The 67,185-nt window shown below is 53.2% G+C and overlaps 5 protein-coding genes across 13 annotated transcripts in view; 4 read left to right on the top strand and 1 right to left on the bottom strand.

Moving 5' to 3' along the window:
- Positions 1-1,300, top strand: part of HYPK (huntingtin interacting protein K) — a 3,765-nt gene extending 2,465 nt beyond the window's left edge. Inside the window, exons 2-4 of the mRNA XM_035132161.3 lie at positions 343-398; positions 898-949; positions 1,078-1,300. Coding sequence (XP_034988052.1) covers positions 343-398; positions 898-949; positions 1,078-1,173 — 204 coding nt within the window. The 3' untranslated portion in view covers positions 1,174-1,300. The remainder of the gene's footprint in view (positions 1-342; positions 399-897; positions 950-1,077) is intronic.
- Positions 1,301-2,150: 850 nt separating this feature from the next.
- On the bottom strand, positions 2,151-6,057 carry MFAP1 (microfibril associated protein 1). The gene is made up of 9 exons (XM_060282799.2): positions 5,875-6,057; positions 5,476-5,695; positions 5,010-5,139; positions 4,252-4,443; positions 3,890-3,994; positions 3,641-3,801; positions 3,195-3,354; positions 2,827-2,916; positions 2,151-2,658 (listed from the first exon to the last, which is right to left on the bottom strand). The coding sequence occupies exons 1-9, from the start codon at positions 5,954-5,956 to the stop codon at positions 2,476-2,478; spliced, it is 1,323 nt and encodes a 440-aa protein (XP_060138782.1). The 5' UTR covers positions 5,957-6,057; the 3' UTR covers positions 2,151-2,475.
- Positions 6,058-16,662: 10,605 nt separating this feature from the next.
- FURIN (furin, paired basic amino acid cleaving enzyme) lies at positions 16,663-36,273 on the top strand. The gene is made up of 16 exons (XM_035132153.3): positions 16,663-17,040; positions 20,652-20,986; positions 25,306-25,404; positions 26,399-26,494; positions 28,181-28,309; positions 28,812-28,888; positions 29,255-29,343; positions 30,055-30,227; positions 30,348-30,560; positions 30,653-30,753; positions 30,889-30,992; positions 31,103-31,220; positions 32,029-32,208; positions 32,297-32,421; positions 33,749-33,865; positions 34,561-36,273. Exons 2-16 carry the CDS (start codon positions 20,807-20,809, stop codon positions 35,103-35,105), a joined length of 2,346 nt encoding a protein of 781 aa, XP_034988044.1. The 5' UTR covers positions 16,663-17,040; positions 20,652-20,806; the 3' UTR covers positions 35,106-36,273.
- A 1,149-nt stretch (positions 36,274-37,422) lies between these two features.
- FES (FES proto-oncogene, tyrosine kinase) lies at positions 37,423-49,845 on the top strand. 3 transcript variants are annotated; one of them, XM_035132177.3, is made up of 19 exons: positions 37,423-37,558; positions 38,185-38,433; positions 38,669-38,842; positions 39,104-39,200; positions 40,617-40,800; positions 41,719-41,856; positions 41,948-42,073; positions 43,035-43,157; positions 43,290-43,476; positions 43,839-43,922; positions 44,142-44,351; positions 45,285-45,407; positions 45,521-45,574; positions 46,063-46,181; positions 46,865-46,959; positions 47,550-47,673; positions 48,132-48,289; positions 48,618-48,740; positions 49,130-49,845. In XM_035132177.3, exons 2-19 carry the CDS (start codon positions 38,221-38,223, stop codon positions 49,270-49,272), a joined length of 2,475 nt encoding a protein of 824 aa, XP_034988068.1. In that variant the 5' UTR covers positions 37,423-37,558; positions 38,185-38,220; the 3' UTR covers positions 49,273-49,845. The 3 variants fall into 3 exon arrangements, 2 of the variants coding, with proteins under 2 accessions (XP_034988068.1, XP_088512871.1); XR_015946798.1 differs by lacking the exon at positions 48,132-48,289; XM_088656745.1 differs by lacking the exons at positions 41,719-41,856; positions 41,948-42,073.
- A 1,909-nt stretch (positions 49,846-51,754) lies between these two features.
- On the top strand, positions 51,755-66,927 carry MAN2A2 (mannosidase alpha class 2A member 2). 7 transcript variants are annotated; one of them, XM_088656743.1, is made up of 24 exons: positions 51,755-52,204; positions 52,991-53,145; positions 53,572-53,829; positions 54,632-54,776; positions 55,117-55,288; positions 56,300-56,427; positions 56,799-56,972; positions 57,380-57,566; positions 58,271-58,448; positions 58,680-58,882; positions 59,007-59,189; positions 59,318-59,432; positions 59,620-59,687; positions 59,870-60,035; positions 60,424-60,660; positions 60,770-60,892; positions 61,830-61,944; positions 62,275-62,408; positions 62,520-62,661; positions 63,431-63,564; positions 64,848-64,925; positions 65,155-65,349; positions 65,865-65,975; positions 66,246-66,927. In XM_088656743.1, the coding sequence occupies exons 2-24, from the start codon at positions 53,014-53,016 to the stop codon at positions 66,399-66,401; spliced, it is 3,534 nt and encodes a 1,177-aa protein (XP_088512869.1). In that variant the 5' UTR covers positions 51,755-52,204; positions 52,991-53,013; the 3' UTR covers positions 66,402-66,927. The 7 variants fall into 7 exon arrangements, with proteins under 7 accessions (XP_088512869.1, XP_034987399.3, XP_088512870.1 ...); XM_088656742.1 differs by lacking the exon at positions 51,755-52,204 and adding an exon at positions 52,254-52,633; XM_035131508.3 differs by lacking the exon at positions 64,848-64,925.
- The last annotated feature ends 258 nt before the right edge of the window (positions 66,928-67,185 follow it).

The raw sequence follows: 67,185 nt of genomic DNA, 5'->3' as shown, positions 1-67,185 counted from the left end.
AAGCTTTCCAATATTGCAATGTATCACCAACCAAACATTGATATACTGCCAGGTGAAGGCGTCATTGCATTCTGGCCTTCAAACCAGTCCCGGGCAATACGTCATCTAGGCCTACCATCACCCCAATTAAGTGTACTCAGTTAAGTAAACTGTACTTCGTTGCCATTTGACAACACTTTTTGAATTTCACTGCCATCTGGCTGTTTCCCCCCCTCTATACTTGTGTTACATAAAAGCTCATACTGTGAGATAATTTGGTTGCTCTTTAAGGTACAAGATTTGGGTCTGGCTATTAATATTAAAGTCCAAGGGTGGGTGTTTAATTTGCTTTCTCTTGTTTAGGCGATGTCAGTGATTGGAGACCGAAGATCCAGAGAGCAGAAAGCAAAGCAGGAGCGGTGAGTGCCCTGTTTTCATCTCCTGCTAAGGGAGAGCAGACTTGTTTGCTTCTAGCAGAACTGTAGAGGTGACACACAATGTGTAAACATAATTCAGTGCCAGATGTGCATGCATACTATTATTGCTAATTTATTTATTATCGACCCTTCACCTGAAGTTCCTAGGGTAGGTTACAGAATTAAAACATTAAAAACCATGACCAAGCTTGGAGGTAGCAGTGTCTTGATGAACACACCACAGTGGAATGGTGTCTACATGCTAAACTGCTGTTTAAGGACACATTTCCATATTCTAAAACTGTTTAGGGGTTAGGCTGGTTTTGCTGCACTTGACATTAATGGGGGGAAGTGGTGCTTGGTTGCAGACAGCCAGAGCTGTGTTTTTATTATGTGTAGTTCTTGGAGTGGGGACAGGGTGGCAGTAAGGTCTGCATTTCATTACTAGAGAGTGGAGCAGGATAAGAGAGTCTTAATTCCTCTTTCCTTCCTTCCATTTCAGGGAAAAAGAACTGGCCAAAGTCACAATCAAGAAAGAAGATTTGGAGTTGATTGTGAGTCTAGCACAATGTTGATTGGACAGCTTGGGTGGTGGCTCAGCATTGACAGAGGCTGCTTTCTGATGTCACTACAGGCCATTTTAGTTGTCACCTCTTGGTGAAGAATCTTCTTTTCCTTACAGATGAACGAGATGGAAATATCCAGGGCAGCAGCAGAACGCAGCTTGCGAGAACACATGGGGAACGTGGTGGAAGCACTGATTACCCTCACCAACTGAGGGCCACCTGCTAGATGGACTTTTGAGGAGCAAGGGAAGGAGATAGCCTCTCTTTGGCCTGTTCTGCACAGGTTCTTTGCATATGATCTTTTAAAGCTGCTGGAATAAATATTCCAATTTTTTTGAAGTTGCTGTTAATGTGGTTTATAAGATATTTATTATTGTCATTTATTAAATTTGTATATTGCCCTTCATCCGAAGATCCCAGGGTGGTTCTCAGATAGCTGACTGAAGGACTCGTGGTGGTAAACTGGTGCCCTATTTTCATTCAGGGATCCTTTTGTTTCATTAAAACAACAACTTGAAGAATTCAATATAAAATCCAGACTTTTAAAGCCATTGGGTGTTCTTTCCCAGACAAGGAGAAACAGTGGAGTGATGCGGAGGAGACAGGAAGAGAAATCAACCAGTGGGCAGCTTCCCCCCCCTTTCCAGTTTGGGTAGACAGAGTTGCATTGTAAACTATACTGTGGGCCCTTAATTCCCCATAGCCATTATTTTTGAGTCAACCAGTACTGGAATTTTCCTAAGCTACTATCGGCAATCCTTTAGATGGGACTCAGAAAAATGAAGAGGTTTGTGGGAACATGAGGTCAGTTTTGAAATCTTCCAGGAAACTAAACCTAGATGATTTCAAAACTTACATCTTGCACACTGGGGTGCTGGGCCATATCCAGTTGTTGCCAATTTAAACAGCACCAAACGGAAGCTGCACCTACAAGGAACAACTTGAAGCTCCTGTTTATGCTTTCATAGCTTTTACATCCCGCACCCGATGTCCTGTGAGTGTGGTTGGGGGAAAACAGTCTCATGGGCCTAATTCTGCCCACAAGCCAGAGAGGTTCCAAAATGTGTTTCTCACACAGCACTGCCAAGCCCCCTTTCTACTAAAAGTGGGTCTAACTATCTTATTAGAGCATCATTAGAGTCTGCCACAATAGGGTCCCTACTTGTTAGAACATTACCACAACAGCAACTTGGTAAGAAATACATTTAATACAGGTGTCACCTTGCTTTTCTCTCCCCTCTAGAGAGAACAAGAAATATTTACAATTGGAAAATGCCTCCCAAAACTAAAAACAGGGCTGTAGAGGGAGCTGGTGTACTTCAAGGGCAATGATGAGTCTGCCAAGCTGGTGCAAACTCCTTAAAAATGGGCTATGGTTATGGGTCAAATCCTCCATCCAAAGATGACAGAAAAAGTGGGTCCAGGCCTTTGATGATCTATAGTCCCATGTCATAGAAACAGGGCAAAACTGATCCAGCAAGATCTTAACAGTGCCCCAAATTATTCTTGATGACTCAGGTAACCTTCCGCTTCTTGGCAGAGGGTCTCTCAAAGACATCCCTCACACCAGCTGCCTTCTGCTTGAAGAACTTGGTGTTCTGTGCACTCTCCTGCCCCCATGCAGAGTCAAAAGAGGTTGTATCTTGGTCTACCAAGTGGGTGTACTTTGTTCGTCCAGAGCGCCCAAAGTTCTTCACCTGCAGAGGAAAGAGTTTAAGAAATGGAGAAGCTTCAAAAAGAATTCACTTTACTTCAACCTTTCTGGAATTCTGGTTGGAGGGGGCACATGCATATAACATCAGCAAGCCAAAGCTAGTTGGGGCTCCAAGCCCAAACAACAGAGCCCCCTCCTTCTCCTCATGTACCTGCATGACTTTGGGTAAGATGGTCTTGTTGAAGTGGTCCTCCAGAGTTGGAGCACTGAAGTCCCTCTTGTATACATCCTCATCTTCATCCTAGAGAACAAAGAGCACAGCAGGTAAGTAGAGACATGTTTGCTCACAGCAGCCTCTTCACCCTTATTCTACCAAGCATCCCTAGGCTGGCCTTGGGAGAAAAGGCCTGCATAGTATAGCCTAAACAGAAAAGAACACACTTGTTCAGGGACTGCTTGAGAGAAGTGATGGAATTCAGCCCCCCTCTCCCCGTGGCGGCTATATCCTGGATAGCAGCCTCCTTTCCATTCCAGTGCACATTTGAGTTCTTGCTGTGTATTCAATGACAGGGAACTCACCATGAAGAAGGCCCCCCGATGGTAGTACTTCTGCAGGAACTTGTATTTGCCCTTCACTGCCTTGTTGGTAATGACCTTGCCGTTCGCTCGGAGCTCAGCCCGTCGTTCCTCCTCAGTCAGATTCCGCACTCGTTCAATTTCTGCCTTCTCTTTCTCTATCCTGTGTGGAGCAGAACATATACTCCTTCACTCCAGACACTTAGATTCTGCACAGGAGATCTCTGTAAACATCCCTTTCCAGGAGTCTGGGTGGATCTAAATCCATTCCACTTCAATTAGTGATGTCCACTCCCCAACTTTCTGCTCACTGCATAAGACTCTGTCAGCTGGGGAATGGATATCAGCAAGATCAGACCCACACCCAAGCAACCTATTCTTCCTGACTGGAGCAACCCAGAAGACCTCTCCCTTCTCAAATGGACTGTGCCACATCCCATTTCACTTACGCCTCACGCTCCTCTCGGTCCCGCTTGATGCGCTTCAACTCCCGCACTTTCCAGGCCTCATACTCTTCCTCATCATTCTCATCATCGGTGTCCAGAGCATCGAGGGCTGCCAAGGAGCGCCTGTTCTCCTCCAACTCTTTCTTGGTTTCTTCTTCAACAATCTACAGTAAGTTAACAGAGAGTGAGTGTCCTGGGGTACTCAGGCTCCTCTAACCATGAAACCCATGTGTCTGCCTTTCCTAACAATACCTTCAGGGTGTACTTGCGCCTCTCCTCAGCCATTCGCTTGGCCTCCTGCTCCAGTTCCTTCTGTTTCAGTGCTTCGGCCTCTCGCTCCTGGACTGTGACTCTGTCCTTCCTGCAGAAGACATTGAAGATCAACTCAAACCATCCCCCAAGCCAAACAGACCGCTCACTAGAACCAATCGCCTCCCTTGTCATAACCTTCTCCTAAGAAGCACCCCACCCACCCCATAGGCTTGCATTTATGTGTTGTCAACAGAAAGAAACTCTGAAAGTAGCCCAAGCCAGGAAGCTCTGACAGGAAGGCTCAGCTACCAACTGTGTTTTAGAAACCAGCCTCCCCCCTCCCTGCTCAGGACTGATGGCACTTGCTTGCGGATGAAGACAGGTTTCAGACGTGGCTCAGTCTCATCCTCACTATCTGTGTACTCCTCATACTCAGACTCTGATTCGGACTCCTCTCCAGAACGGCCCTCATCTTCCACCTCCATGACTTCCAGCTCCTCATTCTTACGTTCCTGTGCACGCTGCCGCATCATGCAACGGCGACGTTCAATTTCCTATCAAGAAAGAAGAGCTCAGTGGTACAGCATCTGCATAAATGCAGGTCCCAGGTTCAACCCCCAACATCTCCAAGTAAGGCTGGGAGAGGCCCCTATCCAAACCCCTGGAGAACTGCTTCCAGTCAGTGTAGATCTACTGAGCTAGATGGACCAATGTGCCAACACAGTATAAAGCAGTTTTCATATGTTCATATCTGGGAAAGGGTCATAGCTCAATGGTTCCCATCAGCATCTCCCAAGCAGAACTGGGGAAAGTGCCCATATCCTTGAAGAGCAATGAGTCTCTTGTAATCATCATCTCACTTCTATACTGCTTTATAATTTTTAAAGAAAAAAAATCTCAAAAGCAGTTTACAACCTACATTAGAACATTCAGAATAAATGTCAAATATAAAATATACATACAAAGCAGGAATGCTTTAACAGGAAATTAAAATATTATCTTAAAAGACTTCAAAACAAAAACATTATACAGGCCAATTACATACATTTCAACCCAAGATTCAGAACCCAACACCAAGACTGGGTAACCAGAAAATGTGGCTCCTCAGGCCTGCTCGTACCTCATCGTCAATCTCCTCCTCTTCCTCCTCACTGGTGTCCTCTCTCTCTGCAAGCCAGGCCTCTCCTTCCACTTCTGAGTCACTCTCCCCTATCACTTCTGGTTCCACAATCTTACGATGCCTTGCCAGCCTAGAACACAGACACCCACCTTTTTGTAATATTTTTTACTGGTTTTTATAATTGTAATACTCACAAAATAAGACCCAAGAAAATAAAACAAGCAGATCAAGGAAAGCAGTATGGAATGTGACACAAGAGTACTATTTGGACAGGTGCTTCATGAATCAAATAAAGCTCTAATTATACTAACTCCCACCTTTAATGTGACAAAATGGCATGCAGCTCACAAAACACCCCTCCTATGTCAGGTTATCACAGCCTTTCCCCCACAGATTGTCCTCTTCCACTTCATGCCAAGTGCAACCTCCCAAGCAACTCTACCCTCAACCTTCTGCTGCCCCTCACCTCTCCTCCACATCCTCTGAGATGCGGTTCTGCAGGCGGCGCAAACGGGGGTCGCTGGCCAGCTCTTCCTCTTGCTCCTCTGGTTCGAGCTCCTGCTCCTTGGCCTTCTTGATGAACTGGAACTCCTCGTCCTCCTCGTCCGAGGACTCCATGGGGGCATAATCTGGCCGCTTCCCCGAGACGTAGCGTTTTACTTTCACCTTTTCCATCGAAATCTCCCCTGGAAGTGGAGCAAGAGGTCAGGAGGGGAGAAACTGAGCCTGCCCCTGGGCGCCCCCCCTCGCCCCCCTGCCCCAGGAGGGAGAAGAGCTCAGGTTCAGCTGCTTCTCTCCCCCCCCCCATCGTCCAGGATACGGAAGATTCCCCCCATGTCCCGCTCCCCGGCCCAGGACGCCTCACCCTTCTCGTTGCGGACGGGGACGGCCCCCGCCGTCGACTGGATCGGGGGCTGCTTCATGAGGGCGCTGCTGGAGCCCGACATGGCGGCGGTGTCTCCTCCTCTGGGTCTGGCGAAAGGAGCCCCCACTGAACCAGGCACACAAATACAGACGCCAAGCTCTAGCCGGAAGCTCTGTCCAGAACAAACCGGAATCGGAAGCCAGGTTAGATGCCACTACGCATGTCAGCACACAAGTTTAGACGTCACTTCCTCTGTCGCCCGACAGCTTCCGCTGTAGCCTGTTCGACGCTCTTTAAGCGCCGCCCCTGGCTCTACGTACCCGTGTGGCCGTAATCGCTCCGCCTACACACCGGGGAAAAACGGTCTTGCTGAGCAGCGCCTTCCTCTCCTGCCTCCCCCGCTTCCCCTCGTCTTGTGGCCCATTTTTCAGCTTCCTGCCCCCGCTTCGTTTTCCTGAAAGAAGCCCCTTCGCCCTCCAGGCCAGTATTAATCTTGGCCTGCACTGCAGGGGTGTCGTGAGCCACTCTCAACCAGTCCAGCCTTCTTGAGGGCGGGGGGCGGGGCCGAACTATGAGCACTTTTTGCTTCTGTATTTGCAAGGCTATTAAATAATAGTATTAAATTAAATTGTGAAACCGCTTTGATACTTCTTTAAATAAAGCCACTAATAAGATCTGGGTTAGAAAAATAAGAGAGGTGTGTGTTGGCCATGAGTTTCGACCCACTCCTCGAACTACCGTAGAAGCTCCAGCAGGTGGTTGCCCACCCAATACTTACATGAAGGGAGAGGAGCTCACCCACCCAGTGATCCCTTCCACAGCCAGTGGTTCTTTTGTCTCTGCTCTAAGTTATTCCTAGTGTTAAACTGAAACCTCCCCTTTATCCCCATTACATGCATTTCTGCCCTCCCTGAGGAGTGCAGTCATGTTCCCCATCCATTTTGTTTTCCAGCCTAAACATGCCCAATCTCTTCAACATTCCCGCATAGGGCTTCTTCCCTATACATCTCAGAGCATGTTTCTTGCTCTCTTCTAAACCTGCTGCAGTCTGTCTGCATATCCTCCATAGCCCCAGGTGTGGTCTGAGGGCAGAGCAAAGCGGAACTATTGTTACTTGTGACTTAGGTTTGGGCTGCAACGTCATCAGTGTGCATATAACTTTCTCTGCCTCTGTTTTCCACTTCTTGGTTCCAGAGAGGCCATCTGGAAGAGGAAGTTGTGGTATGGGCCAGGACAAACAAGCTGAAACTTAATCCAGGTGAGGTGATGGTAGTGTGGATGGGGAAACGGTCTGCAGAGGAGGAGTCAGCAGGGACTGACTGGACAGGGTCCCTTTGAGGGATCAGGTTCGGAGCAACAGCTGCCTGTTCCCAGTCCTGAGGCACCTCACCTGTTCTGCAGGGTTTCTCAGACATGATACACAGAACTTCTCAGCAATCTGCTTTAGTTCCAAAGGATGGAATTCATTTAATGTAACCCTGCACACTTACTGTAAATCCCCTAGGTCTCTCCTGATCAGCATCTTATTAAACTATACAGAGACTAAGTCCATTGGCTACAAGCCATAATGGCTCTGTACTACCTTTAGTATTGGTGACAACATGCCTCTGGACACCACCTGTTTGGGCACACAAGTTGGGTTAGTGCTGTTGTACTCATTTCCCGCTTGACTCCTGAGTTCCACTTCCCTTGAGACACATTTGTGGACCAGGGTGTCATGTGGAGTCCCACCCTGGTGCCATGTTGCCTCCTGAGGGACCATGGGGACATGCCAGACCTTCCCAACCAGCATCTGCCATACATAATGCTTTCCCTTGGGGGTAATTGAATTTCCACAGGAACCAGTGTGTGCATTTGCTCATGTTTCTCCATAGCTGTGCTGACAACATCCTTTTCAACTGATGAAAATTCCCCCAGGTGGATTAGAATCAGCAACATCCTGAACTTGTTTGTTTCTGCTTTGTGGACTAAACCACAGAGTTCCTTCACTTGGTACTGCTGTAGCCAATGTTGAAAACTCCCATTGTTCTAGGCGCATTTTGCGACGGAATTTCATCAGCGTGAGCAGTTTCTGAGCTTGGTGCAGTACTGTGCCTAAGATTTCAGATTAAAACTGCAGAGTGGAAGCAAAGGAGGACCTTTTTCTGCATCCCCACTTTCAGCTACTATTTGAAGACTGAAGAAGAGACCCTCTTAAGAGTATTAGAGGGGTGGACAGGGGAAGGACTAGACCATGTCAAAAATTAACATAATATAATTTTTTAACTGCAGTTCATTCATTTTCAGCTTTGCATTCTTGTTATAAAAAAGCGTGCCTAGACATTCCGTTGTTGCGCCCATAACCTAGGTTTAAGGTGCCATTCAGCTCCTAGCTTTCATATTTCAGTTTCTAACACTGGCCGTAGCCACTGGGAGATACATCTGAACCTGAGCTTATGGTTTAATGCTTAATCAACTATGGTCTCAATCAGGGTAACATGATAGCGGCGGCAGGATGAAGGGAGGAGTGAAGCAGCTGGGAGTTTTGCTTCATGCACTCACTTGCATGCTCTCTTGTTCATGCAAAGCTATGGTATGCCTTCATGTCACATGGAGACTAAGCCATCCTCTCTGGTTGGTGCGCTGTGTCAGGGATGATAGGGGTGCCTGTTCTTTTAACACTGCTTTTGCATTTTTTGGAGTTGGGCTTTCTCTCCCAGCTGAGCACTTGTTAGAGCAGCTGTTCCACCAGCATAATGGCTGTGTATCTTCAGGTCACTTGACATGTGAATATCACATTGCTCTTCCACACTTGCAGAACCACCAATTCCTGATGTGGAGATGCGAGGTTAGGTTTTCCTGGTTGGGGGTCTTGTTGTGGCCTGGGAGCTTGCTCCATAGTCTCTCAGTCTCCCAGCATCTTTTACCTCACTCCTTACATGCCTCACTCCCCTTCATTTCAGGCCCAAATATTAGAGGGTCAGTTAGGGGAAATGGTAGAGTTTATTAGGGTCCAGAGATCTGTGATGGAGGCAGGTTAGGCTACAATCCCATTGCTGCAAGGAAAAGAAATGGAGGCTAAATTGTAGATTATGCTTGAGGATATTTATGGACATTATCTGTGCCACTATTGTCTAGATATCTTGTGAAATTTGTTGAAGCCAATCAGAAGCTGTGTAAGAGCAGGACAAACAACATTATGAACAGTGAGTTGTGGGGCCAGGCCCTTCCCTATCTCTGAGAGTAAGCTTGGGTAGTTAAATTAGGACATGCTTTTTGAGAGAGAACACTATTTGCCTTTCCCTTTATAACAAACTCTGTTTTGCCTACACAGCCAGAGACAGTAATGTTTCTGAATACCAGTTGCTGGAAACCACAGGTGGGGAGAGGGCTCTTGTGCTGTGGTCCTGCTTCCGGGCTTCCCACAGGCATATGCCTGGCCATTGTGAGAACAAAATGCTGGACCAGATGGGCCCCTTTTGGCCTGATCCAGACTTCGTTGTGCACAAGGAAGAAGGTACAAGTTTGTGGAAGGGGCAAAGCATAATAATCAAGGACATTCATCCCAGGGACAGAGCCAGCACTGCTGGGCAGATTGACAAGTCCAAAGTAGCGGTATGTGTTTGGGGAATGTCTAGTTCAAACCACACACTAGGCAGGAACAGTTAGGCCACCTGGCTATTTTATGTGCATTGTCGTATGAGAGTAAACTGGCAAGATAAATAAACTTTAGGGGGATGATACGTGATTTTGCAATTGAAAAGTCCAGAAAAATTAAGGTGTAAAGTGTTTATGAAGTGTGTGCTGCTGCATTGGATCAGAACAACAGGACATTGTTTTTATTAGGACAATTGAAAGTTATTATATAGTTAGTTTTGTTGGACTCTTCTTTAGACTGAATGTTTATTAAAAATCGTGGGTACGGGTGGTGGTTGGAGGCATGGCAGAAAAGCCCCAGTGTAATGTAAGAAAAGTAAAACAATTAAAAAATGGCTTTCTTTCCTTCCTGGCTTTCTTTCCTGAATGTAGGGATTGGGTTGTGGTATGCCAGTGGGAGGTGGTGGCCTGGGTTACCATTTTGTACTGGGTCCCCCATAGATGGTGCTCTGCTGGCTCCCACCTCAGGGTTCCTAGTGTCTGGTTCCTGTTCTGTTCACTGTTGGATTCCAAATCTGACCCTTTGATGTTTTGTGCAATTTGGCTTCTGGCCATGGGGCAAAGATCTCTGTGGAAGTTGCTCCTTCCAGTGTTTGCTCCCCTATGTCGTGCCCCGCATGGCAGTCACTCCTGTTTGTATGGAAGAGGCTGACTGTATCTGACGAAAGAGGCCCCATCTAGTCCGGAAGCCAGTTCCCATAGTGGCCAGCCAGGTGCCTCTAGAAAGCCTGCTAGCAGGACATCATCCCATCAACTGGTATTCAGAGGCACACTACCTCTGGTACTGGAGGTAAAAGAGCCACTGTGGCTAGTAGCCAGTTGGTGACCCTATCTTCCGTGAATGTATCTAATCTCTTAGAGCCATCCAGGTTAGTGACCATCACTACCTCTTGTGTGTGTGTTTAAGTATGTTTAACAGTATGAAGTGGTACTCAATCTCTTAATGTTCAGCTCCGTTGGATGGCCCAGAGAGTTCTAATATTGTGTGAGGGAGAAAACTGTCTGTTTGACTCTCTAGAACTGGCTTCCCCTGGTGCCTTCCTGGTGTGTGTGTGTGTGTGTGTGTGTGTGTGTGTGTGTGTGTGTGTGTGTATAATAGCTCCAGTTAGGCCCAGGCAGCATGAACAATGGTCCAAGGATGATGGGAATGACAGGCCAAAAGACCTGGAAGATGCCAAGTTGGAAAAGGTGGCTCTGGAGCTGAGGTGGTTAGTCTTTTGTGGCCTGAGGACTGTATTGCCTTTTCACTGGGTTCTTCAAGTGCCAGTGGTGAGTGTGGTCAAAGTGGTTGTAACTATCTCAGACACTTACACACATTGGCAGATCCATACATCAAGCTCTTCTGCCAAGGTTCAAGCTTTAACACTCAAGCAAAGCTGCAATTCACAAACTTGGTGAAGATATGAGTGGGGCCTCTCATCTTCTTATACATCCTGGTAGGTTTCACTGAAATGAATGAGCTTCCACTTCTGTGGAGATTTTGTGTGTTCATGAAGCAGTAGAGAAGACTGAGCAAAGGGAATCTGAGAAATTGCCTTTCAGAATTCATGTAGGCAGAGTTTGTCCCTCAACCCTGTAGCCTTGTGATGAGAAGGGGAAGGGTTAGCCATGGCAGGGTTTGGACCCTGGGATAATCCTGCATCTTTTCATGCTGCTCTTCAGCTCAGCATCCCAGCAACCCTTATCACAAGCATGACAAATCTGACTCAGCTTTACTGGAACTTCTCATCCGATAACGCTGATAGTCTTTACTTGAACTTTGTTATTTTATTCCATTTGCAGCTGTACTCATTCTGTGTGTCTGTTACAGTTTTGTTTTACATACATTATTAAATGAAGAAGAAGAAAATCCTCCTTCTCAGCTATTTCTCCACAAGGAGGCATTATTCCCTCAAGTCAGGCTGAGCGCTGAGCCAGGCGTCTACTTCAGCAAAATCAGCTGGCAGCTACCAAAGTGCAGGGATGATGATGCCACAGAGGGAACTTTTGGCCAGGGAAGCTGAAACCTGAGCACCTGAGAGCACGCAGAGGTGTGCAGACATCTTGTTCAGGTTTGCCTGGGAATGTGCAGGATGTCGGCAGTGTGGCGTCCTGTGGGGTTTTCTTTCTCAGTACGCTGTTCCGTAGTCCTTTCCTTGTACCTATTCAATAATCGGTGGTAAGCAGAGGAATTCACTAGCTGCTCCTTTTTAATCAGTCTTAGAGCGCTTTGAATTTGTAAAGTACTTTGCTGCCAGTTGTCCAAAATTCAGTTTGCAAATTCAAAGATGGCTTCACCATTGCTCTCATTTTACAGATGAAGTACCAAGCTGATAGCATCATGATCAAGGCCACCTAGTGAGGCTCAGTGTGGCATTTGTGGATGAGCTAAGCAGTTCTTTTCAGGGGATGCCTGCCTGTGTGATTGCTTTCTGCAGGAGGGCCCAAATACTGGGACTGTTTATAGCCTTTGCTACCAATATGTGGAGAACGTGCAAGAGCCAATAGCTTTTCAGTGGTGGGGTAATGGATGCTGCTGCCTCTTTTTTTGGGGGGGGGAGAGAAGGGGTGCCTCCTTGCCAGCTTTAGGAAGGACCATGTCCAGAATATGGGGTGGGAAGCAGGTGAGCCGTGCTTAGCAGGGCCTGCTTTCTGCACACTGAGAACTTGCTTCATTAGCAGGAAATCCTGGGACCTCTTGGGTTTCAGATGCATATCTCTGTTTCCCCCTGAAAACCACCTTGAATCAGCATTTCGGTTATGAAACAAAATTATCAGTGATTTCCAGTAACTAAGATGACCCCAATTCTGGTTAATGTAAGAGGTTTCCTGCCTGCTTGGTATTTTAGTGACAGCAAAGCTACCTGCTTGATTTCCTGTGCACTGAGAAGCTCACGTAACATGCCTCCTGGAGTCTGAGGGTGTCTATCACCTCTGGGTGATGGAAGTAAGAGTCATGGTAGTTTCTTGGTTGTGGCTGCAGAGGTCTAGCTTCTGAGCCCATCCCAGTTAAAGCTCAGTGATCTTAAGAGTGATTAGGAAAGAGATCTGACAGAATAAGGCTGCAATGCTGCGGTGTCTGCCTGTGACGTGTCCATGTTTTAAGATACCAGGAAGGGCCATAGCTTGGTGTACCATCATATACTGTGTTAGGTAGGAGGGGGCAGGCAGCAACTTGGATCAGACACAAGAGGGCTTGCAGGCGCCACCCATCAGCTGTGCCCGCAATGTGCTTTGAAAGGCGCTTTGCATGTCCTCACAATAAACCGAAGCCCCTTTGAAAGCACTATCTAAGTGATAAGGTGCATAGTCAGAGATTGTTGTTTGTTTCTTGAGGCTCAAGTAGCCTCGGTGGCACAAACGGCTGCCTATCAGCCAAGGCCAATACACTAATGGCAACCCACCCTGGACAAGGTAGTTAGTCAGAGCTGTCCATGCCCCCTGGCTGTGGTTTGATTACTGCAATATGCATGGGGCTGCCATTGAAGATAGTTTGGAACGCCCCTGCTGCTTGGATTGCTGACAGGAAATGAGCAAAGAATGCAAACCTTTCCGGTATTGAAACAGTTCCCAATTTTAAATTATAATGAATAGATTTTATGTTTACATGTTTATATTTCATAAAATTCTTTGGGGATATGTTATGTTATGTTTAATTTGATATTGTTTACTATTTATTGTTTAAATGATTTAATTTGCCCAACAAGTTTCAATTATTTTTGGTTGAATTTGTTTACATATTAATTTATGTTTGTTAATTTATGTTGGGTGACTTAAGTGTGTATTTGTGTTATTATATTTATTCCCTTGTGTGTGTGTTTGTGCAATTTTCTAATTTTTGTTGAATAAAGATTGAATTTTAGAAAAAAGAAAAAAGAAACAGCTCCCAGTGAGTTTCTGAGCCCAATTCAAAGGGCTCTTTAAACCCTGACATGTCTTATCAGAACCCAGTCATTTGTTGGACCACCTTTACCTGTATCAATCCATCCGCCCACTGAGATGGGCACCTGAGGCCTTTCCCTGGGTGCCTCCACCACCCAAAATGTGGCAAATGGCAACAGGGAAGAGCCTTTTCTGTGGTGGCTTCTCACTTTGGAAGACCTTCCCCATGGTGGTTCACATGGATACCTCATTGCTGTCATTTAGAGAACTGGCAAAAAGCATGTTGGTTTTCCTAGACTGCTACAACATTAACATATATTGTAAAAGCATGATGCAACAAATGCAAAATACAGTACATACAGCAGATCAACCAAAACAATATAAAACAGCATCACAACTCCAGTTAAGAACACTGGTAGGATCTGATTCTCATTTGGGCTGGCGCATTGGAGGTGGCAGAAGTGTTTGATTTTACCATCTATTTAAACCACGGGTGTCAAACACAAGGCCCGGGGGCCAAATCCGGCCCGCCAGACCTCGTCATGTGGCCCGCCGAGCGCCCCAGCCAGCGGGACCCAGCAGTGGGACCTTGCTGCTGAAGCGCCGCGTCAACAAAGCGCCGACAAACAGCTGGGGCCGGGGAAATGCTTTTTGCCCCTGGGTCCCTTCGCGCTCTTTTCTGGCGCTGAATCAAGGCGGCGACCCCCCCTTCCCTTTCTTTCTTTCTTCCTCTCTCTCGTTCTTATTCTTTCTTTCCCTCTCCTTCCTTCCTTCTTTATCTCTGTCTTCTCTCCCTCTTTCTTTTTCTTTCCTTCTTTATTCCTTCTTTCCTATTCTTCTTTCTCTCACCTCTTTCCTTCCTCTCTCCCTCCTGCTCCCTCTTTTCTTTCTTTCTTTCTTCCTTCCTTTCTTCCTTACTTTCTTCCTTTCTTCCTTCCGTCCTTCCCAACTTTCTTCCTCTCCCTCATTCTTATTCTTTCTTTCCCTCTACTTCCTTCCTTCTTTCTCCCTTTCCGTCTTCTCTCCCTCTTTCTTTTTCTTTCCTTCTTTATTCTCTTCCTTATTTCCTACTCTTCTTTCTCTCCCCTCTTTCCTTCCTTCCTTCCTCTCTCCCTCCCACTCCCTCTTTTCTTCCTTCCTTCCTTCCTCCCTCCCTCCCTCCCTCCCTCCCTTCCTCCCTCTCCCTCTCCCTCTCCTCAGAAACATAGGATGCTGCTTTATACTTCTGGCCCTTAAACCTTGGAGCCAGGAGAGCAGCTTCAGTGAGTCAACCTCAGAGGGTGGTGGCTCACTGGCAGAACATCTGTCCTGGATGCAGAAGGACCCCAGCATCTCCAGGTACTAGTAGCTCTGCAAAGGTCCTGCATGAAACCCTAGCGAGCCTCCACCACCCAGTGCAGTTACCAAAAATCATTTTTCAATAAATTGTACAATAATTGTACATTTGAATATCTACTTGCCATTATTCTGACTATGTTTCTGCTTTCAGAGCTAGTTATTACTTACATTATTACAAAAAACAGTAATAATTGAATGCAGTGACAATAATTTATGATAATAAAGAGTGGACACATACAGATACAACAGGCCCTTTGAGGGTGACCAAATTGCTGATGCAGCCCCCGATGAATTTGAGTTTGACACCCCTGATTTAAACTGACAGTTGTTTTTTCAGTATGTTGAATTATTTTGGTGTTTTACTTTCAAATGCTTTCTTTAAATTGTGCTTTTTGATTCTTACTAGTCCCTTAGCATTCTGGGAATGCTGAAGATGCAGGATATAAATTATGAACATAAACTAAGCCATCTGTCAGGAATGCTTTGATGGTGTTTCCTACTTGGCAGGGGGTTGGACTGGATGGCCCTTGTGGTCTCTTCCAACTCTATGATTCTATAAGCCTAGGACTGCAGCCACCTTCATTTTCTCAGGCCTGCCAGCTTTGCAAGGGAGGAGGGCTAGGACTCTTTGGCCCCCTTCCCTCCAGCGCAACAGGACTAGCACTGACTCCCAGCAGAAACCAGCTCTCTACTCTGTCCCACTTTCCCCTTAGAACTCTGTGCTTTGCTTCTGGACATCACATTTTAGGCCACAGACAGACGCTGTATTTGAGCGGATGCCCGATGAGCCCGCCACCCTCCACCATCTCTGGAGCATCTCTCTGCTTGCCCACCCGCGGGGGGTGGCGGCCATAACGAGGGGGGGGTCCCTCGTGCTGGCAGCTCTAGAGGTGCCAACTAGGCACAAATTAACTGTTGACACTTCAAACTAGAAAATCCACGGAGGTCTGAAAGTTAACAAGAACGTGGAGCCATGAGAAGTGCAATTGAGCTTCCCTCTCCCACCCGTTTGATTTCTGGTTGAAGGAAGACGAACCAGAGGGGACCGGATGGGGAAGGAACGGGCAGATACCGGTACCTGCCAAGGGAGGAAGAGGAAAGATGGTTCACCTGCTGGGCTAGATGGGGGGGGGGTCTGATCTGACACAGCAGGGCTCGTCTGACGTTCTGGGGGGATAAGCGAGCCCAGGGCAGCCAAGTTGTTTTGGCACAAGCACTTCGTCCCCTCCCTGGCAGTAAAAGCATAAAAGTAACAAATAGCTGCCCTCGCAGAGTCGCAGGGCACACAAAATCGGCGGCCGAGGCCGGCGCTGCTGCTGCGCAGGATTCCGGTGACCTGCTCAGGTGCCCTGAGGCCAGCTGCTCAGCGCCCCGGAGAGCATCGCTCACTCGCTTCATGCACAGGAAGCGCTCGGGCCAAGCCGCAGCCTTGGCACAGGCGGAGGGCCGGCCTTGGAATCGCCGTGCCTGCTGGCAGATGGGGCGGCCCAAAGGCGCTTCCAGGTTCCCTTTCCCTGCCCGCCCGGGGGGCGCTTCCTCCTTTCGGGCAAGGGGCCCAAAGAAGGCCCGCCTCTCTTGCTCTGGGGGGGATAAGCGAGCCCAGGGCAGCCAAGTTGTTTTGGCACAAGCACTTCGTCCCCTCCCTGGCAGTAAAAGCATAAAAGTAACAAATAGCTGCCCTCGCAGAGTCGCAGGGCACACAAAATCGGCGGCCGAGGCCGGCGCTGCTGCTGCGCAGGATTCCGGTGACCTGCTCAGGTGCCCTGAGGCCAGCTGCTCAGCGCCCCGGAGAGCATCGCTCACTCGCTTCATGCACAGGAAGCGCTCGGGCCAAGCCGCAGCCTTGGCACAGGCGGAGGGCCGGCCTTGGAATCGCCGTGCCTGCTGGCAGATGGGGCGGCCCAAAGGCGCTTCCAGGTTCCCTTTCCCTGCCCGCCCGGGGGGCGCTTCCTCCTTTCGGGCAAGGGGCCCAAAGAAGGCCCGCCTCTCTTGCTCGCTGCTGCAGTCGGGAGTGACGGCATCCGGGGGCGCCCGCCTGCTTCCCTGCCTGCCTTTTCGCCTGCGCTCTCGGTGCCCCTTGTCGGGAGGAGGAGCCGTAGAGGGCCGCCCCCTCTCCGGTCCGTCCGGCGGTTCCTGGGAGTAAACAAGCGCTGCGCCTCCGCCTCCTGCTGCTGCCCGCGGGGCGGGGGCTCCTCCGGGCTGGGCTTCCCGGTCCTTCCCTCCCGTCTAGGTGACGCTGCTCCTGCCGCCGCCCATAAAGGGGCCAGACGGGTCAGGCGGGCGCTGCCAGACGCGGGAGCCCTTCGGAGGAGAGGAGCAGCCGGCGGCCCGGTAAGGCAGCGGCCGGTGTTTCGGGCAGGGGCGGGGGGGGGGAGAGGAAGCGAGCTATCTAGCAGTCGGTCCGTCCGCCCTGTTGCTGCTGCTGCCCGTCCCCCTGGAGGCGACGGGACTGGGTTTTTCTCGCTCGTCCCGGCCCGCCTGGGCCCTTCCCGAGGGAAGCTTCCCCGACGGCCCTGACTGGAGAAGGGCTCGGCCAGGTCTTTCCCGACGGCGCGGCAGTGACGCTTGAAGCCGAGTAGTCTGGGGTCCCCGGGAGGCGGCGCAGGTTGCGCCTGGCCCTTGCCGGCCTCCCCGAGCGATGCGCACTCGGGGCATGGCACATTCCCGAGGCCGTCTTGAGCCGGGCCTGTCGGCGGCAGGAACCCCCAAGGGCAACCTCCCCTCTTTGGCGTGGCTTGTTTTCCTCCCTCGCCGTCTCCTCCGGCTTTCCGGCTTTAACCGCGGCGAGGGGAGGAGTGAGTCACCCTGCCTGCCAGACGAGCCTGGGCGGCCAACTGAGCTTCTCTGGGGGGCCAGGAAGAAGTCGGCGTGGACGTGGCCTTCCCGACAGAAGCGACGGCCCGGCTGCCCCGAGAAAGTTTTCCCGGACCACTTCCCCGCCCCCTTATGAAACGGGGGAGAGGGTCCACGGATTGGACCCCCATTTAATAAACAGAAATGGGTTGCCAATATCTTGGGGTACCATACGGGGGACCTGGCTACTCTGAGTTGTCCTAGGGTAGGAGGGGGCGATACAAGGCCACCGCTTTAGGATGGCGGCTGCCAGCTGAGCTGGCGAGGCTGACTGCTTTCTGCCCAGCTGCACTGTCCTCCTGCTTCTAAGGAAATGAGTCGATGCTGTCATAGTCCTCGCCACTTGTGGGTGCTCTTTTCCCCAGCCCTTCCCTCTAGGTGTGCTGTCGCAAGAGCGCCTGGATTCCACCTGCTTGCGGTCTCTCAGGCGCTAGAAGGCTCAGTGGATGCTCCTGGGGCACAGGTGGCTCTTTGTGTGCCTGAGTTCATGCGGGGCAAGCTGGTGTGTGTGGGTCTGTGTCTTCAGGGGAATCCAAGTGTGCTGGAGGCTGAGGCAGGAGTGGCAGGGATTTAGCCAGGTGTACCTGAGTCTGCCTGGGGAAGCTCTCCAACTGGCTCTGGAGGGAAGATGTCAACTGTCCTCCCACCCCGCTGCTTTTTCTTCAGTTGCCTGTGGTTGTTGGGTCTCTGGTTTTCTGCCCAGCTTGGTACTGTGCCCAAAGAGGTCACAGGATGAAATTCCCTAAGCCACTTTCTCTCTGGGTCATGGTATGAAGCTTTGGCCTCCACAGTCACTTACAGACTCATTGCTAAGTCCGTTTTCATGGAAGACAATTTTACTCAGCTACAAGTGATCGTCAAAGAAGATGAGGCTTTTGTGGTGTGTCATGAGTTTGGGTTTGCATACCTCTAAGGGTTAACTCACTTCCCTTCCTGCTGTAAGAGACACTCTTCTGCTGCCTTGTTGCCTGGGGATGGAAACTCCTCTGGTTTTCTATTCAGACAGACTCTTCCATCTCCTCCTGCCTGGCCTGGCATGCAGCTGCCACTCCCTCTCCTCTTTATGGCATTTCAAAACTTCCTGGCATTGAACCACAGGAGCTGCTTCTGTTCCCCTCTCCCTCTGGGCCCCAAAGAAGGGGCTTCTTGTGTTCCTCAGTTAAAGGAATAAGCTTGTTCCCATAGAGCGGGGCATGGGGGGGCAACATCTGTGTCCCTCCTCTTAGCCTTATGGGAGTTGTTTAGCAGTGGAGGGCCCCTCGTTTTGCAGCACCTAATGTCTCAATGAACAAGTTTTATTGTCAGGATTTTAGATGTGGCAGAGCGGCCCTGGCCACAGACCGGCCTAGAAGGGCCAGGTCATAAAGGACCCAGGAGCACAGCTGATGGCACAGGGTGTATGTGTTAGGAACTGATTGCCATCTGCGGGGAGCGGCCAAGCTTGCTTGAGACCGTGATCTCAGGGGACTGGATTCTGCTTCAGGGGCAGACCAGCTGCTGTGCCTGCAGAATCTCCTGGGTTCAGTTCCCAGCAGAATCTCCAAGGAGCAGGTGGCCAGTGCTGTTGGGAAAGACCGTCCTCTGTGCCTGAGATCCTGCCCATTGGAGGAAGCCTATTGAGCTAGGTGGACCAAAGGCTTGACTCTGGTGGTGGTGGCAACAGCAGCAGCTTCATAACTGGTAGTACGGAAGCTCACCTCTCATCCGTCAGACCTTGGGTCACTTCTGGTCATGTGTTGTTGGCATGAGGGTTAGGGTGACATGGAAGAGAAGAGACTCTGGCCTTGCAGAGAGCAAATGATCCTTCAGGTTCTGTTCCAAAGTCTAAGGTCCATACTGCTAAGCCAACAATGGAATGCTTTGTAGTCTCTGTCTGCTGCATGGTTGGCCTCACAGTGGTCCTGAGTCCCAGGTTCTTCTTGTTCTTCCACCCACCTACCCTCCATCAAGTATGCCTTTTTGATATTTCCTGCTTTCTGTGTCCCTGGAAAGTGAGTGGAGCAATTTGCGTCCTGCCTGCCTTGGTGCAGAAGGTTGACAGAGCAGCATAGGGAGGTGGAACTGGGGTGACAGCCCAGGGCCAGATAGAGCTTTGAGGATCCCCAAGTGTTGCAGGAGGGATTCTGAGGAGGTAATTTGTGGGCGTTGTTGGTCCCTGCCCATCTCTGCAGACTTGTTGACCCCTGTTTATCTTGTCTCCATAAGCCCCCACCTCTGCCTTCTCAGTAGCTTTCCAAAGAAGTGTGGGAAATGCGGAACTGCAAATTTCCACATTCTACAAGTATCTGCTTAGGATATTTTATACCCCTTCAATTAAAAGTAATAATCCCAGGACAGTTCACAGTTGCCGATAACCATATGCAAATACAGTTTGCCAAAGTCTAATTGCACATTCTTCGCCCCCTCATAGAATTCCAGAGCCTCTGATTAGAGGAGGGTTAAGCTGCCTCAGCAATGGGTGTGGGGGGCTGATTCCTTCTTGGCTGCTCAAGAACCCGAGTCAGAGCCTCCCGGCCTTGAAACTTTCCCCAAAATGTATTTTGAGCCAAGAGTGGCTTTGTCGGGTCACTCCCAGGTAGTTCAGCTGCAGCCTAGCCTCTCTCTATGCTCAAGGCCTGTGAAGTAGGTAGGGGAGCTCTCTCTCAGGTTGCCCCCTGGGGCCAGCTTGGCCCAGGAGCCTCCCACTGGAGTTTTCAGCCCTGCTAGGCCACCCAAGTGGATGAGTGCCTGTCTGGCCAAAAGAGCCCTGGACGTTCCCCGCCCCTCCTGAACAAGCAGCCTCTTCAGCTCCTGGGAGCAGGGCCCTTTTCCTGGGGAGGATTAAGGGAGGGGATGAGGAGGAGGCACCTGATGGTCACTGGGGGGGGGGCAAAGAGCTCTGAGAAGGGATCTCAGCATGCTGGGTGCAGGAACAGCTTGCTTGCCACACTTCTTTGCATCCTGGGGTTGTGGGACAGACCTTTGGGGTGGTGGCACATCAAGCCTGTGCTGAGGTGCCCATGAGCAGGTCTCTGTGTGACTCCTCATCATCATCCTGGCCTTTTGCTAGTCTCTGTCCAGGATCTAAATCTCTCCTTTTCTCTCCCCAGGTGCTGTGCAGGTGACCCTCTCAAGGTTTGCCTCCTGCTCTCCCTCTCCTGGCCACTAGCCCTGATGCTGCCTCGGACTGACTGGGGCCTTGCTGGGCGGCAGAGTGAGGGCCTGCTTTGAGGTGCTCCCTGGGCTCCCCCCTTTCCCGGCTTTCATGGATCTGAGGCCACCCTGGCTGCTGTTGTCGTGGACTCTGATTGGGGCCATAGCTCTCCTGGCCAGAGAAGTGCTTGGCCAGCACGTCTACACCAACACCTGGGCCGTCCTAGTCCCTGCTGGGCCACAAGAAGCGGAGCGGCTGGCCAAGAAGCATGGATTCCTCAACTTGGGCCCGGTGAGTGACGCCTGCAGCTTCCCTGGAGCTAGTGCAACCCCAAACCTGAAGGAAAGCTGAAATGGGCTAAGGGAGGGAGGGAGCAGCCCTTGATGCGGGGCTTGGAAGGGGTAGAGAAGAAGGCCAGGTGTGGTACTGCTTCCTTTAGAAGGGAGAAGCCATGAAACAAATGCTGAAGCCAACAGCCTTGCTGGGTTTGAGACAGACCTGCTGCTCTCCTCGTTGCGGGGGTCTGGGGGAGGGGCTCTTTTCCATGCATGGAGGCACTGGGAGGTGCTAACAATAGAGGCAGGGTGCTTGGCTGTGGTGGGCGAGCTGGAAACTCCACCTGAGAAAGTCTGTTGGGTGTTCAGAGCTAGCTGAGATTGGGATGAGGAACCAATGTTTGCCCAGGTGGGACTGGCCAGCGACTATGGTGTCATGTGGCTGGTTTTTCTTCTCCTACAGCCTCTCGTTCAGTTTGCTTTCAGGAGTTGCATTGGGTTTTTTGTTGGCCTTTGGCAGAATATTTTCATGTGCTCTGCAGAGGGGCTGGCTGTGGTGGGTGGGAGGTGGGATGTGGTTCCAGTGGCAGCAGGCTGCTCTACCTTTTTCCTTGCCCTTTCTGTTTGAATGTGCTTCAGTTAAACTCCCTACAGGTGGAAAGGTGATGCTTCTGCGCCTTACAAAAGGGCATTTGTTGCGGCCTCTTGGAAAGCGACTTTTTGGGAGTGGGTGGTTGGCTCTCTTTGCCCCAGGAGCCTCGTATCTTAGAGGTGGGGGTGGGGGGGCAGCTGCCCTGTGTTGATGCAGGACTAATGCAAGCTTTGCTTGGCAGCGAGCATGGCATTTGCATCATCTTCTGGGCAGGTGCGGAAAGGTCAAGAGCACAGCCTGCCCCCTGAGGCTGTTTGCACTTCACCTGCATGTGGGATGGGACACTGTGTGCCCTGGGGCTGTTTGCCTATCTTGAGGCCAGCCTTGTTCTCATCTGGTGGGCTTTCATGCCACGTTCTTTGCTGCCCTGCAACTCTTGAATCATTTCACCCTTGACTGGAGTGGGAAGACGTGGCATTGACCAGCATTAACAAATGGGATTGAACGGATATGGGATTGAACGGAGCTGATGAGCTTCACTGAAGCCCACCTAGGGCAAGCCTGACTGCAGGGTGGGGCTGGCACTTGGGATGGATTGGATCTCTTGCTCCAGGGGGAGACGAGGGAGTCCAGCTCTTTTAGGGCTGGCTCTGTTGAATGCACTTGACATGTTGACAGGGAGGTGCAGGACCCCATTCCTACCTCCTCCCCTGGCCATGGGGCCACCTTAGAGGGAGGGCCAGAGGCTTCCTCACTTGCTGAGTTCACCTGCTGCTTTAGGGCTCACCCAGACTTCCTTCTGCACCACACTTTCCTGCCACAGGTCTGCACTTTTCTAGGTCCGTGTTCAAGTGATTTTGTATGTATGTGTTGCCACTACCCTTGGAAAAACCGCTGAATTGGAGTGAAAGGGAATCCTTGGATAAACTGATTGCCATTTGTTCTAATTCAACAGTAAACAGTGGGTTTTCCCAGGGGAAGAGGTGAAACACACTAACAAAACCACATGGACCTAGAAAGTGTGGACCTGTGCCTGGAAAACATGGCACAGTCTTGATGAGCCCTGACTCCAGAGTGAAGCTTGGTTGGGGGGCAGGACAGGGGCTTGGCCTGCTAGAGCATCTTTGGGGGACAAAACAAGCTGTTCCTTTGGAGCTAAGAACATAAGAAGAACCTGCTGGATTAGGCCAAATGGAGCCCATCTATTTCAGTTTTCTGTTCTCGCAGTGAACGTCCTGCAATCAGGTGCCCCTTCTGGGAAACTTGCAAGCAGGGCACAAGGGCAACTCTCTTCTCCTGTGGTTTCCAACTGTGGAGGCAGAGCATAACCATCCTGGCTAGTAGCCATTGATTGCCCTCTTCTCCCTGAATTTGTCCGATCCTCTTTTAAAGCCATCCAAGTTGATGGCCATCACTGCCTCTTGTGGGCATGAGTTCCATAGCTAAATTTCGTGAAGAAGGACTTTCTTTTATCAGTCTTGAACCTTCCAACAGTCAGCTTTATTGGATGTCCATGCATGAGTTCTAGTGTTGAGAAGGGAGCAAAACTTGCTCTACCCCCACACTATGCTTAATTTTTATAAACTTCTATCACACTTTGGTCTTCCTCTTCACATGAAGATCAATCCAGGCTGCTTGCTATTTGCCAGCTCCTGGTTGCAATCGCCCCTTCACCACTTCCTCCCTCGCCAACTCAAGACCTCTACCGCCCAGGCGATGAGAGCCAGGTGTTCTGGCCTTGCACATGAGGTAACAACCTTTCCCTGCTGCGATTTCTGGGGGTTGAACTATCCCCTGGAGCTGGATGTGGGTGCTGGCAGACGACATGGCAACAGAGTCTTCCGTTCCGGGTGCTGAGCTTCTGCAGAGCATCCTACCCTTCCAGTCCTGGTCAGATCCTGTGAGCCCAGTAAGGGGAGGTGCTGTGCAGCAGGCTGGTGCTCAGGCTCAATTGGGCTGGGGTGGAGGGGTAGAAGACCCAAGACCCCTGGGGCAGGGGGCATGTGGAGGAGGTAGTCATGCAGAAGTGGGCTCTCTCTGCCACTGGGCCTTTGATTCCAGAGGCAGGAAAGAAGTAGTTCAGTGAAATCCCTTTTGTTCATCTGTGAGGAATGTTTTGCCCCTGGCACAACTGGAATGAACCAGGGCTCAGTCCGGTGCAGCCTAAGGTCCAGGAGTGGAGCTAAGGAGTGGGGTGTCAGTCCTCTGTGGGTCGTGCTTCTTCCTTCCACCCCTGGCCTGTGCCGCTGTACCCCCTAAGTGCCCGTTGTGGCTCCTGGCTCCTTCCTAGGGCAGGCTGAGCAGGTTTGTGGCGCTGGCACCTGCGGGCAGCAGCCAAGGCAAGAGGCCCTGTGAAGGGGAATCCTGTTTGTTTTGGGGAAAACAGGGCAGGGAGCCAGGGCCTGGGGCACAGCCAGGCGTGGGGCAGGCAACAACTAGCTCGGGGTTCTGAGGCACTCCCAGGAAGAAGGCAAAGGGATCTGGGAAGAGGGGGACCAGAAGAGCCTCTCCTTGCTAAGGCTGGAGCCCACCAGAGTGGGGCACCTCCCTCTCCTCTACCTGGCAATGACGCTCTGTCTGCGAATTGCCCCCACCGCTGGCACAGTGCCAATTCTCGGGGCAGGAGCTGGTGTCCCCTTACACTTAAGCCCTTGTTTCCATGGCAAAGTGCCCTGCAATTCTCTTCAGCTGTCTTCTGGGGAGGGGGGGAATTTCGTGACCCCTATTTTTTGCAATTGAGCATTGGGAGTGGAGGCTTCAGCCCCTGGCATGTACAGGCTGAAAGTGTCCTGGGGGCAGCCTCTGGTGAAGGGGTCTGTTGGGGCCAGGGGCTGCTGTTGGGCTGTGGACACTGATAAATACTACTGTACCCATCTTTCTCCAAGCAGAGACAATTCCACGGTGGTCGTGGAGTTCCTCTTTTCATCTTCACAGCAACCTTGTGAGGTAGGCTAGACTAAAAGGGACTTCCCCTGTGAGCCTTGCAGCCCAGAAGAGAATAGGGCAAGAGGGGTCAACCACAATTGCTGTGTGACCTCCATGCCTGCTTCCTTCCTTCCTTCCCTTGAGCTTCCTCTTCACAGAGGGCAACCCTTTTGACCTGCTGGCATACCCGATCCTCCTGCCTTTCCCTACAATGGTGGTCTGTGCCCTGCTAAGAGTGTGGGTGTGAGAAATGAGAGGGGACCTTCATAAATTGTTGCCTGGGAGGCTGCACACTGGATGCTGGAAGGGAGTGGGAACCCATCGAGGTGGGGGTCCCTCGAATGTCCGCTTGGCATAGCTCTCCTCCTCCTCCTCCTCCTGTGTCATCTCTAGGGAGGCCAGCAAGCTGCCCTTTTCCTTCCTCCTCCTCCTCTGCCCCGTGGGCCCAGTGCCATGAGGTCACATGAGGAGCTGCTGCTCTTGCCCTGCCCTTCTTTTGAGGGGTTTGTTTAAAGATTAGAGATTTACATCAGAATCTTCTTAGCATCTTAGCCAGGCCCTGCAGGCAGCATGTGGGGAAGGAGCAGGAGCCAGCTGGTGGCCCTCACAGGGATGGGCGGGGGGAGAGGAGCTCCTGGATTTGGCCTCCCCTCCCTCCCCTCCATGTAACTGGGTGCCAGCATGTGGGGCTATACTGGCCCATGGGGAGCCTCCCCTGGATGGGACCTCTGCCTTGAGCTATCACGGGCTGCCCTGCTTGGACCAACACATGGGAGATTTTTTTGTCTCATTCATTCCTCCTTTCTCTCCCACCCTAGATCGTTGGAGACTATTACCACTTCCACCACCGAGGAGTGGCCAAGCGTTCCCTCTCCCCACACAGGTCCCACCACAGCTACCTGGGCAGGGAGCCACAGGTGAGTCCACAGAAGCAGGGAACCTGTCCCAAGTGAGAGGCAGCCACCATGGGGGTGCTACAGAGCACAGAAGCCCTGGTTCTGGTCAATGCATGCCTGGTGCGCTGGAGGGCTTCAGGGCTGGAGTGCTGTCTCCTGGAGACAGCTGAGGTTGGCTCCTGCTTGAGGCTTTTGGCTGAGTTCCCACAATGGAGAGAGCAGAGGGGCTTTCTTCCTCCAGCATGCCTCGACTGGGCACTTTTGTGCTCTGCACATGGCCTGGGGCCGGTTCTGGGATAGGCTGTGGAGGGTGTCTAATCAGGCTGGTTTTAAACCAGATGGGCCTGATATCCTGGTTCCATTTTGGGCTGCAGAAGAAGGCCCAGAGGATTAGCCTGGGCCACCTCCTCCCCTGCAATTCTGGCTCTTCCTTACCCTTCCCTTCCTCCAAGGTGTCTCCTCCCACATCACCTTCACAACAATCCTGGGAGGCAGGCTGGGCAATACAGCAATTGGCCCAAGGCCAGCTAGTGAGCCTCATGCCTGGGGATGTGAACTGAATCCTAGCCTGACACTTCAATAACTGCAATGGCACTGCATTGCTGCCAGTCAGTGCAGACGATGCTGAGCTAGGTGGGCCACTGGCCTAACTTGGTCCAAGAAAGAGATGAGAGGGTAGAGCCCACCCTGCCAGGTACTCTGGTGGCTGTCTGAGTCCTTCTGGTCTCCCTATGGGTGGCAATAGGGGAAGGGATGGGTCCCCTCCACATTTGGCCAAGGATGTCCCTGGCCTGACTGGCCCTGGTCCTCGTGGGCGTTATGGGGTTCGAGAGTCCACTTTGTGCGTGGCTGAACTGAGCTGCACCCCTGCAGGTGCCAAGATGTTTCCGCAAAGCATCCTGTCATTCTTGCCAGCAACTGTGCCCCCGCCAGCCACCTCCATGGGGACCTGGTTGCTCCTCGCACCCAAGGGTGCACTTGGGAGCCTGCCCTTTTCTTCCTTTCGCCTCCTCAGGTGCACTGGCTGGAGCAGCAGGTGTCCAAGCGCCGTACAAAGCGGGACATCTTCCTGGAGCCCTCAGACCCCAAGTACCCTCAGCAGTGGTACCTGGTAAGTGGGAGGGGAGGGGGGCATGATGATGAAGGGAAGCAGAAGCCACCAGGCAACAGGCACTGGATTCTACCCTCTGCAGGGCTGCTGCCACCCATGCCCTTCCACCCACATGGTGGTTGGGCAAGGGCGCCCTGATGTGACTGCTAATCCCCTCCCACAGAGTTAATCACTCCCTCCCTCCCTGCCTGGAGGATTAGTGGCAGCCTAGAAGCAAAGCCCCTTCCATGGCTGAGCTCGCAGGAGCTGCCACCGCCCTGGAACAGAATCCGCCCCGGCCCTTGGACTGCCGGGAGGTCCCAGAGGCCACTGAGGGGCACCATCCGGATCCTGCCCTAAAGAATGGGGCAACCTCATTGCTGTTGTTGTTGCTAATTTATTACCTGCCCTTCACCCTAAGGTCCCAGGGCAGGTCATAGCATTAAAAACAATACAGGCAACTCTCAATTTACACGTGTTCAGCAGGACTGCACACGCATGCATTGCACCAAACCTGGAAGTGACTTTTAAAACAGCAAAAATGGGCCCTCAGAGAGCCCAGAAAGGGCATGGAAAACAGTGCCCAGCAATCCCACAAGCCTTTGCAAGTGCAATCCCACAAGCCTTTGCACTGACCTTTGAGGCCTGTGGAGAGTTTGAATTTGAGAAAGGAGGTTTGGAGGGAGTGATTGTGGAGGGACTTTGGTGGTCTGGTAAGTGCTGCTGGTTTTTCAAGGATCTCCATAGGTTTAGAGCAGTGTTTCCTAAACCTGGGTCTCCAGATGTTTTTTTCAGACTACAATTCCCATCATCCCTAACCACTGGCCTTGCTAGCTAGGGATGATGGGAGTTGTAGTCCAAAAACAGATGGAGACCCAAGTGTGCGAAACACTGGTTTAGAGGGGGTTTGCAGGCTTTTCCAATGGTGTTTCAAATATACGGTATGTGATTTCACTGATGCGGGCAGTGTCTTGGAACATAACCCCCCACATAAATTGAGAGTTGCCTGTATTACAAATAATTTTAAACAACTTCCCACCATAAGAGTCAGAAGCCAAAGGAAAGAGGTGTGTCTTCAGCATTCTCCAGAAGCTGTGCAATGAAGGTGCCAGATGCACCTCTTTGTGGAGGGAGTTCCACAGCTTTTAGGGGCCACCACACGTTCTCTTTGTGCCAATGGTTCTCCCCCAAAGCTGGGGGTCTTGCACGGGCCTTTTCCAACTGGGGAGTTGTCAGGCGTTGAAGGAGGTGTTGCTGCAGAGCAGATTCTCCCCCACCCCTCCTCCCCACTGTAGAGTCGTCTTTGCTTAGCATAGAATAGTAGGGCCAAGAGGCTGGAGCTGGCATTCTCCTGTCCCAATGAATATGTGGGGCTTGACCTTGCCACTTTCCAGGAAAACAGGGTAGTGAAGGGAGCAGCAGCCAGCATTCCCCAATGCTCAGCTACAGATTCTGTAGCTAAGCTACAGACTTAACTGTAATTTCTGCATGGCAGGGGTTGGACTAGATGGCTCTTGGAGTCCTTTCCAACTCTGCAATTCTATGATTCTGTGAGCCAGGCATCTGGGGTCTAGTTAAAGGTGGTTGGCTTCTCCCCCCCCCTCCATGTGACGAAACACTGCCACGGCTCTGTAGCCTTTAGAGTTGCCCTACTGGCTGTGCTGACTGGCCTTCTGCTCCCCCCACCTTTGCCCCTTTCCCCTCCAGTCCAATGGGAACCAGCGAGACCTGAACGTGCGGGAGGCCTGGCAGCAGGGCTACACGGGGCGTGGCATCGTGATCTCCATCTTGGATGACGGCATTGAGAAGAACCACCCGGATCTCGAGGCCAACTACGTGAGTGGGATGTGAGCGGGCTCCCTTGGCACATGTCGTGCCCACTTTGCAGGGCTGGTAGAAGGGTCCGTGAGTCTTCATGCGACAACCCCCTCCCACCCAAGCTGAGGCCACTTTTGCACGCAAGCTGAGGAAAGCTTTGTAGCAGTAACAAAATCCCAGAGTCCTCCTGAGCCCCATCAAGCCCTGCCTGTGAGCAATACTCTCTGACGGAATGAGCCCAAGCAAATGCAGCCTCTGGTTGTGGCTACCCGCAGCACCGCTTTGCATCACACGTGGAACAGTGGTCCTTTGTGGACTCTTGGGGTCACAACTGGAGCTTTCAGAACTGGGAGTTTACTGCTGATGCAGAAAACGTGATTGTGGGGAGGCCAATTCCAGTGGGGAAGGAGGTGGTGCTGGGCCCTTCGGTTGCGATTCCTGCATTGCAGGGGGGTTGGAGTAGAGGGATCCCCCTGGATCCCTCCCAACTCTACAATATTGTAATTCTTTCTTCCTTCAGGATCCGTCCGCCAGCTTTGATGTGAACGATCAGGATTCAGACCCTCAGCCACGTTACACCCAAATGAATGACAACAGGTGGGGAGCCTTTCCGGAGAGAGGTTGGGTAGGGATGGGAGATATTGGGTAGGGAAAGAGGAACACCAGTTCTGCTCAGTCCTGGAAGCTCAGTCGCTGGTGACATGTGGGCTGGGAATGGTGCTGTGCAGAAGGAAAGGTGGGTGGAGCTTCCTACCCCCTGGGAATACCGCACTTCCCCCCTCTGTCCCCCTCCCCCCCTTTGCCCATTTGAACCCTGACTGTGTTGTTCAGCTGCACTAAGAGGGAGAGAAGTTTGGGGCAGGTTTGCTTGTCCCCTGTCCCCTGTTTTCTCCCTGTTCTAACATATGGCTGCCAGTCCCTCCTCACCCAGCTCAAGTCCGACCCCCCCTCTCCTTCTTACAGGCATGGTACTCGGTGTGCAGGCGAAGTAGCTGCCGTGGCAAACAATGGCATCTGTGGTGTAGGTGTTGCTTACAACGCCAAGATCGGAGGTGAGGAGGGCATCGTCTCTGCCTTGGGCTCTGCTCTGCATCCAGCTTCTCACACTGGGTTAGCTGCCCAGAGCTAAACTCATAAATTGTAGAGTTGGAAGGGACCCCGAGAGTCTTCTAATCCAACCCCCCTGCAAAGGAAGAATCACAAGAATCCAGGAAAAGGAGGTCGTTCCCCTGTCAAACAGCTCGTATAGTCAGATTTGCCCCCCCCCCCCAAGGTTTAGTGGGAATCTCATTTCTTGTCATTTGGATCCGTTAGTTTGGACCCTACACTCTGGAGCAGGCATCCCCAAACTTCGGCCCTCCAGATGTTTTGGCCTACAACTCCCATGATCCCTATCTAAGAGGACCAGTGGTCAGGGATTATGGGAATTGTAGTCCAAAACATCTGGAGGGCCGAAGTTTGGGGATGCCTGCTCTGGAGCATCACAAAATAAGCTTGCTCCATCCTCCATGTGGCAGCCCTTCAGATATTTGAAGGTGGCTCTCATATCACCCCTTCTCCAGGTGAAACATGCCTAACTCCTTCCACCGTTCCCCATAAGGCTTGGCTTCCAGACCCTTGATCATTTCGGTCACCCTCTTCAGCACCTCTTCCAACTTGTCAGTATCCTCCTCAAACTGTGGTGCCCAGGACTCCAGGTGGGGCCTGGCCAAGGCAGACCAGAGCAGTGCCATTAGTGATGTCCAACTGTACCATCATCTTAGGTGTCCGCATGCTGGATGGAGAGGTGACGGATGCTGTGGAGGCCCGTTCCCTGGGCCTCAACCCCAACCACATCCACATCTATAGCGCCAGCTGGGGCCCCGAGGATGACGGCAAGACGGTGGACGGCCCGGCCCGCTTGGCCGAAGAGGCCTTCTACCGGGGCGTCAGCCAGGTAAGCCTGTGGTCTGCAGCCAGGGGAGGAGGAAAGGCGGCTCTTGGGGCGAGATTGGGCTGCTGCCAAGCCCCCCACCCCGTCTTGCCTCTGCCTGACTTAGTCCCCACCCCACCCCAGGGCCGCAACGGACTGGGCTCCATCTTCGTCTGGGCTTCTGGGAATGGCGGGCGCGAGCACGACAGCTGCAACTGCGACGGCTACACCAACAGCATCTACACCCTCTCGATCAGCAGCACCACCCAGTACGGGAACGTGCCCTGGTACAGCGAGGCTTGCTCCTCCACCCTCGCCACCACCTACAGCAGCGGCAGCCAGAACGAGAAGCAGATTGTGAGTCTCCATCGGGCCTGACAGGGGGGTTGGGGGTGGGCTTTGGGTCACAACCTGGCAATCACCCTGTGCCTCCTCCTCCTCCTCCCCAGGTGACAACAGACCTGAGGCAGAAGTGCACCGAGTCCCACACAGGTACCTCCGCCTCTGCCCCATTGGCAGCTGGAATCATCGCCCTGGCGCTGGAAGCCAAGTAAGGGGGCCAGGAGGGAGGGAGGGGAGAAGGGCTTGTGGGGGTGGGGGGTGCTGCTGCTTTGATCACTGATGGAGATGAGGGGTTTGGCACCCTTGCCCTCTCCGGTGAGACACGGCTGCTCCTTCTCCGCAGCAAGAACCTGACCTGGCGTGATATGCAGCACCTGGTTGTTCAGACCTCCAAGCCCGCCCACCTCAACACTAACGACTGGGCCACCAATGGGGTAGGACGCAAAGGTAAGCAGGCGCCTGCCACGGAGTGGGGGCATGCCACTCTGGCGGGGTAGCAGGGTGCAGGAGCAGGTCCTGAGGCTCTCACAAACTCTTGTTCCTCCCTCTGCTTGCAGTCAGCCACTCATACGGCTATGGACTCCTGGACGCCGGTGCCATGGTGACTCTTGCCAGGAACTGGACCTCGGTGGGGCCTCAGCGGAAGTGTGTCCTGGACATACTCACCGAGCCAAAGTGCGTCCCCACAGTGGAGCGGGGAGTGGGTGGGTTTGGGGGTCAGGCCGTCCTGAGGGCCAGCCTCTATATGGAAGGAGGGGGCACCAGTTACTGAGGGTGAAACAAGCTTGGGGCATCGGGCTCCTTGAGGACTAGACTATTGTGTCGTCTGTCTTTGAACATTGCACAGGCAATGTGTAGAAATCCTAAGGAGTATCTGATCTGAAATGGGCAGTGGCCTAGAAATTGGGGAAGGAGAAGTGGCTGCAGCTTCCCTAGGCGTGGGCTGGAACTGGCAGGAAGCGGCTGGAGAGAGAGAGGGAGGGAGTGTCCAGCCGTCCACATGAACCAGACAGAGGAGGCTTTTGAAGGACAGGACAGAGCTGCCTTTCTCCAGGGTGTTGCTGCAGCGGGGGCTGCTCCCATTTCTTGCCCTGCCCTCCCCTCCAAACACCGCTGAGTGCCAAGGACCGGGCTGGAGTTTGCTTTTCAGGCTAATTCTGGATATTTTGCTGCTGGTGGACAACACCTTGTGGTCCTGTGGTGCTGGACATCAGGGGATAAGAGGATGCTGAGGGGTTGGGATGAGGCTGGGTTGGTGGTCCTTGCTAGAGCAGGCCAGCCCCATCGTTCCTGCCCACTGCAACCCTCTTTTTATCCAGAGTTCTGCCCTGCACAATCTGCTCTCTGAGGTTGCTGCTGGCTGGCAAAGCCTCCTCTGGCCAGGCTAGGGATCCCAGCTCCTGCAGGAAGGGGAGTGGCGGGGCTCTTGCTCCTTTCACAGCCTGTTCCGGCCCTGACCATGGGTGCCTGTTGCCTCCTGCAGGGACATCGGGAAGCGGCTGGAGGTGCGGCAGAAAGTGGACGCCTGCCTGGGGAAGGCCAGCTATGTGGGGCAGCTGGAGCACGTCCAGGCCCGGCTCACCCTCTCCTACAACCGCCGGGGCGACCTAGCCATCCACCTTGTCAGTCCCATGGGAACCCGCTCCACCTTGCTGGCTGCCCGGTAAGCCCCCTGCCTTCCCTGGACCCACTCCCTTCTAGGAAGCTGCCTCTGCCCCCCCCCATGCCTCTCACTTTTGTCCTCTCCCCAGGCCCCACGACTACTCGGCTGACGGCTTCAATGACTGGGCTTTCATGACGACACATTCGTGGGACGAGGACCCCACTGGCGAGTGGGCACTGGAGATTGAGAACACCAGTGAAGCCAACAATTTTGGTAATGGGGGAGGGGCACCTACTTCTCTACGCCCATAAAATCATAGAATCATAGAGTTGGAAAAGACCACAAGGGCCATTCAGTCCAACCCCCTGCCAAGCAGGAAACACCATCAAAGCATTCCTGACAGATGGCTGTCAAGCCTCTGCTTAAAGACCTCCAAAGAAGGAGACTCCACCACACTCCTTGGCAGTAAATCCCACTGTCGAACAGCTCTTACTGTTAGGAAGTTCTTCCTAATGTTTAGGTGGAATCTTCTTTCTTGTAGCTTGAATCCATTGCTCCGTGTCCACTTCTCTGGAGCAGCAGAAAACAACCTTTCACCCTCTTCTATATGACATCCTTTTATATATTTGAACATGGCTATCATATCACCCCCTAACCTTCTCTTCTCCAGGCTAAACAACAAGCCCAGACCCACTTGTTGTGGCAAGAAAAATATTTCAACCATCCAGCGCCCCACGCCCCTTGACTCAAATCCCTCCAGTCCCCGTGACAGCCACCTGTCACTTCTCCACCCCCTCAGCTTCTTCTGCTCCTTGTCAAGTCAGCTGCAATTTGGTCTCCCTCCCGGGAGCGCTGCCTGACCTCCCCCCCCCCTTACAGGGCCCAGCTGTGGGCATTCCCTCCCTCCCCACCCACCCCACAACGCTAGCAGCTGTTTAATTCCCTTTTGCTCTGTTTTAATTCCCTGTGACGGAAACCCCAGAAAGGGGGAGGGGGCCTTCCCCAGCTGCCATCCCCTCCTGTTTAAGAGGCTGCTGGCTGAACAGAAGGAGGAGAGGGATGGGGATGCTGTGCTGAGCTCCCGAATGTGGCCCCCATCCCCACCTGTGACCTCAACAACAGCGGTTCACAAACCGGGTTCCATAAGCTGATTCCCAGTGTGCCCCCACCCCCCAGTTACCCTATAAAAAGCATTGCTCAGAATAGCAGTTTGCACCACCCCCTTAAGGGTAGATCATAACACAATAACATTCAAAACAATTAATTGCACCTTTATTCAAAATCCGATTAAAACTATTCAATTTAATTCCACAAAACAGATGACCTTGATCCAACAATACCAGCTTTTCAGAGTCTGAAAGTCACTCCCTGAAGCTCCCCCTTCCCCTGTAATCCCACCACCCAGTTCGGGAACCAGTGCTCCACAGCGTTAGGCCCTGCTTGGGGGCTGTTGCACAGCAGAGGGTGCCAGGCACAACTCCTTGAGTGACAAGGAGGGGCTCTGGTGTGGGAGGAGGGCAGGATGGGTGACTTCTGCCTCCTCCTCCACCTGCCTGCCTGCCTGCCACCTCCTCACACCTTCCTGCCCTTCCACCCGCAGGCACCCTCACCAAGTTCACACTGGTTCTGTACGGGACAGCCACCGACCCCCCCAGCCTCTCCAACGAGTTTGAGAGCAGCGGCTGCAAGACCCTGACCAGCAGCCAGGCCTGCGTGGGTAAGTTTTGTTGTAGTCATTTGTTTCATTGCATCCATATCTTACCAGTTTCTCCAAGGAGCTCAAGGTGGCACCACAGTCTTTCCCTTCCAACAACAACCCTGTGAGGTTGAGAGGCAGCGACTGGCCAAAGGTCACCCAGGGAGCTTCACAGCTGAGCAAGGATATGAGCCCTGGTCTCCTAGGGCATAGCCCAACCACTACACCTCCACCGGCTCCCAAACATGCTCCACTAGAAAAGCCTATGCCCTGCTCTGAATTTTTTTCCCTTCCTTCCTTCCTTTCCTGCCCATCTGGCTGGGTTTCCCCAGCCACAGGGCTGAAAGTTGTGGAATTATTTATCTCCTTGATATCTGAAGGAAGGGCATTCCACAGGGAGGGTGCCACTACCAAGAAGGCCCTCTGCGGTTGCCACCAGGGGCCCTCCCGCTAGGCACTGCTCTGACTGATTCGGGGTACAGAGGGCAGCTTTCATAAGCTGCCCAATGTGTTTGGGGCAAATGGGAACCATGCCATCTTCTGCCCATGTCCCTGGGCAAAGGGGCCCCCCACAGAGGGGGCAGTGTGGACAGGAGACCCCACACCCTCTCTCCACCACAGGTACGGGGCGGACCTTGCTCCTTGGCGCTGTCTGAATGGCTTTTCTTCCAGAGCCTGGAGGCCTGACCCCTTCTCTTGCCCCTCTCTCTTTGCAGTGTGCGAAGAGGGCTTCTACCTCCACCAGAAGAGCTGCCTCAAAACGTGCCCCCCTGCCTTTGCGCCAGGCACTGTGGCCCCCCCTCTGGAGAACATCCTGGAGCCTCAGCTGAGCTCCCGCATATGCGTGCCCTGCCACCCGTCCTGTGCCACCTGCTTGGGCCCGGAAGCCACCGAGTGTCTGTCCTGCCCGGTGCACGCCCACTACAACAGCCAGGAACAGACGTGCTCCCACCAGACCCAGAGCAGCCGGGCCTCACCCACCCTCCTGAGGGAGGGCATGGAGGTTGCCGGCGGCCCCTCCCGCTTGCCTGTGGTGGTGGCCATCCTGAGCTGTGCCTTCATTGTCCTGGTCTTCGTCCTGGTCTTCCTGGTGCTGCAGCTGCGCTCCGGGCTGTGCCTGCGTGGGGTCAAGGTGTATTCGCTGGAGAGCGGAGGCATCATCGCCTACAAGGGGCTGCCTTCGGATGCCTGGCAGGAGGGGCCTGAGGAAGAGGAGGAGGGCGAGAGGACTGCCTTCATCAGAGACCAAAGCACCCTTTGATGAGCCTGCAGCCCCCCCCTCCAGCGCATCAGGGGAAGGACCAAGGGGCCAGAGGCTCTGCACCAGTCTGCTCTCTCACTCCCCACCCCCACCCCCCCCATGGCTGGGTGGGGACCTTGGACAGAGGCACTCTGCGTGTGGGCCAGGATGCTGCTGGATGAGAAGGCGCCCAGGCACCCTAGGCACTGGTTTTAACTCGCCAAAGTGATTTTTTTAAAGACTGAACCAGTTTCTCTGCCTGCCTCCGCTGTGGTTGGAGGGGCATCTGCGCGGGGCTGCCTTCCTCGCTGCTTGGGGCGGCGCAGGAAAAGCCTCAAGCCTTTGTCTCCAGGCAGGGGCATGGCTGAGAGTGCCCTGTCCAGTGCGGGGCGGGGCAGGGCAGGGGGGCAAAGTGGCACAGGCCCCCAGCTCCGTCGCCTTCTTCCTGCCCTGCCAGCAGCAATAAGAGCCTGACTCCTCCTGTCCTGCTCCGTTCCGTGCCCTTCCCACTGATCCACGGAGCTTGTGCCACCGTTTGGGGCCTCTTCCTCGCGCAGCCGGCCACCTGCCTATCCGTGCCAGTCCTTCAGCCTTGGTAGACTGGGAGGTGAGCTGGGCTCCTCCTCCTCTTCCCCTCCTCCCACCCGTGACAGTTGGGACTGAGATGGACGATGATGCCATGGGTGTGTCTCTTCGACCCAAGGTGGGCGGCTCCGCCCTCCCTCCTGCAGGAGCAGGAATTCCTCTGGGGCCACGGGGAGGGGGCCTGGGGGCGGCTGCTGCTTGACCACTGAGCTGTGCCCAGCCCCTCCCTGGATCCTCCCAAAGTCACTGGAGCTTCCATCTTTCCTCATGTGCCTTGTTCCCCCCCCCTCCTCTTCCTCCTCCTTGATGACAATCTGTTGCTGGTCCTGGGGTTGCACTGCCCGCCTCACCTGCCTCTCTCCCTCCGGGTTTGTTCCCTGCTCTCTGCTGCTGGCGGAGGTGGAGGCTGTGCAGCTGTGGGCAGGGGGAAATACGGGCTGCCCAGGACTCGTTTTCTATCATAACTTTTTTGGTGCACAAATAATTTCTTGTAATTTAAACAAGGAGCCAATTCCTGTGGCCAGTTGTTTTGTTTTTTTAATTTAATGGATGTGGATATAACGCTAGAGAGATTAAAGTTTATTAAATGTTGGAACTATGCAAACTTGCTGTGTCCCGCTGTGTTCTCTAGACAGAGCTTTTGTGTCTGTGGGGTGCAGGTGCCTGACCACAGACACAGGCCCACCTCCCAGGCTGCTAACAGGTTTTCTCTGGCTGATCCATGTTGTTTGGTTGGGGTCTCCCTGGCAGAATCAAGGAGGCCAAAGTATTGCCCAGATACAGGCCAGTCCGGATGTAAGAACCTAAGTCATCTGCATCAGGCCAAATGGGACCCACCTAGTCCTCTTCTTATAGTCACTAGCCAAATGCCCCAAAAGGAATCTCACAAGACGAAGTTGAGCCCAAGAGCCCCCTCGCCTCCTGTGACTTCCAGCAACTGGTATTCAGAAGCATTGCTGCCTCCACCTGGAGGCACAGAGCATAACCATTATGGCCAATAGTCTTCGACATCCCTCTCCTCCATGAATCTGTCTAATCCTCTTTTAAAGCCACACAAGTGACCCTGGCTGCTCACAAAACTGCTTCACTGTCAAATGTGCATCATTTACATTACCTGGAATTTTGACATTTGTTTAACCCAGTGGTTATCAAACTTTTTTTTCTCTCTTAGCTACACTTTCAGAATAAAAATTTGCTCGCACCACACCGAATTTTTTTATTGAGTAAAGTGTGTATGGAAGAGGGAAACATGACAGAAGTTTGTAAAATTGCCCATGTTTTACACTTAGAGAAAGTGGACAAGGGCAACTTTCCCCGAGGCACTCCAAAATGAAACTGAATGGTGGAAGATTCAGGGCAGGCAAATGGAAATACTTTTTCACACAGCATAATAGTGAAAATTGGATCTGCTCCCATGACATACAGTCACAGATTCCAACTTCCTGTTTTTAAAAGAGGGGTTAGGCAAATTGCATGGGGCAAAGGCTCTCCATGGCCACTAGTTATGATGCCCACATGCTACCTGCAGGAGCAGGACACACACACACACACACACGCTTCTGGGGGCCCAAACAGCTGGAGAAGGTGATGGCACTTGTATCGTGCCTGCAGGCATCTTGTGAAGGCCACTGGTCACCTGGTGGAGTTGAGTTGATGGATTGTCTCACAAGGGCAGGACTAGATAAAAAGCACTTTAATTTGAGGGAGCCTCCTGGTCCTTAAGGAGGTATTGCGTACAAGTGCCTGGGTGGGGTGGAAGCCACAGAGAGTGCAGGAGGCAGGAAGGGGGATCTTGCAATGCCTGGAGGTTTTGTGGAGTCTTCCTGTTCCTCTTTAGTGCTCACTGCCCAGGAAGGAGTCAAGCGTGATTCAGACAACACCCCAGCAAGGTATGTCCAAGGGCAGAGGGGGGAGCTTCCTCAGGGATGCAAGAGAGGCTCCACTGACCCCCAACCAGCCCCCTTCCCAAATACTGTATACCACCACCAGCATGGGGGGGGGGGCTTCTACTGAAAATGTGATGTTTGGAGACTCCTGTTGCCTTCGAAACTGGAGACAGACCAGCATGCCCCCTTCCTAAAACAGGAGAGGGAGTTTGGGTGGTCCAGGGCACCAATGCGCAGCAGGCACACTTGAGTGCTGGGTGCCATCGCAACACCACAGTGTAGCCTGGCTGAAGCCTCTTGCAAATTGGGGTAGGCAGATGAGCTCTGAACAGGTTGCAAAACTTGCTCGGGTGGGGGAAGGGAGCTCTGGTATACCAAATCTGACGGCGGTGAGTGGGCGGGGGTCTCCCCCGAGCCGGACCGGCGCCTGCCTTGAGTCCAGTTTCTCAGGGTAGGGACTTGGGTTCTTCGCCGACACTTTCCGGAACTGCAGGGGTGTTAAGTTAGGGAGCGCCGCGAGGCTGCGGCCGCAAAAGGGAACTTGCAGCGGCCCGGCCGCTTCTCAGGAAAACCATGCCGGGGCGTCCGCTCCGTCGGGGCACGCTGACGGCGCTAGCTCTCCCTTGCAGGGCGAAGGCTGCGGGTCTGCCTGCCTGCCGCCAGCCATGGGTTTCGAGCTCGCGCTGGGTTGCCCCGAGGGCCACAGCGCCCTACTCCAGCTGCAGGAGGCTGAGCTGCGCCTGCTGGAGGGGCTCCGCAAGTGGATGGGCCAGCGCGCCAAGAGCGACCGAGAGTACGCTGCCCTCTTACACCAGATGCACAGCCAGGCCGGCAAGCAGGAGAGCGGCGGCCAGCCCAACAACAGCCAGGTCGCCCAGGTAGGCTCTCAGGACCCCCCCTCCATCGGAGCCCCCTTGCCCCTTCCCTCCATCCTCACTTGGGGAGGCTCCCCATCCCCTTTCCATTAGGAGGGGGTGGCTGTGCCCCCCCAGCTCCAGGCGGGGAGCTCGGAGCCTGAGCAACCGCAGCTGCCTCCCGGCTGACCTGGCAGCTTCTCCCTCTCTGCGTCTCTCTCTCTCTCCGTCTGCCCTCCTGGTCCTTTTCTGCCCGCAGTGCTGGTGGTCGCTGGTAACACAGACGGAGGCACTGAGCCAGCTCCTGCAACGACACGCCGAGGCGCTGGTCTCGGGCCCCCTGCACAAGCTGGGCCAGCTCATCCGGGACAAGCAGCAGCTACGACGGAGCTACAGCGAGCAGTGGCAGCACATGAACCAGGACTTCCTCCGGGTACGGCAGCCCACCAACCCTCGCGCTCGCCGGCCCGCGCGTTCGCCCCGTCCGGGCTGCGCAGCAGCGGCCCCTGGTGGACACTTGCGGTGGCGCTCTATCGGGGCTTTGGTGCCAAGGCTGCATGTGGCTGGAATCTGACTCAGACAGACCCCAAAGGACGTCTAGTCCTGTCCATCCCTCCGCAGGAAGCCCGCAGCTGCAAACCCCCTCTGTATGGAGACCTCAGTCTAAGCCCCCTTTCTTCCTTGGCTCTTCCAGACCACCCAGCAGGAGCCTGAGCGCCTGAAGGCACAGTACCGCAGCCATGTTCGGGAGAGTACTCAGGCCAAGCGCAAATACCAGGAGGCCAGCAAAGGTGGGTGTGGCTGGAGACCCCACAGAGCCCAACTGGGTCAACCCAAAGACCTGCCTTGGACAGTGCCCTGTTCTGGAAAATCCCCATGAACATCTTCCTCCCATCCTCCCTCCAGCCAAGGGTATTCAGAGGAATACATGCAGCATTCTCTGAACCCAGCTTTTGGCCTAAAAGGTAAAGGTAAAGGGACCCCTGAGCATTAGGTCCAGTCATGACCGACTCTGGGGTTGCGCGCTCATCTCGCATTATTGGCCGTATAGCTTCCATGTCATGTGGCCAGCATGACAAAGCCGCTTCTGGCAAACCAGAGCAGCACATGGAAACGCCATTTACCTTCCCGCTGTAGCGGTTCCTATTTATCTACTTGCATTTTGACGTGCTTTCGAACTGCTAGGTTGGCAGGAGCTGGGACCAAGCAACGGGAGCTCACCCCGTCACAGGGATTCAAACCGCCAACCTTCTGATCAGCAAGCCCAAGCTCAGTGGTTTAACCACAGCACCACCTGGGTCCCTTTTTGGCCTAAAAGGCAGCTTCCAAATACTTGCCCATTCACCTAGCCTGAAAGAACTCTAAATAGTTATGAAATAGATGGTACGTTCAAAAGTCTGGACGGGAATTTTGCTCAGAATGTCCTGCTTCTCCATGTGTGCTTGTGTGTGAAATTCTAGGAGCCTGGCAATTAAGGGGAAACAGAAATGTAACCAGGAGCCCGCTCTCTACCTGATTGGCTAAAAGGTTGGGATGGGGAGTGAAAATATTGTATGTAAGTTGAGCGGGAAAATAAGTTGCAGAACTAAAGAAGGAAAGAGCAGTGGAGTCTGAACCTTCAAGAGCTTCAGGAGGCAGGAGCCGGGAGTGGACCATTAAAGGATCCAGAATATTAACGGAGGGATGAGAGTTGATAAAATACTGACATGGTTAGGGAAACTGTCTAGAATAGGCATAGCTGGATGCATTTGTATCTGTTCATTTGTATTTGTGTAACCACCCAAACTGTAAAGTTTTTAGTAAAGTAACAAGCTAATCTAAGTTTAGCTAAACTTGTTGCCTTGCTTAAGTGTTGTTGTTGTTTTGAAAAATCTTGTCTTGTCATTCATCCCATTCATCTAAGTGTTGTACTACTCTACCCATTACTGGGAGTAGGGTAGGCCAGTTAGAGTCTGGAAGGCTAAAGGAAACTGCCTAGTGGAAACAGCGTGATAAAAATGGAGAGATCTACATGGTGGCAGTGGTGAAGTTAATCATAAGGAGAGGGTGGTTTGAGTGGCGGGGTTGTCTCCCTCCCTCCCTTCTGTCTCTTGGGGCAGGCTATAGCCTGTGCCATGACACCTAGTTGCCAGCCCCAGGCATCTTAGCCATGTGCATGACTGCATTGGTGCTCCTGACCCTCCTACGCTTGTGTGCTCTCCCTGCAGAGAAGGACCGAGAGAAGGCCAAGGACAGATATGTCCGGAGCCTGTGGAAGCTCTACTCCCTGCACAACCAGTATGTGCTGGCCCTGAAGGCGGCTGAGGTGCAGCACAGCCACCACTACCAGCACACTCTGCCTGGGATGCTCCAGTCCTTGCACAACCTGCACCAGGAAATGGCCGACATCACGTAAGAGGGGCTGCAGAAGGGCTGGGGGGTGAGATGGAGAAGGCCAGGGACCTTGAGAAAAGGAGCCCAGCGGCACCAAGCGCCAACCCTAGTAGTACATTTGACTCCATGTAAAACGTGCCATCACAGCTGATGCCCTCAAGATTGCCAAGAACAGTAGGCTACATTTCAGCCATCAAAGGACTGCTTTTAGACTCATAGAATTGTAGAGTTGGAAGGGGTCCCCGAGGGTCATCAAGTCCAACCCCTGGATGATGATGATGATGATGATGATGATTTGATTTCTCATCAACCCTTCACTGCATGTTCCCACCGTTGTTGTTTTTAATTAAACAATATTAAAAACAGTTTAAAACAATCAGGAGAGAAGGAGAAACACCCCACCAGGGAGGGCATCCCACAAATGAGGACCTGCCACCAAGAAGGCCCTGCCATGGCTCAATGGCAGTGAAAAGGCCCCAGTGGCATCAGCGGCGGAGCTTCATGCTCCGCCACCGGGGGCGGAGAGCAGGCGCGCTGCCCCCAGTGATGTGGCGCGTGTTCTGGGGGCAGGGCGCAGGGCACATTTTCGGGGCGGGGTGCGCCGTGCACAATGATGTGGCGCGCGTTTGGGGGCATGGCGCGCCGTGGCGTGCATTGGGGACGGGGCGTGTCGCGCGTTTTCGGGGCGGGGCAGGCAGCGGCACTGGCGCCCCTGGGATTGCATCACTCAGGGCGCACCGCCCCCACCACCCCTATCTTCCTACACCCCTGAGTGGCATTACTAACAGAGCCTGAGATGGTTGTTATCGGGGGAACTGTGCCTTTGGGTACTCGGGTCCCAAGTAATTTCAGGCTTTGTGTACTAGAACTAGCATCTTGAATTAGGCCCAGCAGCTCAATTTCTCCACCAGCAGTTTCCTGTTTCTGTGATGACAGGAAGGGGACCCTCCAGGAGTATGCAAGCATCACCAGCCTGGTGCAGGAGGAGATGGTCGCGGTACACCAAGCCATGGGCAGAGCCATTGAGCGCCTCCGCCCAGACGTGGAATACGAAGGCTTTCATCCCCAGTGCAGGTAGTGCCTGCTGTGCTTCCTCTGAGATTCTGGGGGCTGGATTTCCCAGCCAGCAGCCTCTGCCACCTTCCTCTGGTCCATCTCTCTCCAGGTGTGGGAACGAGTCCCCTGCTGTGGTGACCTTTGACATGAGCCTGCTGGAGGAGATGGAGACAGAGGGCCTGAAAGCCGGGGAGCTCCAGCTGAATGAGCTGACGCTGGAAAGCATACAGCATACGTGCGTTGGGGGCAGTGTTAGAAATTAGCCAGGTGCCAGGCACATTTTGCTACTAGCACAGGTTCCAATTGTGACTATGTGGAAATTTCTGGGCGCCACGTTGGCAACCACAATTTAAAAACCTTTGCCTTAGTCCATAGTTAATTCCATTTCCACTGTGTGTGTTTTTCCTTCTTGCATACTGGGACAAGTGAATTGCTGTAAGAGCAAGCTGTAGTCAAGTGATGGAGTTGAGGTCATAGAATCATAGAATCGTTGTGTTGGAAGGGAACCCAAGGGTCATCTAGTTCAAATAGATGTTCCATTGTGGTGACCACAACCTAGTTTTAAGGTGCCACTTGGTGAATAACTTACATATCTGTTTCCCCAATACTGGTTGGGGGAGTAAGAATGGGTTTTTGCAGCCTCAGTCCTAACCACTGAGAACAAGGGCAGCATCCCCCACCGCTGCAGTCCCCAGGGGGGAGAAGCTGTGCCTGTGGAAATTTCCCTTCCCTTTCTCCTGTCAAAAGGGGTGCAGGAGGTCCATCCCTGGGGAGATCCACTCCAGCCTCATGGAGCACAGATCAGCGCTCGGCACTTTGGGTGGGAGAGCAGAGGCTAATGATTTGGGCAGGTGGGGGAGGGCACAGATGGAGCTCTGGCTCAGCCAGCCTCCTTCTTTTCTGTGACCTGGGTGTTTCTCTTGCCTTGCTGAGAGCCCAGAAGACAGAGATGTTCTGCTAAGAAGCAGCTGGGATAGCTCAGTCGGCAGAGCGTAAGACTTTTAATCTCAGGGTTGCGAGTTCAAGCCCCGCATTGGGCAAAAGATTCATGCATTTCAGGCGGTTGGACCGGATGACCCTCGTGGTCCCTTCCCACCTACCATTCTATGGTTCTATGACCTGGAGGTGAGTTGCAGCCAGGCAGAACCATTGGTCCCTGGGCTACCTGAAGACTCCATGCCTCTCTCTCACTGCAGACTCACCTCTCTGGAGGAGGAGCTGGCCAACGCCACAGAGAGCACCCGAAGTCACCAGCAGCGTGCCCAGATTCTGAAGGCTGAAATGCAGAAGGAAGAGGCAGCTGTGAGCCCTGGAGAACGGTGAGGCTGGGTGTGAGGCCAAGGCCTTGGGCACCGAGGGAAGGAGCTGGCAGGAGCTCTGTGGTGCCCTCCCAGCTTCAACTGCTCCACCGGGCATGGGCGTTTTCCCCTCCCCACTTTTTTCTCCTGCAGGATCCTGCTCCTGGGAAAGCGCCAGGCCTTGCATGAAGCCCAGCACCAAAGCCACCTGGCCCAGGGCACACAAGACAAGCTTCAGGCACAGCGGGATTTGCTGTGGCACAAGCTGGACAAGCTGGGAACCTGTGACCCTCCCCCTGCTCCAGCCCTGCAGGAGGACAATCAATCGGTGTCGTCTGGGGTGCGTGGAGCCACTGCGGGCGCGATCACTGCAAGCCCATGGGGCAAGCTCCTTGGCCCTTGGGGTGGGAAAACCTGGCAAATGTTTGACTTCTACCCCACCTTTCCTCCAAGGAGCTAAAGGTGGCATGTGTCCCCCCCCCCCCGTTCCCATTTTATCTTCAAAAGTACCCTGTGAAGTAGGTTAGGCTAAGATGCGGTGACTGGCCACCCACCCAAAGAGAGAGGGGGTCTGAACTCTGGCCCCCCAGGTCCTAGCCTGACGCTCTAACCACCATGCCACACTACCATAGCTTGGTTGAGCCAGTGCTCAGCAGTCCACCCTGACCTTGACACTCACTCTGTGCCCTCTTTCTTGGACAGGAGGCAGAGCGTGATGGGGGTTGGATCCCGGCCTTGGAGGTCCTGAAACAGCACATCTCGGGCATCTTCCGACCACGTCTCACAGTGAGTGCCTCCCACCCACCCCCTTGTGTCCCTGCTCTGCCCTGCTTTCTGAATTGGCAGTGCCAAGGATGTGCTGGGAGCAACTGGGTGGAGTGGGGTGGGTGCAAGGAACGCGTGCAGAGATGTTCCTCCACACGCTCTTCCTTCCTGGCCTTCTCTGCTAGAAAGCGAGCTGCCACTGTGGCTGGCTGTGCCCATTCCCCCTCTCTCCATCCGCAGCTGCCACCCCCAGTGCCCCTCCTGCCTGAGGTGCAGAAGCCCTTGGGCCAGCAAGCCTGGTACCATGGCGCCATCCCCCGCATGGAGGTGCAGAGGCTGCTGCAGGCCAGCGGAGACTTCCTGGTGCGCGAGAGCCAAGGCAAGCAGGAGTATGTCCTCTCAGTCTTGTGGGATGCTCAGCCTCGGCATTTCATCCTCCAATCTGCTGATGTGAGTGTTGTAAATGGGATGGTGGTGCTGGGTGAAGTGGGCAGAGAAAAGAAATAAGCAGGCAGGCAGCCATTCTAGCCCAAATGCAGCCACTACAGTTGTGGCTCTGGTTACGTGGCGCCCTTGCTAATACTTCTGCCTGGAATCGCAATCCTTTCTCCAGTCAATTTTTGTAGAGAACCCAGATGACACTGTGACCATCCCAAAACATTCCTATGTTTTTGGGCTTGTACTCTAGTCTTCTTTTACACTCAATTTGTGGGATTTCAAATAAAAACTAAAAACAAAACCCTGGGCTTTCTCCAGGCCACTGGCCTTTTAATTAATAGCTTCCTCCCTGGCCTTTTCATTTTCAGTGGTTTCTACTTCTCATCTTGTGCCCCTTTAATTAATCCCTTCTTGTTCACTTGCCCAACCAAGACATTCCTATAATTACTTTCTGCCAGCTGTTTCCTGTAGAACGGAACTGCTGGTTTCCTCTCTGCCGCTAGAGCAATTGCTTATGAACTTTTCACTTTGAAAAAACATTGCAACTGAACAATGAACGTGAATGAACATGAAGAAATTAAGTCGTCTCTTGCCTGTGGTAGCTTTTAGCACGGTGGAGATTTATCAATTTATTTTTATTTCATAAAATGTATACACCGCTTGATTGTATACACCCCTCAAAGTGGTTTACAAGCACAATAAAACAAAGTTACAATTACTGTAATATTAAAAAGATAAAATTAGCCATAAACTAAAAACTGATTAAAACATACATCAGCATTTAGCATTCTACATATCTGTATAGGCTTGTCTAAACAAAAATGCTTTTAGTGGGTGCTAAAGAGAGTATCGTGAAGGGTTCTATCTGATGTGAATAGGCAGAGATTTCCAGAGTTTAGGTGCTGCCATATTAAAAGATTGCTCTTTGTGGGATTTCCCCTTTAGAACATGTATCGCTTGGAGGGCGAAGCATTTCCCACCATTCCGCTGCTGATTGACCATTTCCTGAAGACCAAACAGCCCATCACCAAAAAGAGTGGTGTTGTCTTGGGAAAACCCATCATCAAGGTACTGCTCTCTGCCTCACCCTCTGTTGCCACTAGATTGGGCCAGGCTAAGGGAGGGAGGGTTGGGGTTGCAGAGTTCCCTGACCTGTGACTGAGTGGCTGCTCTTGCTGCAGGACAAGTGGGTGTTAGACCATGAGGACGTGCTGCTTGGGGAGCGCATCGGGCAGGTGAGTGACTCCCTGGCAATGGTGGCGGTGGTGGAAGGCATGCTCTGGTTCAGGAGTCCCACTGTTGGACTCTTGGCAAAAGCTGTGCGCTGTGGAGCAGCTGACTGCCTCTCCCCCTCAGCCTTCCTTTTGTTAAATGGGAATAATCCAGGTAAGAGAGGCAGACCTGCACCCTGCCTTCTGGAGCCCTGGCTAGCCTCCCTGCTGCCCTGTTTGCTGAAGAGAAGCAGTCCAAACCGACTCACCCTTAGAGCCATGCCTTGGCTGGCTCACGACCACCACCACGACACTTTCTTCCGTGGTCCCTGGAGACACCTAGCTGCGTGGGTTTGCTGGGCAAACTGGATTCAGAAGCACTGGACCCTGCTGGCTGCACACCCAGGAAGCAGCAGGGGATGGAATCTCTTCCCTGGACTAGATTTTGCAATCTGTTTCTATGGGCAAAAGGGCAGGGAGAGAAAGTGGTGCCATCTGTCTTCTTTCTCCAGGGCAACTTTGGAGAGGTGTTCAGTGGGCGCCTCCGCTGTGACAACACCCCGGTGGCTGTGAAGTCCTGCCGTGAAACTCTCCCGCCAGAGCTCAAGGCCCGATTCCTGCAAGAGGCCAGGTGTGTAGGGAGCAAACTCCTGGGCAACTGGGACTACACTGCTATGCTCCTCCCAAGTCTGAGCTGGACACTCTGGGGCATGTTGTGGGGGCAGGATCTTCCCTCCCAACTTTTTGGAACAAATGTAGGAAGTTGCCTGTAGCTGAGTTCACCTGGCTCAGTACTGGCAGCAGCTCTCCAGAGATTCAGGTAAGGATCTCCCCCCCCCCCCAAGGCCCTGCCCGGAAGTGCTGAGGATTGAACCAGGGGCCATCTGCATGCAGGGCAGGTGTGCTAATCCATGCTGAGTGGTGCTGGTGGGAGATTCCATGGTCCTCACTCCCATGGTTTCTTTGAATGGAGCCTTTTTAAGGCAGACATCCCACCTTCCTTGAGAAAAGTGGCAGAGATTTCAGTCTTCCAGAGATGGTGGGGACTGATCGTTTTGCCCTGACCCCACTTTCTCTGCTGAATCTCATGACCTGCCTGGCTGGGGGAGCTTCAAGACCACTGCATCCTCCCAGTGCTGCTGCCTTGCCACAGAGTAGCAGCATTGCCCACCCTGCTCCTGCTGTTAGCATCTTTGTACTGGGGGTAGGATAGCAAGGACAGGTGAGGTGCTGGGGACGCCCCTTGGAACCCCTTACCTGGCCGGCACTTGGCGTGCCCTCCCTTTATTGGGTCTCCTCTCACTCCCCTTCCAGGATCCTCAAGCAATACAACCACCAAAATATTGTCCGGCTCATTGGTGTCTGCACCCAGAAGCACCCCATTTACATTGTCATGGAGCTAGTTCAGGGTAAGTCCAGCATTTCACGACTTCCCATAGCCTTCAGGCTTTCCATTTTAAACTCCCCCAGCGGTATATAGGGTGTGTCTGTTTTCATGGTGGAAGATGTCTGCACTGCAGCTGGTGGAGGGACAAACATTTGCCCATTACATTTGCCATTACAAGATATATGCAAGCTTCCTGGTTTGGCAGAGGCCTCTTGATAACAGGCACTCTGTGTTGCCTTGAAGTCTAGAAGTATTTATTCACAAAGCTCCAGGTGTTCTACTTCTCTCCCTGCTGATTTCAGGAGAGCTTGGCTGCTGGGTAAGACCAGGGGCCCATTTAATTTGGCATCCTGTTCTCACTATGGCCACCCAGATGCTGATAGGAAGCCCGCAAGCAGGACTTGAGGGTCACATCCCTCTCCCCCCCTGCAATTTCTGGCAACTGGTGTTCAGAAACATTTCCTGACCCTGATGGTTTGTCCAGGAGGGAATCTCAACCAGGAGCTCTTAGGCCGAGCTCCAGAGCCTCTGCTCCCTCCCTATCCTGCCATGGCTCCCAGTGTGACAGTGGCCAGCTGGCTCCCAGCCCAGCTTCCCTCTCTCATCTCACAGGGGGTGACTTCTTGTCTTTCCTGCGGAATGAGGGAGCTCAGCTCAGAGTCAAGGACCTGCTCAAGATGATGGAGAATGCGGCAGCAGGCATGGAGTACCTCGCCAGCAAGCACTGCATCCACCGGTGGGTACCTCCACCCCAGTCTGTGTGAAGGTTTCCTTCCTTCCTTCCTTCCTTCCTTCCTTCCTTCCTTCCTTCCTTCCTTCCTTCCTTCCTTCCTTCCTTCTCTGCCTTGGCAGAGACTGTGCTGTGGGGTTGGTGGCACTTCCAAACCTGAAGGCTGGAGCAGGCAGGTGGAGAGGCTTTTTCCCTGGGGAAGGAGGCAGAGTTCCCACCTGTGGGCTTTTCCTATCTTTGAGCAAGGAGGGAATGAGCTGCCTGCAAATCTGTGACAGTGTGCACAGGCTAGTTTACATGTACAAAGCCCATCAGGTGATGTTGGGGGCTGGAGCTGGGAGTCTCTTGCCTAGGTAGCAGGAAAGAGCTGGGAGTTAAGTTCCAGGCATTGGTGTCTGCAAAACTGCCCCCCTCCCTGAAGTCTTCAGCACCAGTCAGACATTTGGATCTGCTACCCCTTGCAGGGACCTGGCAGCCCGGAACTGTCTCGTGACAGAGAAGAACACCCTGAAGATCAGTGACTTTGGGATGTCGCGGGAGCAGGAGGACGGCATTTACGCCTCCACTGGTGGCATGAAACAGATCCCTGTGAAGTGGACAGCCCCAGAGGCACTCAGTCACGGTACCCACAGCTGTGGATCCAAACTGGTATAGGGATGCCCTAATGAGCTTTTGGATCATATTAGCTCCTAGCTACAGATATGTAGCTTGCCAGAGGCAGTTATGGGTTTGTGGGAACCCAGCCTGGGACCATGAATCTAGGACAGTGATGGGCAAACTTGGCCCTCCAGCTGCTTTGGGACTACAATTTCCATCATCCCTGACCACTGGTCCTGTAAGCTAGGGATGATGGGAGTTGTAGTCCCAAAACAGCTGGAGGGCCAAGTCTGACCATCACTGATCTAGGAGAAGCCACCTCTCATGCCTGCTCTCTCTTCCTCCTTCCTCAGGCCGGTACTCCTCAGAGAGTGACGTTTGGAGCTTTGGGATCTTGCTCTGGGAAGCCTTCAGTCTGGGAGCCACACCGTACCCCAACATGACCAACCAGCAGACCCGCGAGTTTGTGGAAAAGGGTGAGAGCCTAGCAGGGTAGGCTAGGTGAGAGGTGGGGGGAAGCTGCGTCTCTGGTCTCCTTGGAGGGTCTGGTTTTCTACCAGCACCCTTCTTCTCTTGGCACTCACTAAAGACATGCTATGGACTGGCACCAAGGAAGATGAGTGGTATTTTTTAATAAAATGGAAGGAGGTGTGCATTGTGCCTCTCCTGCCTCTCAAAGGTTTGCTCTTTGAAGGTGAGCAAGAATGGGGGGAAGTACCGATGCACAGAAATGTTAATGGAAAAACTTTTGGCCTGCACTTAATCCACACATTGGGAGTCCCAGGAAATTGCAACCAAAACACATTATTAGTTCACCTGCCAGCTCCATCCTCCTGTGACCTGGCTGTGTCTTTTCCAATCCCAGGAATGCGCCTGAGCATCCCAGACTTGTGCCCTGAGGTGGTGTACCAGCTCATGGAGAAGTGCTGGGAATATGAGCCACAGAACCGGCCGAGCTTCAGCACCATCCACCAAGAGCTGGTTGTCATTCTGAAGAAGCAGCGGTGAAAGTACTAACTCCAGAACCCGCTGGGCAGCAGCAAGGGGTGGCAACCATCTCCTGCACCAAGGCTGTACCTACTTGACTTCCTGCCGAGCCTGCAACCTTCATGCAAAACCTTTGCTCTTGACACCCCTTTCTGGCCATGAACACCTTGCCCGCCCCCCTCCAGCGAGCCTTCCATCCAAAGTCAGCCAAATGGTCTCAGCTGCGCCATGGCCAGTAGACCCTTTACCCCAGCGGTTCACCCCCGTGGTTCTCAAAGTGTGTGGTGTGCCACATTGTTGTGGCAGGAAGATGCAAGCACAATCAGATAAATTAGTACATAATTATATTTTGGGGATGATTTTTTTTAATAAAAATTATGATTTTTAGGTTTATACATTTCAATAATTTTACAGTCATTTTAACATTTCAAAACTTGACTTCCTTCCCCCTCTTTCTGCGGTTCATTAAATGTATTTTAATATCTTCTGCATATCCAAAATAACTTAATTTGTTCATTTATTCATCTACTTTAATATTCTTATCTGTTTACAATTTATCTGTAAATATTCAATAAACCATTTCTATTCTTTTATAAAAAAGTTTGTTATCTTGATTTCTTATTTTCCCAGTATGTCCCGCCATTTCTGCATATTCCATAAGTTTTTACTTCCTTTGCTGGGACTTCTACTTAGTTCCATTTTGGGGCAAGTAACATTCTTGCCACTGTAGTAGCATACATGAATAAGTTTCTATACAGTTTAGGTAGTTCTGTCCCTATAATTCCCAAAAGAAAAGCTTCTGGTTTTTTTTAAAAAGACAAATATTATTTTAAACATCCTTTTCGATTCATTATATATCATTTCCCAGTAAGCTTTAACCTTACTACCAGACCACCATATATTATAAAAAGAATCTTCTTTCTCTTTACATTTAAAAACACTTATTTGATTTAGATTTATACATTTTACATATTTTTCCCATGAGGAGTAAGAAGCCCTGATATAAAGTAACAGGGTGGGAGGCTGAGGAAGGAAGTTGAGGAGCAAATTGCTGGAGATGGCATTTACTACTACTATAATGCTATCATTAATAGCAGCAGCAAACACTATTTTAGTGTGCAATAGTATTTGCTACTCCTATTACTGAGAATTTAGTGAGAATGTCTGAAAAAGGGGCAGAAAATGGCAACTACAGTACAGCACTGATGCTCTTCTGCCTTCAGAAGGCATGGATGACTGAGCAGCACCTGACCTCAACTGTTTTAATTTAAGGCAGAAGTGGAATAGCAAACTGCTTCTCAGCTTCTGGGATCCAAAAAACATTCGGCAGCTGACTAGACAGTCCCAAATATTGAGGGAGAGGGGTTTTAATTGCCACCAGTGCATATTGCAGGCATCCCCAAACTGCGGCCCTCCAGATGTTTTGGCCTACAACTCCCATGATCCCTAGCTAACAGGACCAGTGGTTGGGGAAGATGGGAATTGTAGGCCAAAACATCTGGAGGGCCGAAGTTTGGGGATGCGTGATATAGGGGAAGAGTGAGATGATCCTCCCAACCTTGATCAATGGATCCCTTGCTGCAATGGATACAGTATACAGCACTGTTAAAGCAACTCTATTTGCAAAGGGAAGGGGTTAAACTTCAGGGGTCAGCAAACTTTTTCAGCAGGGGGCCAGTCCACTGTCCCTTAGACCTTGTGGGGGGCCGGACTATATTTTTTAAAAAAATATGCACGAATTCCTATGTCCCACAAATAACCCAGAGATGTGTTTTAAATAAAAGGACACATTCTACTAATGTAAAAGCATGCTGATTCCCGGACCGTCCGCGGGCTGGATTTAGAAGGTGATTGGGCCGCATCCGGCCCCCGGGCCTTAGTTTGGGAACCCTGGGTTAAAGTGATAGAGCTGATGCCTCGAAAGAGGGGATTATGCTCAAAACCCAGTGAATATTGCTGCTACCACCTACAGTACTTACCATCCCTGAAGGTGATTTAGATCTTTCCAGAAATCACAGGTGGACAGGATGCTACTGCCTTACACAGAATCCATCTAGCTCAGTATTGTCCACACTGACTGGCAATGCCTGCTGCCCTCTGCCTGACCCTTCTCCTGTACCCAGCCCAGCGGGCTTCTCAGGAGGGCTGAGGAGGAGGAAGGGAAGAGTCATTCCGTAGTCTGACAAGCAGGATGGCCATGGGCACCGCCAGCCCCTTTAACTAGTCTGACACTAGAGTCAGGAGTGGGGCAGTGGTCAATGTGTTGAACTAGGAAACCACAGAGTTCAACCCCCCCATTCAGCCATGAAGCTCATTGGGTAATCTTGGGCCAGGCACTGCCTTTTCAGCCTAACCTTCCTCACAAGATTGCTGTGGAAGGCGGGAGAACCATGCATGCCACTTTAAGCTCCTTAAAGAAAAAAGGTGGGATGTTAAACGCAATAAATAAATAAATAGCTACCCACCCACGCCTGGTTCTGCCTGCACGCTTTGTTCCTTCTGCACATGCGGGGTGGGGGTGGGGGAAAGCCACGCAGGGCCCCAATTCTATGGGGAGAAACCCCCAAGCAGGAGCAGGAGGGTCTTGGGATCGGGTCATCCAGAAGACAAGCAGTAGGCTCCTTCGCTTCCCCGCGATCCCGCTCCGTATTTCGGACTCCGACTCCCAGCAGCCCCCGCCCGCCTCCTCTTCTCTTTCTCCCTGCTTGAAACGTGATCGCCCAGGCCGCCGACGGCGCCCTTCGCCAGCTTAGAGCGGAGGGAAGAGCCTCTCTATTAATAGAGGAACTGTTGACAGGCTCAGGTCTCCGTCTTGGGGACTCGCCGCGGGCTTGTGTGGAAGGAGGCTGGTGGCCTCCGCCAAGGCCAGCCCTGCGCTGAGAGGCCGGTGGCGGCGTCGGCAGCACGCCGGGGCTGCTCCGAGGCGCCTGCTCTGAACAAGACCTGCCCCGAAGTAAGCCTTCTCCTCACCCCAAGGCCAGCCCCGAGGCGGGGACGGGGCTGCGTGCGGCCCGGGGACTCCAGCGAGGGAGGCGACGGAGGCGCAGGGCCGGGAGGGGCCGAGCAGTGCCCGGCGACGATGCTCCTCCTGCTGGCCGGAGCACCGGCCCTTCCCTCGGAGCGCCCGAACAACCTGCCGCGCTCGCTGCCCGCTCGGGCACAGGCGAGGAAAAGCGGGTCGTGCAGCTCTCGAGCCGCTGTGAGCGCCCCACCGCGCTGGCCCGGCTCCGCGGCTCCTCCTCCTATTCCAGGCCCGGCAACTGCTAAGAATATCGCGGCCGCTGCGGCCGGCGCTTGCTCGGCCTGCGGGAGCCGCGCCTGCTGCAGGCAGCGCTCGGCAGCCGGGGGAGAGGCCGCGGCTTCCCCTCCAGCGCCAGGCCAGGTGAGTGAGCGCCGCTGCCTTCCCAGCTGGACAGCGCAGGCCTGGCGGCTTCGGCTTGGCTTCTGGCGCCTCTGGGCTCCCTACTCGGCTGGTGGGGCAGGGAGCTGAAAGGCCCGGCAACCCCACCAAGCCCTGCTGTGGAGGAGCAGGGGCTGGGCAATGCCAGGCAGGCTTCTTTGCCTGGAGAAGGCCTTCCTGGTACAGGGGAGATCTCGGGGAGATGGGGGTCCTGGGAGGGGATCGGGCTGTTGCAAAAGGGAGCCCAAAGGGGGAGGTGGGGGCTCAGAGTTCCCAGAGAAGCCCCCCCCCCGCCTGGACTGATGACTACACCCGTGTCCTGTCCTGGCTCGGTTGCAGATGTTCCCTTTGGCACCCCCGGGATGAAGCTGAAGAAACAGGTGACGGTGTGTGGGGCAGCCATCTTCTGCGTGGCTGTCTTCTCCCTCTATCTGATGCTGGACAGGGTCCAGCACGATCCTGCTCGGCACCAGAATGGGGGCAATTTCCCCAGGGTAAGTGTGTTGTGAGCAAGACCTTCCTCCAGCTGCTGCTTTGCCCTCTTTGTGCCCTTTGCAGAGACACAGGAGTCACTGCCAAGGGCTTCCAAGAGTGACTTGGTGGGTTGGGGTCCCTGACTGTCTCCGCAGCAGTGGCTCAATTCTCTGGTCCGAAGCAGCAGGGTCAGAGAAGAGCGGCAGCCCCCCCGCCACACTCTAAAGAGCTCCCCCCAGCCCTAGTCCCTTGGCTGCACTTGCACAACTGCTGGCAAGAGTGGGGCCGTGCCATGCTGGAGGACCCTTTTTGCTCAGCCGGGCAGTGTTTGGCAAAGGGAGGCAAGGAAGAAGATGGGCAAGCTTGAGTGTTGGCAGACTGCTCACGACTTCCTTCTACTTGTGCCACCTCTTCTGCTCCTTGTCCTCTCCCCCGCCCCCGCACAGAGCCAGATCTCAGTGTTGCAGAACCGGATTGAACAGCTGGAGCAGCTCCTGGAGGAGAACCACGAAATCATCAGCCACATCAAAGACTCCGTGCTGGAGCTGACGGCCAACGCGGAGGGCCAGCCGGTGGTGCTGCCTTTCCACATGCCCAATGGCTCCTGGGTCCTGCCTCCCGAGAGCCGGCCCAGCTTCTACTCCATCTCCTCTCAGGATTGTCAGTTTGCACTGAAAAGCAACAGCCAGAAGGAAGACCTGCAGGTTAGCTGGGTGGGGTAGGGGTTGGGGGGGACAGGAATGTGTAAATGGTGCTTTCTGAAAGAGTTGGAGGGAGAAAGAGGAGTGAAGAGCATGAGAAGAAGTTATTTAGTGGAGGGAGAGGGAGAACATAGCGCTTGTGATTGGAAGCAGGACCCCTGTGCCTTTGGTGTGCACATGACAGCACAGTGGTTCCCAAAATTATGGTACCCTAAACTCATTCCCAGTGACACTTCTCCTCCTCTATGAAAAGGAGTATTCAGAACAGCAGTTTTCACAACACATTAAGGAAGATAATCAATGCTTTTTCTGGGGGGATGTAGGGGGACGCATACCCCTAAACATTTTGTGAATTTAAGTTTGGCCTCATTGAGGGGCGCTATTTCAATATGAGTAGGAAAATAAGAGTACCCCAAATATTTATTTTTTTAAAGAAAAAAGCACTAAAGATAATAATACAATTAAATTCAGGACGGTAACAATTAATTGCACGTTTATTCAAAATCCAATTAAAACTTTTAATTCAACAAAATGGATGAACTTGATCCATTGAGCTTTTCAAAGTCTGTATCAGTCTGTATCATTTACACCTCCAGTGACCCATCTTGTCCTGCATCTGTTTCTCATGGTGGCTACCCAGATGCCCCGATGGGAAGCCTACAAGCAGGACCCAGGGCCTCCTAAGGCAAAGGGAGCAGCTGATGCACTGAGCTGCGAGGCTGCAAAGGGCAGACTGGCTTGGGGTGGGCGGAAAGGAGACTCTTTCATTGCTATGCCTTGGTTTGACTCTCTTGTCCTTTCCCAGATGTTGGCTGTGTCTGCACTGCTCCCCTATGACAACCAGGATGGCGGGGTGTGGAAGCAAGGCTTTGATATCACTTATGAGCCACATGAATGGGACGCCGAACCACTGCAAGTGTTTGTGGTGCCACATTCCCACAATGACCCAGGTAAGCAAGCTGGGGGGCGGCAGGCACCATTCCCCCATTGCTTGGTGAGAGACTCATTTGTAGCCAGGAGCACCTGCAGGGAAGGCAGAGGGTTCAGTCACAACCTCCTCACCCCAGTGAGCCACAATCCTCAGAGTCTCTAGCACTTGTAGAACCCAAGACAGGAAGCAAAGCATGTGTGCAGGAGGAGGTATGTTGACCTTCTTCCAATCTGGCGACCATTGGCTGTGCTGTCAAGGGGTTGATGGGAGTTGTAGTCCAGAGTGCCTGGAGGGCAATTTGTTGAGGAAGGCTGCTCTAAACAGGCCTGCAGTGATGTTACCTTTTCTGCTTCCCCAAGGCTGGATCAAGACATTTGACAAGTACTACTTCGACCAGACGCAGCACATCCTCAACAGCATGGTGGTGAAGCTGCAGGAGGATCCTCGACGACGCTTCATCTGGTCCGAAATCTCCTTCTTCTCTAAATGGTGGGACAACATCAGCGCCCAGAAACGGGCTGCTGTCCGCAGGTAACAAGAGGGGAGGAAGGGGTTAACTCTCATCATTTCCCCTACTCTTAGGATGGTTGGTAGGAAGATATTTAGGACAATATTTCTTTCATATTTTTTTTAAAGCATTTATATCCCACCTTTCCTCCAAATAACTCAAGGTGGCGTACACAGTCCTTGTATTCTTATCTTGTATTTTTATGTTGTGAACCACCCTGACATCCAAGGATGAAGGGTGGTAGAGAAATGTAATAAATAATAACAATAATAATATAAATATTTATGGAAAGAACAAACTTCATGCAAATGAGAAGTCCTGCTGAAGTAAGGGTGTTTTTTTAAAGAAGATAATTTTTATTAAAGATTTTCTCAATTTACAAAAGTACGTGCCTTGCCTCTTTTTTCACGTTATAAAGTCTTTTCTACAGATCAGTTACAGTGAGGGGAAAAGGTATTTGATCCCCTGCTAAATTTGCCCATTTGCCCTCTGACGAAGAAATGACCTGTCCATAATTTTAATGGTAGGTTTATTGTAGCTGTGTCAACAGGTGTCTTTTGTACAGGTACTGTAACGAGCTGGGATTACAGGTAAGACCTCTCCCTTACAGCAGGTGCTTCTAATCTCAGCTCGTTACATACAGTGAAGATACCAGGTAGCCTGACATTTGGCTGGTTGATAGGGGATCAAATACTTATTTCACTCATTATAGTGCACATCAATCTCTGACTTTTGTTTCTGAGGGGTTTTCCTGTTGTTATTCTGTCTCTCACAGCTACAATAAACCTACCATTAAAATTATGGACTGGTCATTTCTTCGTCAGGGGGCAAATTTAGCAGGAGATCAAATACTTTCCCCCACTCACTGTACATTTGATATGAGATATTAGTGTTGTATCCTGAAGTAGGCTTTACATTCATGTGGCAGACTTGATTGAATGCATCCTCTGTGGGAAGGTCCACTCTTGGGCTGCTGCTGCTACTGCTGCTGCTGCTAGTGGTAATTGCCTCTGACCTTGACCTCTCCTTCACAGGCTTGTAGGCAATGGGCAGCTAGAAATGGCAACTGGCGGGTGGGTGATGCCAGATGAAGCCAATTCCCACTACTTTGCCATGATCGACCAGCTCATTGAGGGTCACCAGTGGCTGGAGAAGAACATTGGTGAGTGCTGTGTGCAGACTGGGCCAAGTTTGGGGGGTGGGCAGATCAGGGGTGGCGAGGTGGCACCAGCCACATTTGTGCTGACAGCCAGTGCTTGAGCCGGGCAGAAGTGTGAGAGTGGCGGGAGGTATAGAATGGAGAGAAGCACCATGGAGGTCTGCAGACTGGATGGGGATAGTGAACCCCTCTGTTGTGTGTGGTTCTGCAGAGCTTCTGCTGCTTTGCCAGACCCAAAGGATACAAGATACAAGGCATTTCCCACGGCTCTTCAGAATCTCAAGTGTGTTTGAAGTGGGGCAGGTTATAGCGACTGAAACACAGGCCCTTGCCTTTTCTGCTGCTGACGCCTGCCTTTTCTCCTTGCTCTTCAGGGGTGACACCGCGCTCTGGCTGGGCAGTGGATCCCTTTGGCCACAGCTCCACCATGCCTTACCTGCTGCGTCGTGCCAATCTGACCAGCATGCTCATCCAGCGGGTCCACTACGCCATCAAGAAGCATTTTGCAGCAACCCAGAATCTGGAGTTCATGTGGCGGCAGAGTTGGGGTGAGGGGTGTGTGAGTGGAGGCCCCTGGATTGTTTATGCCCCAACCTCCCTTTTTGGCTCTGCAGAGTCTTGCCTGCAAACCCCTCACAGCCTGGCAGCTGGAGCAGCTGGCTGCCAGTGTCCTCCATCCCCCTCATTAGAGGCCAATGCATCCTTTGTCCATCGTCCCCCACAGTCGGGGCTTCCTCCCACAGCAGTCAGCACCGGCCACCGGGAGTTGTTTGCTCCACACACACCTTCTGTGGGGCTCTGGACTCCTCCCTTGCCTGGTGTATGCTGTTGCGTGTTGCTGGTGTGTCTGCATTGCGGGTGGCAGGCGAAGGTTCTTCCTGACAGTTCCCGAGTCTCCGTTTGCCTGGGGCCCTTACTGAGCAGCACAGAGTGACCCTGGCATTGGCCCCCTCAGATCCTGACTCCAGCACCGACATCCTGTGCCACATGATGCCCTTCTACAGCTACGACGTGCCCCACACCTGCGGTCCCGACCCCAAGATCTGCTGCCAGTTCGACTTCAAACGTTTGCCCGGGGGGCGCATCAACTGCCCCTGGAAAGTGCCCCCCAAGGCCATCACCAGTGCCAATGTGGCTGAGCGGTGAGTGGCTTCTGACGGTCATCCTTGGCTCCAAGTGGGCCTGCCCCCTTCCCATAGCTGCCAAGTTATCCCTTTTTTAAAGGGATTTCCCCTTATGCTGAATAGGCTTCCTCGAGAGAAAAGGGAAAACTTGGCAGCTATGCCCCTTCCTTCCAAGCCTGCTTACACACTTGCTTCTTCCATTGACCACCTGCCCCCTGCTCTCCTAGCTGGGTTCTGTGCCTCCAGGATGATGCAGCCCCCACAGATCCCAGAGTGCTTGGGGACCGTTTGACCAACTGCCTCTGATTCCAGCATCTCCTCAGAAGAGCCTGGTTGCTCAGACAGGCCCATCTAGTCCTGCATCCTTTTCCCACAGTGGCCAACCAGGTGCCTATGGAAGCCTCCAAGCAGGGCCAGAGCGCAACAGCGTTCTCCCCACTTGTGCTTTCTAGCAGCTGGTATTCAGAGGCAGAACAGAGCCATTGTGACCAGAACCCATTGATAGACCCTTCTGCCCTGTCGAGTTTCTCTGACTCTCTTTTAGAGCCGTCCAAGTTGGTGGCCACCACTGCCTCATGCGGGCAGCAAGTGCCATAGTTTTTAGATGCCTCCTCCTGTCTCTCTGGCTCTGGCCTTTGAGGTGCACATGAAGATCAGACCATGTCAGCCAGGCCTACAGGCATGTCCTGGTCCTGGTTGTTGACCACCCGTCCTCTCTGCAGGGCACAGCTCCTGCTTGACCAGTACCGCAAGAAGTCCAAGCTGTACCGCAGCAAAGTGCTCCTGGTGCCGCTGGGGGACGATTTCCGCTACGACAAGCCCCAGGAGTGGGATGCTCAGTTCCTCAACTACCAGCGCCTCTTTGACTTCCTCAATGCCCACCCGGATCTCCATGTGCAGGTACAGCCACCTTGGCTCGAGTGGGGCGCTTCCTGGGAACGGGTGGGGTGATTTGCCCCTTTGGGAGAAGGGTCACTGCTGCAGAGCGCCTCACTCCAGATCCTTGGGGCGGAGTCTCCTTTTGGGGCTCTGGGGGGCAGTTTCTTCTCCTGTCACCATCTCAAGGTACTGGGTGTCTCCCCCCCCCCACCAAGGTTTCTGATGCAGTTTCAGCTTATGCCTCCCCCACAGGCACAGTTTGGGACCCTCTCGGATTACTTTGACGCCTTGTACAAGCAAGTGGGCATTGTCCCTGGAATGCGCCCACCCGGCTTCCCTGTGGTCAGCGGGGACTTCTTCTCCTACGCAGACCGAGAGGACCACTACTGGACTGGCTACTACACCTCACGGCCCTTCTACAAGAGCATGGGCAGGGTGCTGGAGGCTCATCTCCGGTGAGGGGTCTGGGGGGGGGGGTGACAGAGGGGAGGGAGGAGACTCCCTGCCTGGCATCTTCTCCTGGGAGAACAAGGTTTACTCACAACCTCTTTCTCCCCCCCCCCCCATCTTTGCCCCCAGCGGTGCCGAGATCTTGTACAGCCTGGCTCTCAGCCATGCCCGCCACGCCGGCATGGACAGCAAGTACCCGCTCTCAGACTACGCCATGCTAACGGACGCACGCCGCAACCTGGGCCTCTTCCAGCACCACGATGCAATCACTGGCACTGCCAAGGAGGCAGTGGTAGTGGACTATGGGGTCAGGTGTGTGTAAGGCCTGGCCTGCGTTGGTAAGGCCTGACATGGGTTCCCTGCAACCAGGGTGTGGCAGTGGGGCTCTGTGCCCCATGGCCTCATGGTTATCTTTCTCTCTCCCCCCCATCCTCTTCTAGGCTGCTCCACTCGCTAATGAACCTTAAGCGGGTCATCATCAACGCTGCCCATTACCTGGTCTTGGCAGATAAGGAGGCCTACCATTACGACCTGGCAGTGCCCTTTCTTGGCGCAGTGAGTCACAGCCCCGCCCCCTGCTATTCTGTGCCCAGAGGGAGCGATCTAGAAGATAAGGGGTGGGGAGGCTTGGCTCTGCTGCCCCCAGGGAGAGGGGACCATGGCATGAGCTGGGCCCAGCCAGGTCCTACCCTGTGCTTCTAGACCCCACAAGCACTCGGCCCTGACCCATTCTCTCTTCCAGGATGAGGCCCGCCTCAATCAAGACTCCCTGCCAGAGAAAACCATCATCAAGCTGGATGCAACACCCAGGTGGGTGAGTGGGGCGGGGGGGGGGCTGCCCTTGAGAAAAGAGGGTGGGGAGCAGGCAGGAGACACAGCAGGGAAGCGGGTATCCTGGGCCCTGGGCTGGGAAATCATGGGGTTACGGACTTGAGCCTGGGAGGGATGGGCCAAACTGGCCAATCTTGCAACCTCCCTGCTCTCTGTTGCAGGTTCGTGGTAGTGTTTAACCCCCTGGAGCAGGAGCGGCTGAGCATTGTGTCCCTGCTGGTGAACACGCCTCGTATCCGGGTCCTCAACGAGGAGGGGCAGCCCCTAGCAGTGCAGCTCAGCGCCCAGTGGACCTCTGCCACAGACATGGCACCGGATGTCTACCAGGTAGAGCCTGAAGGAAAGGAAGCCGGAAGTGGGGACAACAGTGTTAAGCCACCTGGGGCTTGGGAGGGCCATAGCTTGATAATCTTCTAGATGCCACCAGGCTCTTTGTTGTCATAGGTAGAAATTGGTTAGAGAAGGTGCCCAGGTGCCCAGGTGCCCTTCCATGCTGCCGGGCTCCCATCTTCCCATTGAGCTGCTCCTGCGAGTTTGCCATTGGGGCGCACTAAGCCTTACCGGCATGCCCCTTTCCCAAGGATTTGTACAGGGAATTCTGCTGCTCACCTGGCAGCTGAAGGTTGCTGCTGGGCCCCTTGTAGTGCATCGAATGTGTGTGATTGGGAGGAGCAATGGGAACTGCTGCTGCCCTTGCCTGTGCTCCGATTGACAGGTGTCCATCATGATGCGCCTGCCGGCCCTGGGCCTCAACATCCTGCAGCTGAGTAAGTCCTTTGACAGCCACAACACGCTGAAGTCTTCGGCGCGCCTCTTCCTGCATGGGCGCGACCTCCCCGTGCACAAGCACGAGGCCTTCCCGGTGCGGGTCATCCCCACGGCCACGGAGGACTTCTGCCTGGAGAACCAGCACATGCGAGCCTGCTTCTCTGGGGGCAGCGGGTCCCTCAAGGTGAGGGCGGGCCCACCAAGTGGACAGAGGTGCGGCTTAGCTTGACGGCCACGGGGAGGGCTCCTTGTGGGCCCCTGTGCTCACCAGGACTCCACTTGTTCCCTGGCAGAGTGTGCACCGGGCGGGCGACACCCAGGAGCAGAAGCTGAGCAGCCAGTTCCTCATCTATGGGACCCGGAGCACCAAAGACAAAAGCGGTGCCTACCTCTTCCTGCCTGACGGAGAGGCCAAGGTCTGGGCAGGGCGAGCCCCCGTGGGGGCTGGGGTTGGTAGGACATCTCCTGGGTAGGTGGGCTGGTTGGGGGGAAATGATTCCCAGCTTAGACCAGGTGTTGGTGTCTCACTTTCTGTGGTTGGCATTATTATCGTCCTGGCTGGCACAAGAGATAGCCCACTTCCTCTCTTTTGGACTATAAACACCGTTCAAGACAAAATAGCCAGGCCACACATTTTGAACCACAGTTCCCATCAGCCCCAGCCAGAACTTCCATTCGGTACCCTGTGGTACCGAATCTGGAGGGGACCACATTAGGGCAGGCTGGAGTCCTGCCTTTAAGGGGGGGGGAGTCCTCCATGCCAGAGATTCCACCCCTGAAAATCTCCCAAGTGGGCCAACGTTCCTCTCTGTCTGCTTCATTCTTGGGCTTCCAGGCAACCTGTGCCATATTTGGTAAGGGGGCATATTTGTCTCTTCCTGGCAAATTCCCACCTTGGCAGCTCCATCTCCCTTCACCCCGGGCAGTCCAGGCTATGAAGGGCACGTCCCCACCCCCTGCACTAGTCACACCCTTCTGGGTTACGTAGGGAGGTAAGAAAAGGCAGCTTAGAAATGGTGGGAAATGAAATCCATACCCTCCCCCGGTAAGAACTCCTGCCTGTTCTAGTTAGTTAGTTAGTTAGTTAGTTAGTTAGTATGCCGCTATTTCATTAAAAAAAATCAAAATCAAAGTGGTGTTCAACAAAAATACATAATACCATACTGTGAAAGCAGAGCAGAAGTTAAAAACAGACAATCAGGTAATCATTGAGGAAGGAATTGCTCTGAATTGCTTGCATAGGCCTGGCAGAATAAAAAAAAACTTTTCAGCAGGTGTTTAAACAGTTTGCATGGGAGGCGTCTGCTGAATCTCTACTGGCAGAGAGTTCCTTGACGCTCCTCTCCCTTGCAGCCCTATGTCCCCAAGGACCCCCCGGTGGTGCGGGTGACAGAGGGACCCTTTTTCTCGGAGGTGGCCATTTACTACCAGCACATCCAGGAGGTGGTCCGGCTGTACAACGTGCCAGGTAGGGGCTTTGGGGACTGGGAGAGAGCAGCAGCAGTGGAGAGCTTGTCCCATCCCTGCCTTCAGGGGCGATGCATCCTCTTTTGCCGCCTGAGGCAAAAAGGGAAGGTGCCGCCCCATCTCACTGTGCTGCCCCCACCAAAGCCTCCCTTACCAGGGTGGCAGCCATAAAGTAGCAACAACAATGACAGAGGTGGTGGGACAGCTGAGGATCCCATGGGGCCACCACCTCTTGAACTTTGGTCACCAAGGCGGTTGCCTCCGCCTGCCTCATAAGCAGGCAGGCAAGCCCTGCTCCCCATCATTGCTTGATTTGAGGTCCTCCCTGCAGGGGTCGACGGCCTGTCCCTAGAGATCTCCTGCCTGGTGGACATCCGAGACCACATCAACAAGGAGCTGGCCCTGCGATTTAGCACAGATATTGAGAGCAAAGGCACTTTCTTCACTGACCTGAATGGCTTTCAGGTAATGGGCAGGGAGGGAGGCTGAAAACACACACACCCTGCCGCCCTTGCGAAGAGGCTGGAGAGGGACTGCCTGCCCTCTTGGCTTCTCAGCACTCTCCTCTCCTGGCAGATCCAGCCCCGCCAGTACCTGAAGAAGCTGCCTCTCCAGGCCAACTTCTACCCCATGCCGGTCATGGCCTACATCCAAGATGCGCGGAGCCGCCTGACGCTGCACACGGCCCAAGCCTTGGGTGTCTCCAGCCTCAGCAGTGGTGAGCGGGTTGGGACAGTGGGCAAAGGTGTCTCTCCTGGGGTGGCTGCAGATGGGAAGCACCAGGCCTGGGACTTCTCCTTCTCCCAAGGTACTAGGATGCAGACATCCCGTGAAGCTGAAAGCTGGACGATTCAGAACAGAGGAAAGAAGGTCCTCCTTCCTGCAAGGCAGATTCAAACTGTGAAGCTTTATCCCATGGGAGGCAGGGATGGCCACCAAACTAGATGGCTTTAAAAGAAGATTGGAGAAATTCATGGAAGAGAGGGCTATTGATGGCTACTAGCCAGGTTGGCTGTGCTCTGCCTCCCCAATTGGAGGCAGCAATGCTTCCAAATCGCAGTTGCTGGAGACTACAGGAGAGGAGAAAGTCCCCTTGCGCTCGGATCATGCTTGCAGGCTTCCCACAGAGGCATCTGACTGGCCACTGTGAGAACAGCATGCTGGACTAGATGGGCCGCTGGCCTTATTCAGCAGACTCTTATGATGTCTAGGGATAGTAGGGTCTCCTGGGACTGAGCCAGAAGCCTGAGTGGGGAGGAGGAACAGTTTGTGGGATGGGAGGTCAGCCGCAGGGGGTCTTTGTTGGGGCTTCAGCAGCTGCTTCTGTGCTGGCAGGATCCCCCGTGTGTCGGAAGTAGGCCACCTGTCTAGGTTGGAGCTCCTCTTGTTGTTGTTTAGTCGTGTCCGACTCTTCGTGACCCCATGGACCATAGCTCCTCTTACTTTCCCCCTTTTCCTTCCTCTCCCTCCCCCGGTTCAACTTCCAGGCCAGCTGGAGGTGATTCTGGACCGGCGCCTCATGCAGGATGACAACCGTGGCCTTGGGCAAGGCCTGAAGGACAACAAGCGGACCTGCAACCGCTTCCGCCTCCTCTTGGAGCGACACAGCGCAGCAAGCAAGGTACAAGGGCTGGGTGCTGAGCACCCCTTGCGCCTGGCCACTCTGCCCAGGCACCTGTCTCTCCCTCACTAGTTGGCTTGGGTTTTTCAGAGTGCCAACAAACATGTGCAGAGTTTGATCCAGGCTTATCTGATACGTTCAGAAGGACACGAAATCTGAGGCTCCTTTGGGGCCCAGGGCCAAGGCCAGCGCTACAGCTCAAGAGTGGCACTGAGTTGCTTCTGCTTGCCAGTCTCCTGGGCACGAGCCCCTCACCGCACCTCTTGCAAGTACCTCTAAGGAAAGCTTTTCCTTTGTGTTTGGGAAGCCACAGCAGTTCCCACACGGATGATCTCATAGCTGGGAGTTCATTTTGCGTTCATACTTGCGTTCTACCACCATTTTGAGTTCATTCTTGCGTTCTACCACCCGTCCCAGGCTGATGGAACCTGGAGCTAGCTCAAAATCCCCACATTTGCCCTATTGCACAAATTATTCCTCCAGGCCAGGATGTTCAGCATATTGCCCTTTCCCTCGCTCTTCCTTGGAACTCCTGCCTGCAACACACTGCAGAGCACGCATTCCTTCATTCCAGCAGCGCTTTAGACAGATCAAAAAGGCTAGGCTCAAAACGCTTCCAATCTTTGTCTGCTTTGTTTGGGAAGAGAAAGGAGAAGTGAGTCTCTTCATCCTGGGGACAGGATTCCTTTGTTGTGTTTCAGCCGAAAGGCTCCCGAGAATAAACAGGTGCATGCAAGCACAAAATAATGCTGAATGATACATATTCAAAACATTCCAACAGTGTTTGCAATAGTGATTTTGGTTCTCGGGGCAAACTGCAGGGTCTCCTTCAGAACAATTGCAGTAGAGAAGTAAAGGTGGTCCCACCTGTCAGCCGCTGGTGAAAAGGTAGAAGACTGAGTGTGGAGAGAGTGGGGTGGTCAGTCTCTCCTGGGGAGAAGCATGAATGCCTCCAGAGATCAGCCCTGGTGTGTGTGAAATGGAGCAGCCTGAGAAAGTTGCTGAGCAGTGAGGGGAAGAGATACCATGGAGTCAGCAGAAGGAAGCCTCTGGCAGGCCAGCTTCAAAACAAGGGAAGTGAGAAGCAGACTGTTGCCTTGAGTAGCATGTAAAAGAGAGGGACTTTTTGGGGGGGACCCCCCCCGCATATGCCAGGAGTCCCTCCAGCCCAGGCGAGGCGGTCTGTTCCTGGCCTCCTTGCTCTGCAAGGGCTGTGCACCTTCGGATCGTGTTGTAACATGGCTGTTCTCACCGCCCCTCTCCCTGCCCCCATTTCCACCCAGAGCTCCAGCTTCTTTTCCAAACTGGCCTCCATGCTTAGAGACTTGGTCTTTCCCATCCACAAGGCCAACAGCCAAGAGGTAAAGCCCGGCCCTGTCTGGTGTGCTAGCTGGTGGTGACGTAGCTGCTGGGCCCACCTCTGTGCCCGTGTGTGTGTGGTAGCCCGGTTCCTAGCTCAGTGGCCATCATAGCTTAGAAGGCGGGAGGGTGGGCTTCCTGTGGGTGACCTCCTGGCCCCCAGAGCACCTTTGGCCCCTGGGGGTGGGACACACATCTGCCTGTCATTGCTGGGCTTTCTTTCCTTCTCAGGCAGAGGCTGGCCAGGCAACGAGTTTCCCGTCTCTGCTCAGCCACCTGACCTCCATGCAGCTAAATGCTGATGTGCTGGTCATGCCTGTTGCCCAGGAGAAGCCACCGCCCCCCACCCTGAGGCCCTTCCTGCCCCTCTCGGGGCCCCTGCCTTGCGACTTCCATCTTCTCAACCTGCGCACCCTGCAAGGAGAGGTGAGTTGCCCCCTGGGTGGGAGGGCGCTGATGGGGATCAATCACAGCTTTCTAGAAGTGTTAGAATAATAAGAATGAGAATATTATACCCCACCCATCCGGCTGGGTTGCCCCAGGCACTCTGGAAGGCTTCCATAACATAATAAAACACCAGACATTAAAAACCTCCAGGTGCAGGGCTGCCTTCTTAAAGATTTCAGTGTCTTCTAAAAGTTGTATAGTTCTTTATCTTCTTGACATCTGATGGGAGGGCGTTCCACAGGGCAGGTGCCACTATGAAAAAGGCCCAGGTATACTAGGCTGAGGCCATGTAAGGTCAGCACCAACAGTTTGAATCGTGCTCAGAAATGTACCAGGAGCCAGTGTAGCATTGGAAGGGACAAAAAAGGGTCATTTGCCCAGTGTGCAAATCATAGCTCACCCTGACCCATCTTCTGCCTGCTTCTCCCCTGCACTGGGCCCTGCTTTCTCTCCCCGCCCCCTTCTATGACCAACATCCATGCCTTTTTCTCCAGGACGATTCACTGCCCTCAACTGAAACAGCTCTGATCCTGCACCGAAAGGGCTTTGACTGTGGCCTGGAGGCTAGGAACTTGGGATTCAACTGCACCACCACCCATGGCACAGTAAGTGGGGAGATGCCATGGGGCCTCTGAGGGAGAGAGGGGCAGGAATGGGCAACCCATGGGAGAGGGAGCAAGAGCTCTAGTGCTGTGGGGAGGGTAGAAGGATGGGTTCCTTGGGCTACTGCAAGAGGCAGCCGACGATGCTGGGCTTTGGTGTCTAGGAGCTTTGCTTTCTTGACGGAATGGTAGACTGCTTCCCTCTGGCATGCATGGACTGGAGCCCGCTTTTGTGCTGACCCCCCTCTCTTGACCTCTTGTTGTCATCCCCAGCTATCCCTGGGCGGCCTCTTCCAGGGCCTTGAACTGACATCCCTGCAGCCCTCCTCCTTGACGCTTATGTACCCGCTGGCCACGACCTCCCCCAACAGCACCTCTGTCCACCTGGACCCCATGGAGATTGCCACTTTCCGCCTCCGTCTCGGATAAGACGCCTCACTGGCCCAGACTGGATTTCACTGGCCAGTCAAGCATCGGACTGGACGTTAGCACTTCCTCCACTGGTGTCCAGACCAGACACTGTGTGGCCCAGCATCAGGAGGCTGCTAGGATCCAGAGACTCATTATTTATTTGTCTGCTCCTAAAAGACAGTATGGCACCAAAGGCCCGGCCAGACCAGGCTGGCCTGGCATGGTGACGCCTCCTGTGCAAAGGCTTCACAACACCCCTTGCAGTTGGGTGCTAGATGCTGGAGGTGACTGGCTGTGCTGTCAGAATGGGACGCTGTGGCAACAGGTGCAGCAGCAAAGATCTTTGCTCCGTCCCGCCCTCTCAGCTTTCAGGAAAGGAGATCTCTACATCTGCACCCCGGGAGGCTCCATTTCACAGTTCCTTCAAGAGGGGGGCAGACTTGATGTAGCAAACACTGGAAGGACATTACAACTTGTGAGCTTCCTGGAGTTCAGAACAAGCTTTTAGGAAAGAGAAACAAAATAAAATGTTTTTTCAAGTGTTTGCCTCTCGAGTTGTGCTTTGGGCCTGGCTTCTCGTGGTCCAGATCTCAGGAAGGGAACGTGTGTGTGTGTGGGGAGGAGTTATGTGTGGGTGTGCACAATCCTCTAGATCTGCAAAGCCAGAGCCGAAAGGTTATGGAGGACATGTGATCAGAGGGAGCCACTTGACCCCCCTCTCAAATCCTTGAGGAGACTTGCCCCCCTCTATGGGTGTAGCCAAGGGGAGCAGGGAGGGGCAGCGGCCCCCAATCAATACAAT

Source organism: Zootoca vivipara, chromosome 13, assembly GCF_965207765.1.
Source record: "Zootoca vivipara chromosome 13, rZooViv2.hap1.1, whole genome shotgun sequence".
In the NCBI taxonomy this organism is placed as follows: Eukaryota; Metazoa; Chordata; class Lepidosauria; order Squamata; family Lacertidae; genus Zootoca; species Zootoca vivipara.
Note: the sequence above shows the minus strand (reverse complement) of the source record. Positions and strands in the feature narration are given on the sequence as shown.

Bases quoted from the DNA above. Each gene is read 5' to 3' on its own strand.
- MFAP1 (XM_060282799.2), bottom strand. From the start codon at position 5,956: ATGTCGGGCTCCAGCAGCGCCCTCATGAAGCAGCCCCCGATCCAGTCG. The intron at 4,444-5,009 runs GTACGAGCAGGC...CTTTCTTGATAG, and splicing joins AGGAGGAGATTGACGATGAG to GAAATTGAACGTCGCCGTTG. The intron at 3,995-4,251 runs GTGCCATCAGTC...TTCTGCAGGAAG, and splicing joins CTGTCTTCATCCGCAAGCAA to GACAGAGTCACAGTCCAGGA.
- FURIN (XM_035132153.3), top strand. From the start codon at position 20,807: ATGGATCTGAGGCCACCCTGGCTGCTGTTGTCGTGGACTCTGATTGGG. The intron at 28,310-28,811 runs GTGAGTGGGATG...TTCTTCCTTCAG, and splicing joins CGGATCTCGAGGCCAACTAC to GATCCGTCCGCCAGCTTTGA. The intron at 30,754-30,888 runs GTAAGGGGGCCA...CCTTCTCCGCAG, and splicing joins GCCCTGGCGCTGGAAGCCAA to CAAGAACCTGACCTGGCGTG.
- FES (XM_035132177.3), top strand. From the start codon at position 38,221: ATGGGTTTCGAGCTCGCGCTGGGTTGCCCCGAGGGCCACAGCGCCCTA. The intron at 44,352-45,284 runs GTGAGTGTTGTA...TTTCCCCTTTAG, and splicing joins TCATCCTCCAATCTGCTGAT to AACATGTATCGCTTGGAGGG. The intron at 48,290-48,617 runs GTACCCACAGCT...CTCCTTCCTCAG, and splicing joins CCCAGAGGCACTCAGTCACG to GCCGGTACTCCTCAGAGAGT.
- MAN2A2 (XM_088656741.1), top strand. From the start codon at position 52,331: ATGCTCCTCCTGCTGGCCGGAGCACCGGCCCTTCCCTCGGAGCGCCCG. The intron at 55,289-56,299 runs GTAACAAGAGGG...TCTCCTTCACAG, and splicing joins AAACGGGCTGCTGTCCGCAG to GCTTGTAGGCAATGGGCAGC. The intron at 57,567-58,270 runs GTGAGTGGCTTC...TCCTCTCTGCAG, and splicing joins AGTGCCAATGTGGCTGAGCG to GGCACAGCTCCTGCTTGACC.